This window comes from Bufo gargarizans, chromosome 11 (assembly GCF_014858855.1).
Source record: "Bufo gargarizans isolate SCDJY-AF-19 chromosome 11, ASM1485885v1, whole genome shotgun sequence".
In the NCBI taxonomy this organism is placed as follows: domain Eukaryota; kingdom Metazoa; phylum Chordata; class Amphibia; order Anura; family Bufonidae; genus Bufo; species Bufo gargarizans.
Window position 1 is genome coordinate 26406278 of NC_058090.1, and position 72089 is coordinate 26478366.

Genomic DNA, 72089 nt, shown 5'->3' on the forward strand with positions numbered 1-72089 from the left:
TCACAATTTTTATTTTCCTATTGCCCCCTGTTACACCGCTGCACTGGAATACAGTCTGGACTTCTTATCTGCAGTACTACTCATGTATTACTGTAGATCAGGGATCAGCAACCTTAGGCACTCCAGCTGTGGTGAAACTACGACTCCCAGCATGCACACGTGCTTAGCTGTTTTGAGAACTCCCATAGACGTGAATGGAGCATGCTGGGAGTTGTAGTTTCACCATATCTGGAGTGCCAAAGGTTGCTGACCCTTGCTGTAGATAATAGTCCAAAATCAGGGTGACAGATTCCCTTTAAAGGGCATCTGTCAGCAGTTTTGTACCTGTGACACTGGCTGACCTGTTACATGTGTGCTTGGCAGCTGAAGGCACCTGTGTTGGTCCCATGTTCATATGTGCCCGCACTGCTGGGGAAAAAGGATGTTTTATTATATGCAAATGAGCCTCTAGGAGCAACGGGGCGTTGCTGTTACACCTAGAGGCTCTGCACTTGACCTGACCAGCCATTGACAGGAAGGAAACGTTCCGTCCCGACAGTCTGCTGCTCGCTCTGTGAAGGAGACTGGCTGCATTTATCATGCAGTGATCACCTTGACTGTATGAGGACGAGGGATTGGCTGGAGGGCAGGACACATCAGACCATTCAGTGTCAACCATACCGTCTCTCTTCCTGTTCACAGCTGCTTTGCCATAGACATAGCAGCAGGAAGGGAGACAGCACATGTGCACTTAGTGCGCCGTCTCCTCATCCAGCGATCGGCGGTGGTGCTGGGTGTCGGACCCCCTGCCGATCAGAGGATAGGTCATCAATATTAAAAGCCCAGAGAACCCCTTTTCAATAGCTGCTGAGTGGTCCTGTTGATGGAACCCGGTTATATGTAGTAGTATAATTCTACTGTGTGTTGGCTTGGCTTTAGTTGTGCAATAGGTGGGATAGCCCTACCATAGTCCCAGCAGATAAGGGTATGGTCCCATAGGAATATAGAGTATTGTATCTGGCCTTGTATAGCCTGGGGTATTCTGGGGACAGCCTTAAACCCACAGGGAAGCAAGCATATAGGACATGGGCAAGGTGTGAGGGTGAAGGGTGGTGTTTGGCTTAGTGCCATGACACTCCTAGAGGCTCATTTGCATATTTTAAAACATCCTTTTTCTCAGCAATGCGGGCACATATGAACATGGGACCACACAGATGCCTTCCAGCTGCCAAGCGCACATGGAACAGGTCAGCCAGTGTCATAGGGACAAAACTGCTGACAGATGGGCTTTAAAGTGTACCTCTAGTTATCATCGTGACAAGTAAGGTGGTTCTGGGTTTTGAGACCCCCACCTCATTGATCACTGAAACAGGAGGGACAGGTGTAGCTTGTTGGCTCTGATTGGCCGCGGTGTATGGCGTTTCGATGAGCCCATACACTGCTAAACCTACCCCTGCAAAGAGAATTTGTCGGCGATTCATTGAGGGGGTCTCAACACCCACAGCCCTTTGAAATGTCACTAATACGTGCACGTTATTAGTCCTTTCACACAGACAATCTGCCCCATAACGAGCACTGGTAACATTTACCTGCCCTAATCTTTATTTTCTGTTTTCCTATACATATTCTCTGTGTAACACCTGGGCCCACTTGAGGTTCCAGCGCAGTAGACAGATATAGGGAGAGATTGATCAAAACTGGTATAAAGGAAAACCATAGCAACCAATCAGATCCCACCTTACATTTTTCAGAGCTTCTTTGTAAAACGAATAGGAGAATCTGGTTGCTAGGGGCAACTACGCCACTTTTCCTTTTAAATCTCCCACCCCCAGCAGCTGACAACAAACTATTACTCCCCGGTAGTGACAGCATGTTTGTCAGTGGTTAAGAATCATATTTAAACAATTATGGCTTGCAACTTTTTTTTCTTAGACGGAAATAGAAATGGTGGGGTCCCCCCAATTGTGAGAGGTGTACCCCATCTTCCAAAGTGCTATTAACAGAATAAATCTCTTACCTCAATGACTTCAAACTGGATGCGCTCCTGCTCCGCTCTCCTCTGCAACACACCTGCAAAATACCAGAATGAATTATAACGCAGCGCCCCATCCGATAATGAGTTGGGAACAAGAAAGGGATACTGCCATCAAATTGGTGACTATAAGGGTCCATACACATGTCCGCAAAATGGGTCCGTATCCTTTCCGCATTTTTGCGGAACGGGTGCAGACCCATTAATTTTCAATGGGGCTGGAATGTGCTATCCGCATTTGCAGATCCGCACTTCCGCAAAAAAAATAGAACATGTCCTATTCTTGTCCGCAATTGCGGACAAGATTAGGCATTTTCTATTATAGTGCCGGCGATGTGCGGTCCGCATATTGCGGAAATGCACATTGCCAGTGTCCGTGTTTTGCGGATCCGCAGAAACACTTACGGACGTGTGATGGACCCTACCAGCCTGGCTGCATGTGCATTGTGTGCATATATTATTCACCCAGGGTGCCATACCAGTTAAGGGGGGGTAACTATCTTCTAATCCATATTGTACTCATCGCCCCCTTTATACTTACAAACACTGCAATCCCAGTGAGAATAACCAGGGCGATGATGATAATGATGGCGGCAAAGCCGGGAGATGCTTTTCATGTAAATTCGAGGAGGTTCATTATCAAAAAACAAACCCGGATCGATTCTGTGTCAACCTCGAGGCTTCTTCCATCCAAGGGGAACGCTGAACTTGCTGTGTTTTTAACTGTGGGGACAAAATATCAACCAGTTACAAAATGTATGTGGATTATTTTAGTTCCAGGTTTGTGGGTAGTAACTAGCAATGGCCAGCAGGTGGCTCACTTTGTATGCAGATTTTGCAGCAAATGCAAAGGGTCCCCCTGTGATAACCGTTGAGCAGACAGAGCAATAGGGTCTGTTCACAGTATTATAAATGTCGGGGCTTTCCAGTATTTTTTATTGGTGCCGTTATCCATTTGAAAACAGATCCGAGGGAAGCCATTACACTAATGTGAACAGAAACTATAGCAGAAATAGGAAAAAAAAATCCATTGATTTCAAAGGTATCATCATTACCCATTCACTCCCCTTAGACCACCAGAGGTAGTAGGATTAAAAACACTGGTGGCATATCACTAGGATATCGTGTGACCTCTGCCGATCGCTAGCATGGTGTTTCAGTGTTGCCACCCATTCATTCTATTTTGGTGCTATATGTTTTTATTTGAGGTTACATCATAAGGGTGCATTCACACGTCCGTAGTTCTGGGTCTGCATCCGTTCCGCAATTTTGTGGAACGGGTGCGGACAGCACACCGTGTGCTGTCCACTCCGCAGTTCGGTTTCGTGGCCCCACAAAGAAGGTAGAGCAAGTCCTATTCTCGACCCCAAGGATATCACCATTAACTTTTTCACCAGCCTAGACCACTACGATTAGTGCAATCGAATGGGCTGTCCAAATGATACTTTTTTTTTATTTTTATAATTTTATATTTCTTAAAAAGAGTGAAGAAATGACAAAGCATATCCACAACAGATCTATGCACATTAGTATGAGGTATAACATGTGAAGCATCGTATTCACAGTAACTTAGGCATTAATAACATTCAGTAATATTCTATAACAGAACGAGGAATGTCAAGCATTAATATGACAATAAAGCGCACAGAAGAAAGATAAACTGTCTGTGACCACTGAATAACAACGAGACAAGGACAAAGACACAAAAGGGAGATGGGGGGGAGATACACCATTCTCGCCAGCTCTCTAAGGCTGGGTTCACACCTGAGCGTTTTACAGCGCGTTCCTACGCGCTGTAAAACGCTCAACAGGCAAAAACCAATGCTTCCCTATGAGAATGGGTCTCACCTGAGCGTTTTACAGCACATACGATCGCGCTGTAAAACGCCCTGCGCCCCAAGAAGTACAGGAGCTTCTTTGGGGCGTATTGTCGCACGTGCCTGCCCATAGATTCATTGGATGCCTCTGTGTTCAATCACACAAACGCGCGTTTCCAAAATACAAAAGCGCCCCAAAATACGCCTGTAAAAAGCGCTTATCGAATACGCTCAGGTGTGAACCCAGCCTAAGGATGTCTCGTAGCCCAGTAATCATCCCAGGGATCCCATATGGCATTGAAGAGAGCAACTTTGTCCTGAAACATAGCTGTGGAGTATTCCTGGGTTCGGACTTCCGTCACCCTAGCGTACAAATCAGAGACCCTTGGTGGTTCGGGGCTTTTCCAACATGGAGGTATTAGACAACGGGCTGCTGTAAGTATCATTAGTAGTAACTTAAGTGAGTGTTTTTTAACTTGACGAGTTACCACATTAGTCCAAATGATACTTGATGACTTGGGGTCCTCTTACACATGACAACAATGGGCAATAAATGAACGCTATGAATTGCATTGGGTCATGTGATCGGGGGGATCAATGATCGTTATCAAGGTTGTTTGTCCCTCTTTCATTTTGCAGACCAAAAATGAGGATTTTTAATATGCCACATGACAGGTGTGATCACCCGGAAAACAAGTGTTTGGTTTGATGGTCCTGATGGCATCATTATATGGGCTAATAATCGGAAACAAGTGTTTGTACCTGCCCCCTGGCCAATGTAAAAGAGCCTATAGGATAGGCTGTCAGTATCTAACTCCCAGCTGACCTTAGGTGCCACAACATGACTGTGCAGGAAATCCTGACCTGGGCCTCCGGGCACAGAGGCCGCAGCTTCCTACCCCTTCTAGCACCAGATACTAAACCTCCTCAGTCAAGGCCATAATTTACCCCCCGCTCGATGTAATACGCCACTGTCGCAATGTCCACAGGATCCTTCGTTTCCATTTGTAGAAAAGAACTTCATAGTGACCCTCGCGATTCAGCTCGTGAACCTGCAACGGACAGGAGTAGCAGCGTGGTTATACATTGCTTACGCAGCTTTCCTAGTGTAATGAATGGCAAAATCTACCCGTGTAGGCAGCAATACAATCCCGCACTTGTATGAGGCTGAATATAGAACATTCGCCACTCAGGAGAGCTGTAATGGCTGCCATCTTGATTATCACCCAGCTTTCCTACTGAACGGAATAGATATCACCTGCCTTGGTATAGCACCTACATATACAGTATATCTAGGTAGTTCAGTTTGCTCTTCCCATACTTCGGGTCCATTCACACATCCGTGTGTGTTTTGCGGATCCGCAAAACACGGACACCAGCAATGTGCGTTCCGCATTTTGCCGGCACTAATAGAATATGCCTATTGCGGACAAGAATAGGGCATGTTCTATTTCTTTCGAGAACGGAAATGCGGACCTGGAAGTGCGCCATAGAAATAAATGGGTCCGCAATTCCGTTCTGCAAAATGCGTAACAGAATTGCGGATGTGTGAATAGAGACTTAATAATTGTCCGCATAACGGACAAGGATAGTACTGTTCTGTTAGGGGCCAGATGTACCGTAAAGAAAAACGGGATGCACACGGATGTCATCCGTATTTTTTTGCGGACCGCAAAACACTGAAAAAGCCATACGGTCATGTGCAACAGGCCTAAACTGGCAGCTATATGGGGGGCAGAGAATGCTCTGGGAGAGCTGGGTGACAACCCCTGTGGGGACTGTGATTGACATACTAGTTGTCACCCAGGTTTCCGAGAACCGGATCCAACCAAGGAACAGCTGAAGTCAAGGAGGGGAACAAAAAGTTTCTTGTTGATCGTATACTGGTAGTAAATAAAAAAATAACACATAAAATAACCCATAAAAATAACCCATTGCGTCCTCACCATCACCTGTGAGATCTGCGGAGCTTTGAGAAGGAACGGTGACACTTTAGCAATCAGCTTCCTGTAGACACAAGGTGAAATGGCTTCAGCCCCAGACATTTGTCAGAAGAGGCCATAAAAAAATAATAATTCAATTACACTGAAAGTGGAGAACGTCGAAAGAACCGGCGGGCCCTGAATATTTACTGCCTAAATTACACAGACGCCGCCGGGCTCCTCACCGCGGCTAAATCACTGTCTGAGCCGCAAGACACACGACTCAAATCCCGGGAATCTACTATGTAAATAAAAAAAATGAAATATTGTGTTTTCTATCAAATTTGCCTTGTCGGCACCTGCAATTAGAGCCATTCCCCTTCCACATCCCCTTAGGCCTGGAGCAGGGACTGATGAATTTTGCACCACTGTTGGGGCTGCACAATATTAACCAATTCTGTTAATGCAAAAGTTGCTGTTGGTTGGAATGGTTGCAAAAGTCGGCGCAACTGAGGAACAATAAGAATTGTGTAATGCTGCAGCCTGCAGTGTAAAGAATGGAGGTTTCATTCTGTTTCTCATGGCAACGCTCAGACTTTAGGCTCTTATTTTATAAGAGGAGGGGAGCGTCCTATCCTATACGCTGCTGTGTGCATGTAATTATTCATGGAGGGGATGCAACACTGACCTGCGGAGCTCCTCCTCTTTCCCTTTCAGCTGCGCCATATCCACTTTGAAGGCGAAATTAATCTGAATGAGCCTGAAAGACAAGAATGCGGAAATCAGCACAATACACAGACACCGCGGCTTTGACATCGTCTGACCTTACACCTGGCGGAATAATACTTATATTCAGATGCTATCTGTTGCTCCCTTAAAGGGAATCTGTCAGCAGTTTTGAGCACACTAAACTGAAAACAGCACTAGACAGGGGCTGAGGACAGCAGTACAAACATACTTTTGTGTAGAGCTGTTATCATCAGGGGTAGTGTGAATATTAAGTTTTCTTCAATCAGGTTCTGGTCTTTGATTGCCCAGGAGGAGAAGCTTCACTGAGACGTGCTCTCTCTCGTTGAGCTGTTCACAGCCCTCCTCCATGCTCTGTGTGACAGCTGTAGCACCCAATCAGATGACTACTACAGATGTCACTCAGAGCAAAGGGGAGGGGCTGTGAACAGCTCAATACAAAGAGTACTTCATGGTGGCCCCGCCTCCTGGACACTCTAGGAGCAACAGGGGCGTTGCCATTACACTTAGAGGCTCTGCTCTCTCTGCAACGCCCTCTGCACTTTGATTGACAGGTCCAGGCATTATGATGTTTTTACTGCCTGGTCGTGTAATTTAAAGTGCAGACAGCGTGGCAGTTTCAGAAAGAACAAAGGCGCTAGGTGTAATGGCAACGCCCCCGTTGCTCCTAGAGGCTCATTTGCATTTATTAAAACATCATATTTCTCAGCAATGCGGGCACATATGAACATGGGACCAACACAGATGCCTTCAGCTGCCAAGAGCACATGTAACAGGTCAGCCAGTGGCATAGGTACAAAACTGCTGACAGATGCCCTTTAATGCATTTAATATAATAGTTCATCAACGTGTGATCGCTGGACGTTCTGAGAATAGGTTATCAGTATAGAACACATGGACAAACCCTTTAAATTCTCCTCCTATTTTAAGTGTTCAGCTCCTATTTACGGAGGGGGTGGAAAGAAGGTCAGCTGCTGTGCTCATGGCTGGGAAAGAAGTTCTATCCTATGCTAGTCACAACACCCCCTGCACTGACCCTCAACAATGGCGTTCACACCGAGCCCCCGCCCCACAATGGCAGCAACGAATCCCCTATGATAATGAGAACCAGTCCCTTCTCATAGAAAATACCAGCCAGGGACCGTCTGACAATGTTAGCCAGTCCCCAAATACCTTAAAATGCCAGATAGAGTCCCCCCCGAATGCAGTCCAGCCAATGCCCCACCTTACGGTGCCAGTTTTCTTGCCACTCCTGTGCACGGTGACTTCCCGCAATTTGACGTCGTATTAGTATGTCATGCTGATCGGGCAGGTGCGCGCCCGATCAGTGCAGTAACCAACAGCCGGGCCCTTGCTGTATCATCAATGCTGGCGGATTAACCCCTTCTAGCCCTGACTGCGACATAGAAGGTGTTTGCGGTGGGTAAGGGTCTTTATCGGGTCCCTGCGCTGCGGTGGCGGGGTCCCGATGGGTGAGAAGGCATAATAAATGTACTTACAGCCTCTAATACAGGAGACCTGAACATCCGTAATGTAAAAAATAATCCAGTGTGTAAGAGTCACCTCACTTACTGAACACTGACAAGTTTCTCGCACTTGGGGTCATCGCTGGTCTTGTCCGTCACCCTGACCCCTGCGCTGTCCACGCACCAGCACAGGTTGGAATCCTCGTCGCATTGCTTTGCTTTGAAATCTCCGCTCTCCTCGCACTCCGGATCGTAGACATTGTCGATCTCCACCTTGCTCCGTCCTGGATGACTCCGTCCACTGCGGCTCTTGTGCAGCATCTCGAGATGCATCAGACGACACTTGGGCGTCACTTGAAGAAGCAAATGAATGTAAAAGAAAATCATTGTGGAGAAACAATTATTTCTGCTGTAGCAAGTACAATGATATCACACTGGGCCCTCAGTACTACTACACCCATCCTACAAAGAAATCCAAGGTTAGGATGTTTGTGTTACACTTTTTTAATACAGCAGCAGTGACATCACTGAGAATGCAGCCTATCCATTCACTAGAGATCAGCGGTGACATCCCTGAGAATGCAGCCTATCCATTCACTAGAGATCAGCGGTGACATCACTGAGAATGCAGCCTATCCATTCTCTAGAGATCAGCGGTGACATCACTGAGAATGCAGCCTATCCATTCACTAGAGAGCAGCGGTGACATCACCGAGAATGCAGCCTATCCATTCACTAGAGAGCAGCGGTGACATCACTGAGAATGCAGCCTATCCATTCACTAGAGATCAGCGGTGACATCACTGAGAATGCAGCCTATCCATTCACTAGAGATCAGCGGTGACATCACTGAGAATGCAGCCTATCCATTCACTAGAGATCAGCGGTGACATCACTGAGAATGCCGCCTATCCATTCACTAGAGAGCAGCGGTGACATCACTGAGAATGCAGCCTATCCATTCACTAGAGATCAGCGGTGACATCACTGAGAATGCAGCCTATCCATTCACTAGAGATCAGCGGTGACATCACTGAGAATGCAGCCTATCCATTCACTAGAGAGCAGCGGGCAGTGGATATATATTACAATGGACTTACATTGCTTGCAGTTGACCGTCAGGTTGTCATATCCTCTGAACACGGCCTCGCACGTCCCGCAGCGGTTCAGGTGACAGGTGACATACTCATTGTACTGACATGAAGAATCCTCACAGACCTCATCATAGTCACAGTTCTCATGAGCAGGAAGAGCGTCTGGGCATTCGTCATCTGTGAAGGGAAAGATAAGGGCTGCATTATACACTATCCCCTGTAATATGAAATGTCCAGCGTATATTATCCAATGACTAGGGTGACGTATACAATACCAGACTAATATTACATGCCTCGTAATATCAAATATCAGGCTGCAACATAAAAAATGAGAAAGCTCTGTGAAATGTCAGGGAGCAGGATACAAGATCAGTGATACGTCAGCATATCTGCTATGGGGAATCTCAAATGTCCAACTATAACCCCAATTCCAAAAAAGATGGGGCGCTGTGTAAAATGCAAAAACGGAATGCAATGATTTTATTCCCAAGAGATCATGGAGCACATAGGTGATGAAACATTTTACCATTTCATGAGAAAATTAACTCATTTGGAGCTTGATGGCAGCAACGCATCTAAAAAAAGTTAGAACTGGGTCATGTCTACCATTGTGTAGCATCTGATCCTCTTCTAACAGTCTGGCAAGTGAGGAGACCAAAAACAAGCCTCAATATGTGAAACAGTAAATCTGGGCAAAAGTTTAAAAGACCAATATATACCCTACAATGTTGTTTACAAACAAACGACGACAAAATGATCATAAATATAGTTCATTTTATTACAACAAATTCATGACATATCATAATGTACACAATAAAATAACAATAACAGGGAACACCAGCAGAAAGGCAATGCCAAAATCCACTGGCCTCTGCCGCTATCACCCACCAATAGTTGTTAAACATGTCAAGCACAACTAAGTTATGAGTGCATACATGTCAAATCAAAAAAGTATTAGGTTTGGCCCAATATAAGAAGAAGTAAAAAATGTAGCATATAAGAATATCGCACTAAACGTGTACAAATCCCTAAAAAGAACAAAACTCTAAGGTTAAACCTATCACTCAATAGAGCCAAAGAGAGAGGTACAGCAAAGGCTAAATATAAGAGCAGGAGAAAAAGTAAATCCCCCAAAAAATAAAAGTGAAAGACCCTATAGTAAAGGTGAAATGAGCCAAGAAAATAGTTGTAATCAGATCAATGTATACCGCAGGACATAATGGGGGGGGGGGGGGGGGGGTGAGAAGAGCAGCGCAGGACATGATGGGAGGGGGGGGGGGGGTGAGAAGAGCAGCGCAGGACATGATGGGAGGGGGGGGGGTGAGAAGAGCAGCGCAGGACATGATGGGAGGGGGGGGGGGGGGTGAGAAGAGCAGCGCAGGACATGATGGGGGGGGGGGTGAGAAGAGCAGCGCAGGACATGATGGGGGGGGGTGAGAAGAGCAGCGCAGGACATGATGGGAGGGGGGGGGGGTGAGAAGAGCAGCGCAGGACATGATGGGAGGGGGGGGGGTGAGAAGAGCAGCGCAGGACATGATGGGAGGGGGGGGGGGTGGAGAAGAGCAGCGCAGGACATGATGGGGGGGGTGTGAGAAGAGCAGCGCAGGACATGATGGGGGGGGGTGGGGGTGAGAAGAGCAGCGCAGGACATGATGGGAGGGGGTGGGGTGAGAAGAGCAGCGCAGGACATGATGGGGGGGGGTGTGAGAAGAGCAGCGCAGGACATGATGGGGGGGGGGTGAGAAGAGCAGCGCAGGACATGATGGGGGGGGTGAGAAGAGCAGCGCAGGACATGATGGGGGGGGGGGTGAGAAGAGCAGCGCAGGACATGATGGGAGGGGGGGGGGGTGAGAAGAGGCAGCGCAGGACATGATGGGGGGGGGTGGAGACGAGCAGCGCGGCCATGATGGGGGGGTGAGGTTGAGAAGCGCGCGCAGGACATGATGGGGGGGGTGTGAGAAGGAGCAGCGCCAGGACATGATGGGAGGTGGGGGGTTGAGAATGAGCAGCGCAGGACATGAGGGAGGGGGGGGGGTGAAGGAGCAGCAGCGGCAAGGACATGATGGAGGGCGGGGGGTGATGAACCGGAGCCGCGCAGGACATGCTGGGAGGGGGGGTGTGAAGAAGAGCAGCGCAGGACATTGATGGGGGGGGGGTGAGAAGAGCCAGCGCAGGACATGATGGGGGGGTGCGACGAGCAGCGACCGGGACATGCTGGGGGGGGGGGTGAAAGGAAGAGCAGCGCAGGACCATGACTGGGGGGGTGAGAAAGAGCCAGCGCCCAGGACCTGCTTGGGGGGGGTTGAGAAGAGCAGCGCAGGACATGATATGGGGGCGGGGGGTTGAGAAGAGCCCAGCCGCAGGACCGGATAGGGGGGTGCGAAGAGCAGCGCGGGCCCGATGGACATGATGGGGGGGGGTGAGAAGAGCAGCGCAGGACATGATGGGGGGGTGAGAAGAGCAGCGCAGGACATGATGGGGGGGGTGAGAAGAGCAGCGCAGGACATGATGGGGGGGGTGAGAAGAGCAGCGCAGGACATGATGGGGGGGGGTGAGAAGAGCAGCGCAGGACATGATGGGGGGGGGGGGTGAGAAGAGCAGCGCAGGACATGATGGGGGGGGTGAGAAGAGCAGCGCAGGTCAGGATAGGAACCTCGACACGCGTTTCGCCTCAGCTTCGTCGATCTGATTACAACTATTTTCTTGGCTCATTTCACCTTTACTATAGGGACTTTCACTTTTATTTTTTTTGGGATTTATTTTTTCTCCTGCTCTTATATTTAGCCTTTGCTGTACCTCTCTCTTTGGCTCTATTGAGTGATAGGTTTCACCTTAGAGTTTTGTTCTTTTTAGGGATTTGTACACGTTTAGTGTGATATTCTTATATGCTACATTTTTAGCTTCTTCTTATATTGGGCCAAACCTAATACTTTTTTGATTTGATCACACACTCATAACTTAGTTGTGCTTGACATGTTTAACAACTATTGGTGGGTGATAGCGGCAGAGGCCTGTGGATTTTGGCATTGCCTTTCTGCTGGTGTTCCCTGCTATTTTTATTTTATTGTGTACATTATGATATGTCATGAATTTGTTGTAATAAAATGAACTATATTTATGATCATTTTGTCGTTCTTTGTTTGTAAACAACATTGTAGGTATATAAAGTGAGGAGACCAATTGCAGGAGTTTTGGGCGAGGATTGTTGTCCCATTCTTGTCTGATGTAGGATTCTGGCTGCTCCACGGTCCTGGGTCTTCTTTGCCATTTTTTTTGTTTCGTAATGTGCCAAATCTTTTCTATTGGGGAAAGGTCTGGACTACAGGCGGCCTGTTCAGCACCCGGACTCTTCTTCTGTGAAGCCATGCTGTTGTGGAGGGTGCAGTATGGTGTGGGGGGGGTTTCAGCATCGTCTTGCTGAAATATACAAGGCCGTCCTTGAAAGAGAGGGTGTCTGGAGCACATGTTGTTCTAGAACCTCTATACACTGTTCAGCATTGATAGTGTAAGCCGTCCACGCCCTAGGCACTAATGCAGCCCCATACCATTACAGACGTGCTGATAAGCTGGATGGTCCCTCTCCTCCTAAGTCCGCATGACACAGCGTCCGTGGTTTCCAAAAAGAATTTTGTCCGTGTTGACATGTGGCTTCTTCTTTGCATGAAGCTTTAACTTGCATTTGTGGAACTGTGTTCACAGACAACGATTTCTGTAACTGTTCCTGAGCCCATGCAGTAATTTCCAGCACAGAATCCAGCCTGTTTTTAATGCGGTGCCGCCTGAGGACCCCTAGATCACAAACATAGTACTGACCGTCCCCAGATTCTCTATATCTTTTCTATTATGTACTGTAGATGGTGGGATATCCAATATCTTCACAATTTTATGTTGAGCAACATTTTTCTGAAATTGTCCCACAATTTTTTGACGCAGGTTTTTTGCAGACTGGTGAACCTCTGCCCCTCTGACACGCTTTTATACCCATGACTATGCAACTTACTTTTGCAGTCACTTTTCCAGCCTTTTTATTTTTGCCCCCGTCCCAACTTTTTTGAGATATGCTGTTGCCAAATTCTAAAAGGAATCTCAATACCAGAAAAAAAACGTTTCCTCATGCATTCTGAATGGAAAGAGATCCGCTCAGGACACATCAGGCAGCATTATGTTTTGTGTTCGGACAACAACAATGGATCAGTCACTGTCAACAATGTAAGTCAACGGTAACTGAGCCTAAAAAAACTGATCCATCACCCATTGACTTTCAATGTATCTAGTGACAGATCCATTTTTTTCTTTCTTTTTTGATTTTACACAACCGCGTCCTGATGTGCAAAATCTAATTGGATCCATTTATTTCTGGTATTGAGATCCTCTGCCGGATCTGAATACCAGACTTAACAACGCACGTGTGAAAGTAGCCTCATTATTTTTTTTTCCATGAAATGTCTCTCATCATCCGATATGTGCCCTGTGATCTAATGTGAATAAAATACAGGTCTATGAGATTTTCAGATGATTGCATTCTGTTTATACTTACATTTTACACAGCGCCCCTACAATTTTGGAATTTGGAATGCATACTATCAAATTGTCAGGAAGCATTATGGATCCATGGCCCACGCTATCAAGTACATGATACAATGTCAGACTGCTGTATATAAGGACTCTGTGCATTATCCAACATCAGGGAGTACAGTACAATATCAGGTGTACATATAGCTGTTTGGCCTATGTTATGCAATGGCATGTAGTCCGCCTGTACTATCAAGCATCAGGAAACTGTATATAATATAAGAGGACAATATAAACAATGCAACATCAAATGTCAGGATGAGAATAAAGCTACAGGGTCCAACGTCTGTGAATTCTTTATATAAAATACATCTAAGGCTACCTTCACACTAGCGTTTCTATTTTACAGTATTGAGATCCGTCATAGGGTCTCAAAACCGGAAAAAAACTCTTCAGTTTTGTCCCCATTCATTGTCAATGAAGACAAAACGTAACTGAACAGAACTGAGTGCTCAAACATGCATTCCGTTCCGTTCTCATACCAGAGAGCAAACCGCAGCATGCCGCGGTTTTCTTTCCGTCATGGGATGCGGAGCAAGACACAATAGAAAACGGATCCTTCCCCCATTGACTTTCAATGGTGTTCATGACGGATCCGTCTTGGCAATGTTAAAGATAATACAACCGGATCCGTCTTGGCAATGTTAAAGATAATACAACCGGATCCGTCTTGGCAATGTTAAAGATAATACAACCGGATCCGTTCATAATAGATGCAGAAGGTTGTATTATCAGTAACGGAAGCGTTTTTTGCTGAACCCTGCCGGATCCAGAAAAAAACGGTAATGTGAAAGTAGCCTTAACTGCTTAGAGTGTTTTAAACTGCAGCGTTACATCCGCAATCAGGTCAGCCTGTGTTATCAAACGCCTGGTGCAGTGTACAATGTGAGACCGCAACATATAAAGGCAATCCACTAACTGGAACCAGTGTGCAAATCTACCTACCTGGTACTGTGGAGACCCCCGGCAGAGACCCCAGGAGCAGCAGATAAAACCCAAAGCAGTAGTACCTTCTTGTGTCCATGGAAATTCATCAGAAGCACAGAGCCCCCGTCCAGCCCTCTGCTGGGAGCGTCTCACCTACAGAGGGTTCCACTTGGCTGGAAACAGGTTTAAGCATTACCCCCTCCTCCAGGGAAGGATTGTGAGGACACATATATTATACTGTGGAAATATGGCTACTGGTGACATTGAAATCACTGGGGCAGCAACAATCAACATAATAATAAAGTAGGAAACATTATATCCTCTACTATATATAACTTATACTACATCAACCTCTAAACATTGTTATCCTCCAGAGCAGCACTCGCTATTCTGCTGGTGCAGTCACTGTGTATATACATTACTTATCCTGTACTGATCCTGAGTTACATCCTGTATTATACTCCAGAGCTGCACTCACTATTCTGCTGGTGCAGTCACTGTGTACATACATAACTTATCCTGTACTGATCCTGAGTTACATCCTGTATTATACTCCAGAGCTGCGCTCACTATTCTGATGGTGCAATCACTGTGTACATACATTACATAACTTATCCTGTACTGATCCTGTATTATACTCCAGAGCTGCACTCACTATTCTGCTGGTGCAGTCACTGTGTACATACATTACTTATCCTGTACTGATCCTGAGTTACATCCTGTATTATACTCCAGAGCTGCACTCACTATTCTGCTGGTGCAGTCACTGTGTACATACATAACTTATCCTGTACTGATCCTGAGTTACATCCTGTATTATACTCCAGAGCTGCACTCACTATTCTGATGGTGCAATCACTGTGTACATACATTACATAACTTATCCTGTACTGATCCTGTATTATACTCCAGAGCTGCACTCACTATTCTGCTGGTGCAGTCACTGTGTACATACATTACTTATCCTGTACTGATCCTGAGTTACATCCTGTATTATACTCCAGAGCTGCACTCACTATTCTGCTGGTGCAGTCACTGTGTACATACATTACTTATCCTGTACTGATCCTGATCTTTTTTACAGTAACCATGGGGGAGGAGGAGGGGGGGGGGTATTTTAGCCGTTTGTACTTGTTACCTACTGCGCTTGAAATTAGGCATATTTCAAGCGCAGATTCTGACGCCAGGACTAAAAAAGTGGGCGTGGCATTGGCAGGGAAGGGGGCGGGCCGGTGGACCCGTCTCATTTACCACTTTCTAGGCCTGTTTCAGGTGAATGAAATTCATCCAATTTTAACACCATTTTCAACAGCCATGAAAAACAGATGCAAAACGTCCAGAAAATGGATGCACAAGAGGTTGAAAAATGGCCATGAAAAACTGAAAGTGTTTCCATTTTTAAAGGTAGTTTTTTCGCGGCCGTGTGCACGCAGCCTTAGCCTCGCTCCAGGTTTGCTGCACTTCTGCGTGTTTCTAGCTGCACATTTAGATCCAGAATCTGGGCTTCCAAATATGCAACCTGCTTGTATCTAGTGCAAATGTATTCACCCAGCATTCCAAGTCATACATACATTACACTTAGTAGCTCTGTCCATGGAGCATCTTTAAATGGGGATGAACAGTATGAGGGTAGGGGGGGGGGGGGGGGGAACAGGTAAGGGCTCATGCACCAGGTGCCGCTCGTTTCGTGCATTGGGGACCGCAAATTGCGGTCCCCAATGCATGGGCACCGTCCGTGTGACTGGTGCAGATGGATGCAGACTCTTTCAACTTGAATGGGTCCGTGATCCGGTGTGGAAGCACGGGCCGAAATGCCACAAAAGCACTCCGCATTGCTTCTGTGGCCTTCGGCTCCGTTGCCTCTGCACGGTATGTTACGGATTGCGGACCCCTTGAAGTCAACGGGTCCACATCCGTGATATGGTTTGCAAGCGGCCGGCCCCTGTTTGCAGGCAGCAATACAGGCAAACAGCCCTGTGCATGAGCCTTAAGACCCATTCAGACGACCGAATGTTTGTGTCCGCACCTGTTCCGCAATTTTGCAGAACGGATTCGGACCCATTTCATTTCCTTTATTAAGGAAAGTCAGGAATAGGTACAGGACCAGAGGGTACCCACCATCGGCTGGGTTGAGGCATTAGGAAGGGAAAGTTTAGGGACATTATTCCCTATGCCCGACCCCTCTATTCCATTTACATTAGTATACATCTACCGCTGCTCCTGGGAGGAGAGGGTTTGTACCTCATTAATTTCTTTTTGTTTTGGTGTACACTTGGAATGGAGTATAGCGCCTATAGCTGAGCATATTAATAATTACTTAATAAAAGTTAAAGGGGTTTTACCATCACATACAATGGGGGCATATCGCTAGGATTGTCTAATAGGTCCCAGACCTACAACGACAACAGAGCGGGGAAATTAATGGAGGGGGCACTGCGCATTAGCAGTCGCCCCCCATTCATTTTAATGGCGTCGCCAAAAATAGCCGAGCGCTCCCATTCACTTGTATGGGAGCAGCGCATGTTAGTGGCCAGACCCCGGGGTTCTCCAGCCACCACTCTCCCCACTCCGTTCTCCTTGTAGATGCGGGTCCCAGAGGTGGAACCCGCACCTATCAGACAATGGGGGCATATCTTAGCGATATGCCCCCATTGTATGTGATGGGAATACCCCTTTAAATTCGAAATATTCATGCCCTCTGTGCGATTGAAATTCCTAGAAACAAGCAAACAATGCATAAGGAAAAGCTATCAAACCTTAGTTTCTCGCTCCTTGTGTTAAACTGTGCACTTTCCTGTAATTTGTCATTTTTCAGTAATTTTGCAGCAAAACTTGCCAGCAGCTTCTGTGGCTTGAAGCTCAAACAGCAATCAGGCCACAGGTGAACACCAGGTATTCACCAGTTTTTTTTTTTTGTTTTTTTTTTACCTTTGCCAAAAACTTTAAATCACACACCAAACTGACAATGTGCCCAAACAACATGACAATAGCACAGTTTCATAGAATATGGCCCAGTGCAGAGTCAACAGGGCATTATGCAGACACATGCATTCCTGACCAGCGAAGCTTGCAATCTAATTTAACTCCTATAAACACACAAATCCCCGAGGCGATGCTGCACCCGGTGTGACCAGATCTACGGATGTTTATATAGACCCAGGGGTGTCAATCAAAGGATTGGCAGCACATGACGGGCACCACCAGCACTAACAGCACCAAGAAACATGGCCGCCACTACACGATTTTTGCAATTTGTCTCCCGCGGGGGAAGGGATCTGGCGTCAAATGAGAGAAATGTTTGTAGTTTATGTCTTGGAAAATTGCAGCAAAAATGCCTCCTTTCCAACCACTCAGCTGCTGGGTTGTTACAGTGTATCAGTGCAGCAGTAAGCCTAGAGTCGAAAACAAGAAAGCAATTTGTGCTGCTCTCTTTACTTCATAGATACATAGTAACAAACACTCAGCTGTGAGCAGGACCAGGTAAGGATAGATAAAAAAAATTCCCCCTCCAAAGCAAAATTAGGATAAAACTGAGATTTTTCATTTTTTTTTTTACAAATTAGAGAGCTGCAAACCTGCAACACCCCCCACAAGGGATTTATTGAATACTATATACAGAGGTGACTGTACAGACAGGCGGGGACTAGTCCTCCAGTAACAGGTCCAGCTCCTCCAGGGGAACCCGCACTCTCAGTTCCTTCTCAGTCATTAAATCAACAATTTCTTGCAGCCGATCCGGGAAATATTCAACAGCGTCCAAATATAAAACCTGCCAGCGAGAGAGGAGGAGAGGGTTACTGGGGAAATACTGCAGAGAGGTCACCCCCCCCCCAATAGGACCCCAAATATAAGACCTTCCGCTAGAGAGGAGGAGAGGATTACTGGGGAAATACTGCAGAGGGGTCACCCCCCCCCCAATAGGACCCCAAATATAAGACCTTCTGCTAGAGAGGAGGAGAGGATTACTGGGGAAATACTGCAGAGGGGTCACCCCCCCCCAATAGGACCCCAAATATAAGACCTTCCGCTAGAGAGGAGGAGAGGATTACTGGGGAAATACTGCACAGAGGTCACCCCCCCCCCCCCCATAGGACCCCAAATATAAGACCTGCCAGCGAGAGAGGAGGAGAGGGTTACTGGGGAAATACTGCAGAGAGGTCACCCCCCAATAGGACCCCAAATATAAGATTCCGCTAGAGAGGAGGAGAGGATTACTGGGGAAATACTGCAGAGGGGTCACCCCCCAATAGGACCCCAAATATAAGACCTTCCGCTAGAGAGGAGGAGAGGATTACTGGGGAAATACTGCACAGAGGTCACCCCCCCCCCCCCCCCATAGGACCCCAAATATAAGACCTGCCAGCGAGAGAGGAGGAGAGGGTTACTGGGGAAATACTGCAGAGAGGTCACCCCCCAATAGGACCCCAAATATAAGATTCCGCTAGAGAGGAGGAGAGGATTACTGGGGAAATACTGCAGAGGGGTCACCCCCCAATAGGACCCCAAATATAAGACCTTCCGCTAGAGAGGAGGAGAGGATTACTGGGGAAATACTGCACAGAGGTCACCCCCCCCAATAGGACCCCAAATATAAGACCTTCCGCTAGAGAGGAGGAGAGGATTACTGGGGAAATACTGCAGAAAGGTAACCCCCCCCCCATAGGACCCCAAATATAAGACCTTCCGCTAGAGAGGAGGAGAGGATTACTGGGGAAATACTGCAGAGAGGTCCCCCATATACAGGACGTTATACTAGAGAGAAGGAGAGGGTTACTGGGGAAACACTGCAAAGCGGTCACCCCCCACAGGACCCCCAAATGCAATACCTTCTGCTAGAGAGGAGGAGAGGGTTACTAGGGAAATAAAGCAGAAAGGCCACCCCCCACACAACCCCCAAATACAAGACCTTCCGCTAGAGAGGAGGAGAGGGTTCCTGGAGTAATACTGCAGAGGTCACTTAGATCCCCCCCCCCCGGTCCTTAGTAATACAAGTCACTGAGAATTTAGATTGCTTAGTGGGCTGGGGGAGAATCTTCACTCGTGTAACTTGGGTACTGGATCCACATCTGCTGTGATTTTTGGTGGAACTCCCCATTCAGCTGTTGGGTTCAAGGAATCAACTATAGCTCACCTTTGCCCAGGGACAGCTTTGTATGGCCTTGTAGAACAGCCCACGGCTCCTGTCCTGATGCCCCTGAGAGACCTAAAATACAACAAAAAGGTCAGCAAGAAATGATTGCAGCTCTGGAGTATAATACAGGATATAACTCAGGATCAGTACAGGATAAGTAATGTCTGTACACAGGAACTCCACCAGCAGAATAGTGAGTGCAGCTCTGGAGTATAATACAGGATGTAACTCAGGATCAGTACTGGATAAGTAATGTATGTACACAGTGACTGCACCAGCAGAATAGTGAGTGCAGCTCTGGAGTATAATACAGAATGTAACTCAGGATCAATACAGGATAAGTAATGTATGTGCACAGCGACTGCACCAGCAGAATAGTGAGTGCAGCTCTGCAGTATAATACAGAATGTAACTCAGGATCAGTACAGGATAAGTAATGTATGTATACAGTGACTGCACCAGCAGAATAGTGAGTGCAGCTCTGCAGTATAATACAGAATGTAACTCAGGATCAGTACAGGATAAGTAATGTATGTATACAGTGACTCCACCAGCAGAATAGTGAGTGCAGCTCTGGAGTATAATACAGAATGTATCTCAGGATCAGTACAGGATAAGTAATGTAATGTATGTACACAGTGACTCCACCAGCAGAATAGTGAGTGCAGCTCTGGAGTATAATACAGGATGAGGGCTTTACGGACTGGAAAATCGGCTACAGCGACGACCACGTGCATGAGCCTTGAGGATCAGTACAGGATAAACATGAGTATAATGGAGGATGACTAGTGACAGTAATCAGTCATGGGATGTGTGCTGCCCCCTCCCTGACAGGTCACTGCTGTATGAACACTGTAATGATTCCCTTACCATAAAACGTAAGTACATCCTCCAGAGCAGAAGACAGCGGGATCCTTGCTCCGTGGCCAGTCCACGCTCATACAGAACCTTGATGCGATTGGACAGGCCTGTCTCCGGCATGACGACGTGTATGTCTCCTGTGTCCCCCCTGGAAATCACAGAGTATGTTAGAAAGTTGCAGGACATTTCATTACACATCACCAGATACCGGTCAGTAAGGGGCAGGATTTGTAGATCACCTCTGCACCGATTCCAAAAGCTTTTTCCTTCCCTCTTCTGCCTGGATAGCAAACAGATACGGCTCCAGGGCGTCGGTCGCCCTCCTGATGCCGTCGATGAACCTCCGGGCCTTGTTGACGTTGTGAGATTTGCCCTCGGACTGGATGTACGACTTCCACAGGGTCACGTTATGAGGGGACAAGCGCAAAGCGTCCATTAGGGCTTCCCTGAGCGGAGCGCGTGGGTAAACACTGACCTTCACGTGGTACTTCAGTAAGTTAGTGTGCATTACGGTGACTGCTTGCAGAGGGCTCCAGGAGCCTGGTGCCTCATCACATGCCCCAGCAGGGGGCGCCAGCGAGTCAGAGACCTGACGAAACACTGCAACAGCAGAGTCTATTCCTGCGGTGAGATACTGGAACAGAGCGAGGCAGCCGGTTACAGTGACCAAAGCAGAGTCTACAGGGAGCTTCAGGGAGTCTTCCAGCGCCCGCTCATACGCTTTCCTTGCTTTTAATATACTGACAGCAGGAACTGGCCCTTTAAACGGCACATAAATGGAACTTTCAGCAAGGCTGGTAAGGACGTGGAGGGCACGGGAGCCGGCTTCATGCCCTGGCTGTGCCCCCGCCTCTGCTTCTAGCTCTGCATACAGTAAAGACAGGCTTCGTAAAGCCTGGTCCTTTAACCCTTGGCTGCCTGCAAGTCCAATGGCGGCATCAAACACCTTCCTGGCCTCCTCTGTGCTCCCCAGCAGCCACTCCAGCAGAGCGTACTGCTTCCACAGTGCCAGGCTGTTCCGGTTCACTGTCTCTTTAAGAAGTCCTTTTGCCAGCCTCTTGCTCCTTTTCCCTTGCGATTTCAGCTTTTTCTTGTTTTTCTCCTCCAGGCACCGAACTACCTAAAAATTAAAACCAAAGATGTCACTGCGCTATGAAATTCAATTATCTTCCTGTCCTTGCTTTTAAAAAAATGGCGCAAGTAGGCCACAGTAGACCCATGATTATGTTATTGCTTACATACGGATGCACAAAACTCGTCCTGATCCCATCTTACTAAAGCCGAATGCACACGGCCGTGAGCGGTCCGTGGTAACCCGGCCTGGATTCCTGCTGAGAGCAGGAGCGCACAGCGTCATTGGTTGCTATGACGCTGTGCGCTACATGCCGCCGCTGCACTACAGTAATACACTGGTATAGATCATACGAGTGTATTACTGTAGTGCAGCGGCGCATGAAGCGCACGGCGTCATAGCAACCAATGACGCTGTACGCTCCTGCTCTCAGCAGGAATCCCGGCCGGGTTACCACGGACCGCTCACCGCCGTGAAACACGGCCGTGTGCATTCGGCTTAACACAGCTGCAGGGCATGTTACAGTGTGTCAGAGCACTTTCTTCTAAACAAGTTCTGCAGCTGTTTCAGTTAGACATGACCGGGAGGACACAAGGAGGTTTCCATTCACTGACAGCAAGCCTTACTTTCCAAGATAACCTCTAATACCTTGGTTATTTCATACTGAAGCCACAAGACAGAAAGCTTCATCTTCTGCTCCGCAGTGACGCAGGACATGGCAGCCTGGAAGACGTCTTGTATGAAGCGTTCACCTTCCTTACACTGTCCGATCTGCCCTCGGTCCCTGCTCATAGTATCAAGATGGCCAACGGCACTGACCCCGGACAGGGGGAGTTCATAAGATGTCAGCAGCCACTGGTAAGAAGGGGTGAAGTCAAAGATGGAGGAATCGTCCAAGGAGAGATACAAGGACGTAGGGGGCGGTCTAGAGTCACAGGGAACTCCCAGGAGCTGAAGGAAGGATAGGACGAGATGGAACTTCAACTCCGCGCTGGAAATCTTGAACATGGATGGTCCAATGTCATCAAAGAAGATCTGAAAGAAGACGTGGACATGAGGGGGGCAGCAGACGGAGACACAAACTGATGGACATTAACATCCAGAATCAACGGGGCCTGATATGTGCCGAATTATCAGACAATTTGCATGCATAAAATAGCTGACATCAATTTTCACCTTTTAACACTCTTTTCATGCCAAATCTGTGTCTATCAGGACAAGTGAAGCATTGTGAATGCAGCTTTGGATGTGACTGGAGTACAAGACCAGCTCTGTGTTCTCACCTGTCTCTCGGGGTCCTCACAATCCTCCTCGGTTTGTTTTTTGGCAGCGTCCGGCCTCCACGGTATCCAGTGTTGGGCTTCCCGAGCGCACTCCATGTTCAGCCAGATTTCAGGTCGGGGGCGGCTTTTATCTTTGATGTCGATCTCCTCAACTGATCCATCATCTTCCTCTTCATCTGGGGTAGAGATGAGACAATTATACCGGACTGCAAAATCGGTGTAACCGCTACTTTTAATAGAATTTAACTGTATTTCGAGAATCCAGCATTTCAAGATCTCTGCTTGCTGGCAGTGAGTGGGATAATTCTTGTTGACATCCAGACACTAAAAGTTAAGCATCTGTTACAACTGCATCCATTCTAGTCAATCCTCTGCTACACCAGCAGCCCAGACTTCAGAATAATCGCCTGCTACAAAGTATCAGTGCAGGTAAATGTATCCGTCTGGGGTCCGGGTACTTACTCTACAGAAACTTTCCTAAACAATTGTAGCAAACCTTCAGCTGTGAGAAGTATTCACTGTGTTCTGCTGCTAAGGAGCAAGCGAGGACTAATTTAAAGGGCATCTGTCAGCAGCTTTGTACCTATGACACTGGCTGACCTCTTGCATGTGCGCTTGGCAGCTGAAGACATCTGTGTTGGTCCCATTTTCATATGTAACGGCATTGCTGAGAAAAATGATGTTTTAATGTATGCAAATGAGCCTCTAGGAGCAGCGAGGGCGTTGCCGTTACACATAAAGGCTTTGCTCTCTCTGCAACTGCTGCCCCCTCTGCACTTTGATTGACAGGGCCAAAGAGTGAAGAAGTCATCACACCTGGCCCTGTCAAAGTGGAGGAAGCAGCAGTTGCAGAGAGAGCGTAACCTCTAGGTGTAATGGCAACGCCCCCTTTGCTCCTAGAGCCTCATTTGCATATAATAAAACATCCTGTTTCTCAGCAATGCGGGCACATATGAACATGGGACCAACACAGATGTCTTCAGCTGCCAAGTGCACATGTAACAGGTCAGCCAGCGTCATAGGTACAAATCTGCTGACAGATGGGCTTTAATGTCAGAGAGACCGAACCTGTACTTTAAATTTTGCAACACAGATGATGTAACTATTGTGATTTCTCCTGATATACATGAGTATTACCCAGGTTATTGATGATGACCCAGCCTCCCCTCTCCTGTTGCCTCATCCATGAGCTCCAGCCTTTGGCTCCCTTTTCTCCAAATCGAGGCTCCCCGCTATCCCAAAAAGGCTCAAAGAATTCCACCTGAAATGACCAAAAATTTTTACTATCACACTCCAGAGCTGCATTCACCAGGAGAACAGTGAGTGCAGCTCTGAAACATAATACACAAAATAACTCAAGATCAGTACAGGATAAGTAATGTAATGTATGTACCCAGTGACTCCACCAGCAGAATAGTGAGTGCAGCTCTGGGGTATAATACAGGATGTAACTCAGGATCAGTACAGGATAAGTAATGTAATGTATGTACACAGTGACTGCACCAGCAGAACAGTGAGTGCAGCTCTGGAGAATAATACAGGATGTAACTCAGGATCAGTACAGGATAAGTAATGTATGTACACAGTGACTGCACCAGCAGAATAGTGAGTGCAGCTCTGGAGTATAATACAGGATATAACTCAGGATCAGTACAGGATAAGTAATGTATGTACACAGTGACTGCACCAGCAGAATAGTGAGTGCAGCTCTGGAGAATAATACAGGATGTAACTCAGGATCAGTACAGGATAAGTAATGTAATGTATGTACACAGTGACTCCACCAGCAGAATAGTGAGTGCAGCTCTGGGGTATAATACAGGATGTAACTCAGGATCAGTACAGGATAAGTAATGTAATGTATGTACACAGTGACTGCACCAGCAGAATAGTGAGTGCAGCTCTGGAGAATAATACAGGATGTAACTCAGGATCAGTACAGGATAAGTAATGTAATGTATGTACCCAGTGACTCCACCAGCAGAATAGTGAGTGCAGCTCTGGGGTATAATACAAGATGTAACTCAGGATCAGTACAGGATAAGTAATGTAATGTATGTACCCAGTGACTCCACCAGCAGAATAGTGAGTGCAGCTCTGGGGTATAATACAGGATGTAACTCAGGATCAGTACAGGATAAGTAATGTAATGTATGTACACAGTGACTGCACCAGCAGAATAGTGAGTGCAGCTCTGGAGTATAATACAAGCAATACAGAAAACTAATTCCTGAAGGACACGTTTTCTTCCTGACAACATCTCACAACCCTCATATTCTCTGCTGTTTCTACATACACCCCATTGCCATAAACTAATTAAACATCCCTGGCATGGTTGGCTGCAGTTGGCTTTGGATTCAGTATGGATTTGTTGTCAACAGTTCTGTGCTGAACGCTTCCGACTTAATAATCCACAGTCCGGTCCTTGTGGGGTTCGTCCTGGCAGAGAAGAATCTCTCACTACAACATTTCTAATTAATCAGCAAGGAGGAGTCGCTGGCTGCCGAGCACACTATCGTCGCTGTTTATAGCCGGCTCTACAGTGAAATATCAGCAATAAGTGGAACAAAAATACCAAAACTTCAAAAAAGAAAAATTTTGCCAACTAAGGCCATAGGCCTAACTAACTGGGACAAAGTCCTCAAAAATGGGAATAAAAGATTAAGGAACAAGAAAAAAACAATGTTGATAAATAGAACTGTAAAGAAAGCATATAAATCACTAAAACAGGAGGGTAGCGAGGAAGCACTGAAAAACTATAAGGAAAAAAATGTAATATGTAAAAAACAAATAAAAGCAGCCAAACTAGAGACCGAGAGAATAATTGCCAAAAAGAGAGCAAAACTAACCCTAAAATGTTCTTCAATTATATAAATGGTAAAAAGTATAAATCTGAAGGTGTCGGCTACACAGCTGTTCAGTCCCAATCCCTTGAGTTCCCTTTACATTGTGCATGTGGAAATGCTCTTACTTTCACTATTAAACATAGCCCTGAGTTCTACAGTTGTTTTTCTTCGATTTGATTTCACCAAACGTTTAAGTGATCGCCAATCACGATCTTTCAGGATTTTTTCCCCACCACATTTCTTCCTCGAATACGATGGGTCCCCACTATCCTTCCAGTTTTTAGTAATGCGTTGGACAGTTCTTAACCAAATTTTAGTAGTTTCTGCAATCTCCTTAGATGTTTTCTCTGCTTGATGCATGCCAATGATTGGACCCTTCTCAAACAGACTAACATCTTTTCCACGACCACGAGATGTGTCTTTCGACGTGGTTGTTTAAGAAATGAGAAGCAACTCATTGCACCAGTTGGGGTTAAATAACTTGTTGCCAGCTGAAAGATAATCGCCCATGCAGTAATTATCCAATAGGAGGCTCATAACTATTTGCTTAGTTAAATCCAGGTGGCGACTTTTTCTTTGGACGGGCAGTATATTTATTAATGATCCTGTAGAAGGATTGCATAGTAAAATATCAATTTTTGCAGCTGACACTAAACTGTGTAAATTAATTAACACTACAGAGGACAATATACTGCTACAGAGGGATTGGGATAGATTAGAGGCTTGGGCAGAGAAGTGGCAGATGAGGTTTAACACTGACACATGTAAGGTTATGCACATAGGATGGAATAATGCAAGTCACCCGTACATACTAAATGGTAAAACACTGGGTAACACTGACATGGAAAAGGACCTAGGAATTTTAGTCAACAGCTGTAGAAACCAGTGTCAGGCAGCTGCTGCCAAGGCCAATAAAATAATGGGTTGCATCAAAAGGGGTGATGAGAACATAGTCCTACCACTTTACAAATCACTAGTCAGACCACACATGGAGTACTGTGTACATTTCTGGGCTCCTGTGAACAAGGCAGACATAGCAGAGCTGGAGAGGGTCCAGAGGAGGGCAACTAAAGTAATAACTGGAATGGGTGGACTACAGGACCCTGATAGATTATCAAAAACTAGATTTTTGTGAACTCGCCTGTAAAATCTCTTTCTCGCTTAGTTCATTGGGGGACACAGGACCGTAGGTATAGCTGTTTGCTGCCACTAGGAGGCGACACTAGGCTGAAAACTGTTAGCTCGTCCTCTGCCGGCTTTACCCCCTCCAGCCTGGAGAGAGCATATCAGTTTGTGCCAAAGCAGTAAGAGAAGCAGAAAGTAAACTGATAAACAAACTAGAACCGCACACCGCCATAGGATCAAACCAGAACCGAGGTCCCAACCGGCAACCAACTGCCCCTACATGCCGCACTAAGAAAAATTGGGTGGGTGCTGTGTCCCCCAATGAACTAAGTGAGAAAGAGATTTTACAGGTGAGTTCACAAAAATCTTGTTTTCTCGCTCGTATCATTGGGGAAGACAGGACCGTGGGACGTCCTAAAGCAATCCACGGGGAGGGAAAACCAGAACCCCATGGAAAACAACTGCCTCGCAGAAGTTACTACACTGCGGCCTACAAGACCCTGCGGCCCACAAGACCCTGCGGCCCAGAGCAGCATCCGCCGAGGCCAGGGAATGCACCCGATAAAATTTTGTGAATGTGTGCAAGGAGGACCAAGTCGCAGCCTTACACAATTGCGACGCAGATGCATGGTGGAGGTGAGCCCAAGAAGCCCCGACCGCTCTGGTAGAGTGCGACGTAATCCCAGGTTCAAGTCCCAAGAATGCAATGGGGGATGATAAGGAGGCACTGTGTGAGCCACCCCTGCAGAATTGTCTTCACAGGGCCTAACCCAACCAGGGAACGCTCGCTGGAAAAATATGGACAGGGCTGAGACCTGTCCCTTCAAGGAGCTAAGCGAGAGTACAAGTTCTAATCCAGACTGAAGAAATGTTAGAATAGAAGGAAGGGAGAACAGTCTGGGAGGGAGACCGCGTTCCTCACAGAAATGCAGGAAGGACTTCAAAGTCCTGTAATAGATTTTGGACGACGTGGGTTTTCTGGCCTTAAAGGGACACTGACAGGCCCAATAAGCATATTTAGGTATATATATGACAGTACAGGTCTTATAAAGTATATTAAAATCATCTAAGTATCCCCCCTGTCCACCTTATAAATACAGTAAACTGAAGTTTTATAACCTGCTTGACTCGTCTTCAATCTGCCCAAGGGGCGGCGTTTCATCTCCAATTGCGCCCAGCCAGCTGCCCCCAACTGCCGCTTTGAAGCGCCGCCCAGCTCATCAATATTCACTTCGCTGGGCGGCTACTACTCTCCCGACACAAGATCCGGCGCATGCCCAATACAATCCTATGGGCATCGTCCTCCGTCTAATCTTCAGCGCATGCGCCCGGCACCCTCACTGGCCGGGATCACATCGCGCCTGCGTACAGACAGTCTGCGTCTTAGGGCTGGGGCGCATGCGCTGAAGATTAAACGGAAGACTGTTTGCCGGAAGAGGAACGTGGCGGCTGAGCACATGGGCGCCAGGCCGGTTGGGGTTTAAAAGACGTTTTTTTCCGCTAGTCCTGTGTAGACATGTTAGCCGCTGGTCGGGCGCCAAAGAATCTGCGAAAGAACTGGGAACGGGAAGCCAAAGCCCTAGGACGAAATGTGCGCTTTGTTTTTGGCTGTGGAAGATGGGTGCTCTTTTCACCCGTCGCTTTCGAAATGATTTAGTCTAGACGGGTACCAAAGGGTTATGGAGAGAGGATCCGTCGGCTACCGGATCAGCCATATTTTTCGCAAGGCGAGTGCCCGGGGGATCCACCTTCGGAGGAGAAGACCATTTCGCCACGCGCTCAGTGGGAAAAGGGTAGAGCAGGTCCAGCCGCCTTGGGACCAGAAAGCGCAGACCTGGCTGGTCCCATGCCTTGGCGACAACCACAGAGAAGTCCTCGTGCACGGGGAAAGTCTTGGGGGCATGCTTCGAGCGCAGAAAAGACACTCCCTGGTGGCTGGTGGAGGGGAGGTCGTCCCGCACCTAGAAAGTGTCACGGACGGCAGATACCAGGCTATCCACCATAGACGCAATTTGGGTAGACTGTTCCGGATCCACCTCCGAGTCCAAATCCACAATCACCCCCCTCCGACATTGCGTCTCCCAGGAGGGAGGACGCTTGTAATTGGGAAACGGGAGGGGGAGGGGATGTTGAGGCGTCAGAGGAGGAATGGTGTCCTGCTCTGGGACGTTTGTTAGGAGGCCTGCCCCTGGAGTGGACACCCTGAGACTGTGCGGACTGCGGAGGTGGCGATTTATTAACCAAACGACCCATGAGAGAAAGGGTGGATTGGGATATCTTAGATAGGTCCTCCACTGCCCGGGACAGGGCCCGCGCCCAGTCTGGTTCCACACTGACAGATTGGTCCTGCACTTCTGTGGGCAGGAGAAGGGGGGGTGGACCTGCATGGGCGCATGGCATGCCGAGCAAAGAGAGTCTGCCTGTCCACGAGGGAATTTGACCTTGCAAGCAGTGCATGCATAGTAGGTGGCCCTGCGGGTGGCCTGAGGGGAAGTACTGATTGGGTCAGACATGTGTGCTGCGATAGCGCTCAATGCTGGAGGGGGTAGCAATATTCCTAACAGAATGGCCGCCGAACCTAGGTCGTGTTCCCCAACCGAGAATAACGCATGCACCAGGGCCCAGCGGCGGGGGAGGTGGGGCAGATAACGATGCGCAGGGAAAATCGGACCCGCGAGTTAACCCCCGCATGCCAGCGGCAGCGTAATGACGTCTGCCTGAAGTAGTGGAATCACTACCCCCTCCCGATGACCCCCCGCGATGCCTGCTGTCCAAATCTGGGACCAGTCAGAGGGTTGAGAGTGGAGAGGGAGGTGGGGAACGGGAGAGATACTCACCTGCCTTCATCTGTGTTCTTTGCCCTTCCACCATAAACCAGCAGGGTCACCTCTACAGTCGCTGGCACACAAGTGGCAGGGGACTGGTGAGTGAAGGGCTTGGAGAACAGGTGGCCCTTGCGCTGGTGGGAAGACAGGGAGCGAGGCTGCCCTGGTCCACCTTTTCTTCTTGGGGGAGGCAGGGAGGTGGGACAACTGACACCGGCCAGCCTCCCCAGGTATACAGAGGGGACATCCTCTGCGTCTGGAGGAAAGAAGGTTTGTACACAAACATAGAAGAGGATTCTTTACGGTAAAAGCAGTGAGACTATGGAACGCTCTGCCTGAGGAGGTGGTGATGGTGAGTACAATAAAGGAATTCAAGAGGGGCCTGGATGTATTTCTGGAGCGTAATAATATTACAGGCTATAGCTACTAGAGAGGGGTCGCTGATCCAGGGATTTATTCTGATGCCTGATTGGAGTCGGGAAGGAATTTTTATTCCCCTAAAGTGAGGAAAATTGGCTTCTACCTCACAGTTTTTTTTTTGCCTTCCTCTGGATCAAACTTGCAGGATGACAGGATGAACTGGATGGACGGAGGGCTTTTTTCGGCCTTATAAACTATGTTACTTTGTAATCGTGCGGCCGCAGCCACCCTGCACCTCACCGCTATTCCTGGATGGGTCAATTACCCTTCAGCAGCAACAGGGGAGTGGGGCGTTATACTATTCAGACATAATAGGATAATTTAAAGGGGTGCTACATTATATTTGCATTCCTGATAAGATTTTGATTTATAGGCAGCCATAGGGTTGGGGTGCAATAGTGTAATACACATCTAGTTCTTTCACGCTGCACAGTCCATAGGACAACGGGAAAAATGGGCAATGGTCAAACCATGGAAGAACACATGATCCATGCAATCTATACTCGTTGCACAGTCCATAAAGGTAACAGGGGAATGGGCAATGGTTAAACCCTAGAAGGGCATATGATCCATGCACTCTATAGCGGGATACTTGCCTATTTACATCTCTACTACTGTCCTTCCCTAGCATGATCCCCTAAGGAAGGCAGAAATGGCATGGTATACAGACCCAACGTGATCAATACCACTGATGTCTTTAATAATATATATTTGTTCAGACTTCTTCTGCTTTCCTGTTAGCGCTCAGGCTGCATGACTTCCCGCCTCACTGCTGCCCCCTGTTGTTAAAGGGCACCTAAAGCTTTGTAGAACATACACAAAGGGGCAGAAGAGCTGCTCAGAGCGCCCGGCACCTTCAGCTTTGACTGGCTTTTCCCATTGGTCTGAGCGTACAGAGTACAGATGTCATATACTTTCTATGGATCCATACATCGCATGCGCAGACAGAAGAGCAAAGCCAATGGTGCAGCGCGCTCAGAGCAGACCTTCCGCCCCGTCGTAATAATGATGGAAGCAAAGTGTTGAATCCAAGTAGTAACCATGAGAATTGGGAGTGCAGCTCTGGGTGTGACTGAAGTACAAGACATGATATAACTGAGGAGTAGAACAATAAATGATTTACAAAAGGCATTCGGCTTTATATACTGTGAAACAGAGGCCTTCAAAAATGTGGCTCTCTAGCTGTTGAGAGACTACAACTCCTAGCATGCCCTGACAGCAGAGTTGTAGTTCTGCAATGGGCAGAGAGCCACAGGTTGGAAACCCCTGCTGTAAAATAACATTTGAAAGTTTGGCGTTGGTGTGTGCACACGAGTTATATTCCTACGCTTCTACGTCAGACCGACTAGGATACACAGGAAGGATACGATAAAACGTAAAGCGTAGATGGCGGTGGTGCTCAGCGCTCATGTCGGTGGGGATTTACCTGCTCTTTCGTAGTCATGTTCTTCACACTGTCCGGTTTATAGAAAGTGAAGTCGAGAAGAGCTTGGAACACGGACACGACTTTCTCGCAGTGACCGGCCTGGCGCAGGAAGTGACACTGCTGAAGGAAAATATCTGCAGAGGGAGAAAAGTTACACAAGATACCAAATAATGAAAGCTCTCGTCCATGTAGCATTTGCATAATAAAGAAGGTTTTTAGGGAGAAAAACATTTATCACCTATCCTCAGAATAGGTTATCAATATCTAATTGGTGGGGGTCCGACTCCCGGCATCGCCGCCCATCAGCTGTTTGAAGAGGCCACAGCCTCCTCACAGCTTACCAAGCAAAGCGCTATAAATTGCATAGTGGCCATGCTTGGTATTGCAGCCCAAGCCCATTGACTTGAATGGCACTGAGCTGCACCTAGGCCATACGACCGATGAAGGTGACGTCACTGGCCTGGGAAGAGGCCTCGCCTTCTTCAAAGAGCTGATTGGCAGGGGTGCCAGGAATCAGACCACTACGATCCGATACGGATGATCTACCTGGAGGATAGGTCATCAATAGGTTGCTGCCGGAAAACCCCTTTAAATAGATCTTGTGCTTCACTGCCTCACCATTCTCAAGATCTCTGCTTGCGGTCAGATGCTGAAAACCCTCCCTGACCTTGTCAGTCATTTTCACACATCCCATAATTGGTTAGAATTATATCCAGTGTAGACAATCCCCTGAGAATAGAACACAAGCACTAATCGCTCTCCTGTCCTGATAGTTTGGTACAATGTATCAGTGCAGGTAAATGGTATTCAGGCTCTGCAGTTGACAGATGACTGTCTGGAATGCATTCAATGATTCCTATGTAATGTGAGCAGTACTAGGTTCAGATCAATTATCTTCTTCTAAATGTAAAAAAAAAAAAAACACATCTGTTCCCTGACAGCAAGCAGAGTGGTGAGGAAATGACACACAAAATATGGTGAAACAGTAAAAAAATATTGGCGGATTCCACAACGGATCTTTTCTAGAATACAAAGGCTGTTTAGAAGCCTGATATGGCGTAAAAAAACGGGCCAGGATCCTTTTGGCAACTTTACAGAGAGGGAAAGATGAAGGGGGTCTCGCTATTCCTAGTCCCTGGCTATATTGTATTTCCTCACAGATGCCACAGCTGAGGGGTTGGGGCAGAACGTGACTCCCCTGTAGTCCTATTGGAACATAGCGGTCTCTTCGACAAGTTGATGGGACATCCTACACTTAACTTGAGATACATAAGGTTTGGCATAGGTGCCATGACTTGTTGTCGATACGGGGCTTCACTCACGCCACTCCTCTATGGAGGAATCCGCAGTTATCTGAAATATTTCGCCTGGAAGGGTTTTCGCCTTGGCAAAGGAAGGGTGTGAGGTTTGTGTGTCAGCTGCAAAGAGATGGCAGGTTTAAATCATTTGAGCAATTCAGAGATGAGTCTGCCTTTCCCCCGTACGGCCCGTTATCAATTTTTGCAGTTACGTTACGTATTCCAGGCTCAGGCAAAGTTGGTGTCGCTTAGGCTAGTTTCACACTAGCGTTAAAGTTTTCCGGTACGGAGTTCAGTCATGGGGCTCAATACCGGAAAAAAAACGCTTTAGTTTTGACAATTAACAATGAATGGGGACAAAACTGAACGGAATGCTCCAAAATGTATTCCGTTCCGTTCCCAGAACAGAGAGAAAACCCGAGCGTGCTGCGGTTGTCTTTCCGTCCTGGGATGCGGAGCAAAACGGATCCGTCATGACCCCCAATGCAAGTCCATGGTGATGGGGACTGTTCAAGATCGGGACTAGGAACGATGCCCTCTTGCCCTAGATGTGGGGAGAGTCCGGCGCCCCTGATACACATGTTGTGGGAGTGTACGGCACTTAGGACTTTTTAGGACGCATATCATATTGCGGTCCTGCCTGATCCGAGGACATGTGTGTTGGGAATATTGGACATAAAAAAAACAGAATCCACGTTTGGGGGGTGCAGCGTTTGCTCTTCCAGGCCAGGAAACTAATTGCTAAATACTGGCTTAGACCCCAGCCCCCACCTGGGAGTGAATTCTTTAACAGAATGGCCGAAATCATTCGCCTGGAAAAAAAGTGTATACACTAAAAAAGGCAATGTCTGGACAAGTTTACCAAAATTTTGGACAAATGGGTAGCGTCTAGGATCATGGTAATATAGCCTGACATATTAATCTTTTGGATGTGGTGTGAGGAGTGATCTCAGAGATATGTGTGATTTTGGAACAGGCATACACGAGACCGGAACAGGGATGGAGAAGAGGGGTAGGCGATCCGGAGAAAAGGTGCATCATGATGATGATGATGATGATTGATGATGAATGATTGATGATGAATGATTGATGATGAATGATTGAATGATGATGATGATGATGATGATGATGAATAGTCTTGTGTACACACAGTCTTCCACACAGGTTCCAAAATCTGGCCCCTTGAGCTGAAAAGGATCTACCTCCACGTCTGATCTTGTTAACTTGCGAGATGTTAAAATTCGCAGAGTTACTAGACCCTGGTGAATTTACGTCGCAGGTACAAGGGCCCCACACCATGGAATACCCCATGCATGAAGCATCCAATCTTGGACATCACCCGTTGTTGGCTTTTCTTAGACAGGACGGGTGTGGAATTTATGGGTAGAGAGTTGGCAATATTCTTCTTGTTGCTCTGTCGTATTATACCTTATTTGGTGGGGTGGTGCCCGTCTCATCGCTGGTTGGGGGGTGGTTTATGCAATATTATTATATACTGCAGATAAAGGGGTATTCTCCTGTATCATGTCTCGATAATTTTCTAAACGTCCAATAGAAATTTATGTACCCGTTCATGTATTCTTTGATCGGATGTTTTGTCTTTTATTTTGTTTATGTACATTGGGAAAAAAAATTGTTAATAAAAATTATCTAATAAAAAAAAATATATATATTGGCAGATAAACTAAGGTTGGCAGAAAACCATTCTGGGCATGAGAACTGGCAGTAAACTGCACATGCCTGTATTGTGCCAGCTGATGCCACAGTATACTGGACCAGGCTGCAGTGCGCCATTGTGTTGCACCCTCACATCAAACAGGAATTTGTATCTTTGAAACATATCTTGATATCTCATATGGGGACTTGTCAGAAGGCGATATCAATGGGGGTCCAAGACCCTAGACCCTCATTTCTCTGGAAAGTAGACCTCAGTTTTGCCATAAGTAGACTAGGATAGGATAAGTAGGATATACCAGCACTTTGAGCGGTGGAGGTGCGACCTCTGGGACCCCAACTATCCTGAGATTTAGTGGGCTGCAGGGCAAGCATGAAAGGGCTGCCGCGCTTCTAGTCTTTCCCTGCACAGCAGCGCTCCCAACCACCCAGCCATGCAGTGAACTGCAGTGTGGCCCCAGTCATGTGAATGCACAGCGGGTGGTCTAAGCACCACTGCCCATAAAGGGATGGCATACCCTAGTGATACATGAGCATTTCACAAGATAAGGACACCACTTTAAAGTCCATGTAAGTGTCCATAGACCAGGCTGGAAACCTGGTAATGGGTGGTATGTTGGCGAAGGCTGGATATTCACAAAAGGAGCATCACGTGAGCGGGTTATCGGAAGGCAAAGCCACAGCTTTGGAACAGTTAAAAGGGGATATCCCACGACTAATGTAAGAAATGAAAATCAGACATCATCTAGTACATGAAAATCTCTTTCTAACAAAGCGAGAACCAGCCCCGCATCTCACATGGATCCATTCATTACTCTGCTAGATTTATATCAAGCTGACAGCTCGAGGGGAGTGTCCTTTCTGCTGCAGCTAAGGGGGTCTGTTATATTAGCGTGGATCCTAAAGTGTGTTTTGTGGTGAGCTAAGGGGTCCTGTCCATGCTCTCCCTATTACAGCTCAGGAGGCAGTTGAAGGATGAAACTGAGCATGTGCGACCATCTCAGTGAGCCGGACAGAGAAATAAGAAAAAAAATAATAACCAGCAGGTGGCGCTATAAAGACATATTTCAGTGAATATGCTAAATATTACATGCAATTACAAAAGAATTTGGATCCAGGTGCTGGTTTGAAAACTGTAGAATATTTTTCTTGGGATGACCGCTTTAAGTTTGTTACAAACTATCTCCTACAGGGGTGTTATGTGTAATTAAGGTGGGTTAATTCAGCAAACACCAGACTTAGCAACTTTTCAAAAAGCAACCAAAAAATGCTATTTCACTCCAGTAGAGGCTGGTGTCAAAAACAAAAACTGAAGTACCAAAAGTGCATTTGTGAAGATGCAACTAATTTATCAAACAACACGCAATGGCTGCTAAGGGTACTTTCACACTTGCGTTTTTTTTTTCCGGCGCTGAGTTCCGTCACAGGGGCTCTATACCGGAAAAGAACTGATCAGTTTTATCCCCATGCATTCTGAATGGAGAGTAATCCGTTCAGTTTGCATCAGGATGTCTTCAGTTCAGTCGTTTTGAGTGTTTAGGCAAAAGAGAAAACCGCAGCATGCTACGGTTTTATCTCCGGCGAAAAAAACGGAAGACTTGCCTGAATGCCGGATCCGTCATTTTTTCCCATAGGAATGTATTAGTGCCGGATCCGTCCTTCCGTTCTGCACATGCGCAGACTGAAAAAAAAAGTGAAAAAAATAAATGCCGGATCCGTTTTGCCGGATGACACCAGAAAGACGGATCCGGCATTTCAATGCATTTTTTCGACTGATCAGGCATTTTTAAGACTGATCAGGATTCTGATCAGTCTTACTAATGCCATCAGTTAGCATACATTTTGCCTGATCTGGCAGGCAGTTCCGGCGACGGAACTGCTTGCCGGATCTCTCTGCCGCAAGTGTGAAAGTAGCCTAAATTTGCCATAGATGACGACAATGCAGACTGGCTTAAAAAAATCCCCTTCTGTGTTTTTATGCATTTTAATCCAACATTGTGTTGAGTGCACCGTGGGACAAATGTATTAACCAACTGCGCCACGCATGTCACTTTGTAAAAGTGGGTTACATGAGCGTGGCATGCTGCCTGGCCAGGATTTAGGTTCAAATAATGGTAACATGCAGCAAAACTTACTTAAAAAAAAAAATACAGGACATGATATAAAGAGAGTAAAGACTCCACTCACCATACATGCTGCGTTCGGTGCCTGGCATAACCGGATGAGAGAGCATGCTCCCGTCATGCACCGCAGAGAGGGTGCTCAGACACTTTCCGTAGATGGCATTCACTTTGGACACAGAGAAGGTGCTGAACTGGCCCTGACAAAACTGCAGATATTTCTTCCAGAGCTGTGGCTCATTGGGGTGCAGAAAAACCAACTTCTGCCACTCTTTCAGCAGCGCTGCGTTCTCCCAGAACTCTGTGCACAGCCGCAGCCGCGCCAACTTCAGCTCTGTACTGGCCGGGTTACTCTCGATGGCTCTCTCCAGAATGGACAGCTTCTTCTCCAGGACCATCTTTAGAGACATCCGGTGGCTGTCCATCTCGTTCTCACTCGTGGAGTACATGCTGGGCTGATGGATCAACTCATCCTGCAGACAGACAGAATGTAAGCGTCAGGCCCCTTTCACACGGGCGAGTATTCCGTGCGGATGCGATGCGCGAGTTGAACGCATTGCACCCGCACTGAATCCCGACCCATTCATTTCTATGGGGCTGTTCACATGAGCGGTGATTTTCATGCGTGAAAATCGCAGCATGCTCTATTTTGTGCGTTTTTCATGTAACGCAGGCCCCATAGAAGTGAATGGGGTTGCGTGAAAATCGCAAGCATCCGCAAGCAAGTGCAGATGCGGTGCGATTTTCACGCACGGTTGCTAGGTGATGATCGGGATGGGGACCCGATCATTATTATTTTCCCTTATAACATGGTTATAAGGGAAAATAATAGCATTCTGAATACAGAATGCATAGTACAATAGCGCTGGAGGGGTTAAAAAAATAATAATTTAACTCACCTTAATCCACTTTATCGTGCAGCCCGACATCTCTTGTCTGTCTTCTGTGCTGTGTGCAGGAACAGGACCTAAGGTGATTTCACTCCGGTCATCACATGATCCATCACATGATCTTTTACCATGGTGATGGATCATGTGACGGACCAGTGACGTCACCACAGGTCCTGCTGCTGCACACAGCAAAGACAGAAGAGATGCCGGCTGCGCGATCAAGTGGATTAAGGTGAGTTAAATTATTTATTTATTTTTTTAACCCCTCCAGCGCTATTTTACTACGCATTCTGTATTCAGAATGCTATTATTTTCCCTTATAACCATGTTATAAGGGAAAATAATACAATCTACAGAACACGGATGCCAAGCCTGAACTTCTGTGAAGAAGTTCGGGTTTGGGTACCAAACATGGCGATTTTTCTCACGCGAGTGCAAAACGCATTACAATGTTTTGCACTCGCGCGGAAAAATCGGGCATGTTCCCGCAACGGACCCGCAACGCCCGTCTGAAAGAGGCCTCAGATCTAGGTTCCAGGAAAGCTGGGTGACGATCCCTGTGGTTGCATTGTATATGCTGCCACCCAGCTTTTCCAGAACCAGATATCTCAAGGTCATATATCACTGCAGCATTATGAACATGGCACCTGAAATGAGACAAACTCCATCCACGTCTTGATGTCTGTAGGATCTTCTCGGACTCTCTTGTTGTGATCCTCCACCTTTTCCAGGATGCTGGTGTCTCTGGGCTCCGGCGCTGGGGTCTTGCTTTCAGGACCACCTTTACCTTGCAGCCACATGGCAGTGGAGCTATCGTACACACCCAGCGGATTCACCCAGCTGACTGGACCGGAAGAGGAGGCAGTGGTGTGTGGTTCACAGTCCTTCACTGGAATGAAGGCGCCGGAAGTGGAGTCCGCACCATCCTTACCGCAGGACACAGACTCCGCCTTGGCCCGCAAAGTCTGCACTGCCGCCTTGCTGTAATAGCGGTCTGCCCTTTTCCGAGACGTCTTCTTGTTGTTTGCGCCCTCCCAGATGACCTGCTGCTTCTTGGGATCAATCCCCAGGCAGGAATGACCTCTCCTCCTATACCTGCACATAAGAAACAAGGGCAGATAACTACTACTCTCATCATACAATGAACAGGACATATACTGCATGGTATTTCTGCAGATTGTGGCAGGGAAAACCCACTTTACGATTTACTTGATGCGAGTCATACCGCAATCACATCCAGAGCTGAATTCAACATGCTGCTGCTCTCCTGTTAACTATTAGGCTGTGGGACCTCACGTCTCTCCATTGCCCCCTGCTTGTTCAGCATCAGAGCGCGCTCGGCTGGGACGGGTTATGAAATGTTGTGCTTCCTACAACTACAATTCATCATAAAAAGTCCAGTACGGGATCTAAGTAGCTAGGGATTTGCCTGTCAGAAGCAGATTTCCAAATGCAGCTTTGGATGTTACTGGAGGGTAAGTGAAGACTGACTTGACCTGTTACTTCCTACAATGAACTGACTTGTGGTAAAGAGCAGAATTGTGAGTACAGCTCTGGAATAGAGAATAGAAAGCTTTGTGAATTAGAGTCTCTGGTGATTAAAATGACCTATTGTCACCGCCGCTCGCACCCCTTATTGAAACAATTATGAGTTTATAAAATTCCAAATTCCAGCCATATCTTGAACATACGACAATAATAAAGAGCAAAGTGAACTCCTCTATGTGGTCCGCGTGACATGAGGGAGGGGGGGGGGGGGGATGAGCTCAGGCTTTATGATTTAGACCCAGGCTTTGCAAAAATTTTACTAAATGCAATGATCACACGTGTTATGCACCCTATAATCTATGGCAGGCATGCTCAACCAGCGGCCCTCCAGCTGTTGTAAAACTACAACTCCCACAATGCCCTGCTGTAGGCTGATAGCTGTAGGCTGTTCGGGCATGCTGGGGGTTGTAGTTTTGCAACAGCTGGAGGGCCACAGGTTGAGCATGCCTGATCTATGGGATAGGCATGAAATTGCAGATGTTGCTTCATCCTCACCGTACAATGTCTCCCCGGTACAGCGACTTATACTCCCAGTTTGCCGGGTCGGCTTTCCTGTCAACTCTGAACGTCTCCTCTGGTGCAGACTGGGCTTCGTCCATCCCGATAGAGCGGCGGGCGTCTGACCCCCGAGCGTCCTCCCTGCAGCCAGGAACATGAAGACAGGTATAGGAGGGGTTAACCATATACAGAGCAGTATGCTGTGGGCTCATTGACACTGGGATAACATTAGGATAGGCCATCATATGGTTTTTCTACAATACCCAGTACGGAGGAGTCAGAGTTGCAGGACCAAGGACAGGGGCCGTGGTACTCACTGGAGTGTCGCAGCTCATCGATGGGGGTCAACCCTCCCCCAAACGCACATCAACGTGTTATAATGGAAAACCTAGGAAGCTTAGATGCAGGTCCGAGGAACTGAATATTTCATACCACTGATCACCTGCGGATACACTTTTCGTTGAATATTAGGAAATTGCCTTTATAGCGATTTTCTAATATATCTCTGCCCCCCGACTATAGACAAGCAACGGTATAGAGACGCTGCAGCAAATTACAAATGCCTGACAAGGAGCTAATGGGGTTAGGTAGCTCTTTGCCCTCACCACCATTGCCATAGAAAGGAATGCACATGAGGCCATGTATGCATGTTAATAAGGGGGGGTTATGTGCTTTTACCCACCTTGCAGCCCCCATGGACTGAGGGTTCTTTAAATCTCTCATATCATGCTCTTTATCATCCTCATCATCATCCTCGCTGTTACTCTTCCGCTTTTTATGCTTTTTGTGTTTCTTTTTCTTCTTTTTCCTCTTTTTTTTCCTTCTTTCAGCCCCTGAATCGGAAGACTCGCTCCCGGAGGTCTGGCCTTTGGGGTCATTGCTGTAAATCATACAATATACAACTCAGTCACTCCAGTGTACCACAGCGACATGCCCGTATACCAACACGCCTTATTCCACTGGGGCCAGTGATCGGCTGCAGCGGTCACGTGTGGTATACGGGTAAGTCATTGTTGCAGCCAAGAACATGACATCATGGCTGCAGCAGTGGGGAGGGTTGGAGCAGAGGGCGTTAGTGAGTATATACCAGTGATTATAATGTATTTTATTATTTTTACATCTTCTCTGCCTTTACCAATTTTAGACACCCCCTTTAATTTTGGCATCATGAAAAGTTATGCAAATACCGGTAATAGCCTAACCGACACCCCGAAGACTGGCTGTTTTGAGGTAGCTCAGGCACCAGAAGGAGGCGCCCTAACTACACAGCTCTGTCCATAGTGTAGTGGATGGAGCTGGTCACTGCAGCGCTGCTCCATCCGCTACACAGTGCTAGAGCTACAAACAAGCTGATCGGCAGGGGTGTGGAGTGTCAGTCTGATCAACAGTAAAATTCTGAACAATCCCTTTAAGCTTCACTCCAAGTGCAAAACTGTGACATAACCCCTGTTGCTCCTAGAGGTCATTTGCATATAATAAAACATGATTTTTCTCAGCAATGTGGGCACATATGAACATGGGAACAACACATGTCATGGCAAGACCCCTGCCGATCGCTAGAACGAGGAGAAGAGCTCATAGAATGCCGAGCTCCTCTCACTTCTCTCTCCTCAGAACTCTGACCCCCCCCCCCACCCATCAAAAGTTTTGATATGTCGCTCTGACATACCAAAAGTTTTTTTTCACAGTACAGTGACCCTTTTAAAAGGCATCTGTCAGCAGTTTTGTCCCTATGACACTGGCTGACCTGTTACATGTCCACTTGGCAGCTGAAGACATCTGTGTTGGTCCCATGTTTATATGTGCCCGCATTGCTGAGAAAAATTATGTTTTCATATATGCAAATGAGCCTCTAGGAGCAACGGGGGCGTTACCATTACACCTAGAGCAGTGATGGCGAACCTATGGCACGGGCATATTGATGCCTCAGACCTTTTCTGACATTCATCAGCGCAGGGCGCACTATGAACGGCACAAGCAGCGCACTGAATGTAGGCTATTAAGCTATTATAGCTAAATGATAAAGTACATGGTAGATACACTATATTTGGTAGTATTCAGGTTAAATTGCCGTGTTGGCACTTTGCGATAAATAAGTTTTAGGTTGCAGTTTGGGCACTCTGCCACTAAACGGTTCACCACCACTGACCTAGAGGCTCTGCTCTCTCTGCAACTGCTGCGCCTTCTCCATTTGGATTGACAGGGACAGAGGTGATCACGTTTTCACTGCCTGGACCTATCAATCATAGTGGAGAAGGCGCAGAAGTTGCAGAGAGAGCAGAGCCTCTTAGGCCCCTTTCACACGGGCGAGATTTCCGCGCGGGTGCAATGCGTGAAGTGAACGCATTGCACCCGCACTGAATCCGGACCCATTCACTTCTATGGGGCTGTGCACATGAGCGGTGATTTTCATGCATCACTTGAGCGTTGCGTGAAAATTGCAGCATGCTCTATATTGTGTGTTTTCCACGCAACGCAGGCCCCATAGAAGTGAAGGGGGCTGCGTGAAAATCGCAAGCATCCGCAAACAAGTGCGATTTTCACGCACAGTTGCTAGGAGACGATCGGGATGGAGACCCGATCATTATTATTTTCCCTTATAACATGGTTATAAGGGAAATTAATAGCATTCTGAATACAGAATGCATAGTACAATAGCAATGGAGGGGTCAAAAAAAATTTTAAAAAAATTTAACTCACCTTAAAGGGAACCTGTCACCAGGATTTTGTGCATAGAGCTGGGGACATGGGCTGCTAGATGGCCACTAGCACATCTGCAGTACCCAGGTCCCATAGCTCTCTGCGCTTTTATTGTGTTAAAAAACTGTTTTGATTGATATGCAAATGACCTGATATGAGTCCTGTAGTCGGAGATGAGTCAAGCGGAAAGGAGCCCAGCACCGCCCCGCGTCCTCCGAATCTCCTCCTTGCTGGCTGACGTCACAGAGCTGGAGCGCCAAAATCTCGCGATGCGCGAGCTAGCGCATGCGCAGTGTCGGCGTCATGTTCATTCCCTGTGCTGGCATCAGCACAGGGAACGAACTACGCATGCGCTAGCTCGCGTATCGCGAGATTTCGGCGCTCCAGTTCTGTGACGTCAGCCAGCAAGGAGGAGATTCGGAGGACGCGGGGCGGTGCTGGGCTCCTTTCCGCTTGACTCATCTCCGACTACAGGACTCATATCAGGTCATTTGCATATCAATCAAAACAGTTTTTTAACACAATAAAAGCGCAGAGAGCTATGGGACCTGGGTACTGCAGATGTGCTAGTGGCCATCTAGCAGCCCATGTCCCCAGCTCTATGCACAAAATCCTGGTGACAGGTTTCCTTTAATCCACTTGCTTGCGCAGCCGGCATCTCTTCTGTCTGTCTTCTATGCAGGAAAAGGACCTGTGGTGACATCACTCCGGTCATCACATGATCCATCACTATGGTAAAAGATCATGTGATGACCGGAGTGCCGTCACCACAGGTCCTTTTCCTGCACACAGAAGACAGATAGAAGAGATGCCGGCTGCGCGAGCAAGTGGATTAAGGCGAGTTAAATTATTTTTTTAACCCCTTCAGCGCTATTGTACTATGCATTCTGTATTCAGAATGCTATTATTTTCCCTTATAACCATGTTATAAGGGAAAATAATACAATCTACACAACCCCGATCCCAAGCCCGAACTTCTGTGACGAAGTTCGGGTCTGGGTACCAAACATGCCGATTTTTCTCACGCGCATGTTCCCGCAACGCACCCGCACCTTTTCCCGCAACGCCCGTCTAAAAGAGGCCTAAGAGTAACTGCAACGCCCCCGTTGCTCCTGGAGGCTAATTTGCATATAAGAAAACATAATTTTTCGCAGCAATGCGGGCACATATGAACATGGGACCAACACAGGTGTCTTCAGCTGCCAAGCGCACATGTAACAGGTCAGCCAGTGTCATAGGGACAAAACTGCTGACAGATGCCCTTTAAAAAAAAAGTGGGTTTATCAGGTCTGTCACATACTGGACACCAACAGCACCCGATGGAGACGACTGATTACGAGGGAGCCGAGCATTTTACCAGACAAAGTAGAGCAGTCTCATAGCTGAGACTTTGTTACAAAGGTATCCATTGTAGACAATCCCCTGGACTCCAGACTGATACATTGTATCTGCACTGATACAATGTAACAAACTATCAGGACAGCTCTTTGACAGCTATTGATATCAAAGCCTCTGGGTCATACTAATTATCATCCAACTTTCCAAGTAGCAGATATACTAGTTCACACACAGAAGGTGTTTGCACCCATCTGGGTTGTTGAACTATAACTCTCATCAGGCCCTGACTCAGCGACATGCTGTGACCTATGTGATCAGACTACCTGGACAGTGGAGAAACAGGGTGGGCGGGCGGCGGGGCGAGCTGGGTGCGCTGGTGCAGGGACAGGGCATCTTCTGTACAGAAGCTCTGATTATTCAGCCAGTCCAGTCCTGCGGATGAGACATCAATAGAGACAACACTGCAGCTCCCCCACAAATTATAGTGACCCCCAAATCTCTGGTGCCTCCCAGGTTTTCGATCCGAGTATTTGGGAACAGGAGTCACCTGAAGGCAGTAAACAAATCCTGCTTATATTAGAAGTGAGGGACAGAGGAGGTTGGGCACAGTGGCGTGTAGAGGGGTACAGGGGGTCACTGGAAGGGACAGAGGGGCACAGGGGGGCACTGGAGGTACCTGGCAGGGGCACTGGAGGTACCTGGCAGGGGCGGAGGGGCACTGGAGGTACCTGGCAGGGGCGGAGGGGCACTGGAGGCATCAGGCAGAGAGGTACAGGAGGTATCTGGCAGGGGCGGAGGGGCACAGGAGGTATCTGGCAGGGGCGGAGGGGCACAGGAGGTATCTGGCAGGGGCGGAGGGGCACAGGAGGTATCTGGCAGGGGCGGAGGGGCACAGGAGGTATCTGGCAGGGGCGGAGGGGCACAGGAGGTATCTGGCAGGGGCGGAGGGGCACAGGAGGTATCTGGCAGGGGCGGAGGGGCACAGGAGGTATCTGGCAGGGGCGGAGGGGCACAGGAGGTATCTGGCAGGGGCGGAGGGGCACAGGAGGTATCTGGCAGGGGCGGAGGGGCACAGGAGGTATCTGGCAGGGGCGGAGGGGCACAGGAGGTATCTGGCAGGGGCGGAGGGGCACAGGAGGTATCTGGCAGGGGCGGAGGGGCACAGGAGGTATCTGGCAGGGGCGGAGGGGCACAGGAGGTATCTGGCAGGGGCGGAGGGGCACAGGAGGTATCTGGCAGGGGCGGAGGGGCACAGGAGGTATCTGGCAGGGGCGGAGGGGCACAGGAGGTATCTGGCAGGGGTGGGGGGGCACAGGAGGTATCTGGCAGGGGTGGGGGGGCACAGGAGGTATCTGGCAGGGGTGGAGGGGCACAGGAGGTATCTGGCAGGGGTGGGGGGGCACAGGAGGTATCTGGCAGGGGCGGGGGGGCACAGGAGGTATCTGGCAGGGGCGGGGGGGCACAGGAGGTATCTGGCAGGGGCGGAGGGGCACAGGAGGTATCTGGCAGGGGCGGAGGGGCACAGGAGGTATCTGGCAGGGGCGGAGGGGCACAGGAGGTATCTGGCAGGGGCGGAGGGGCACAGGAGGTATCTGGCAGGGGCGGAGGGGCACAGGAGGTATCTGGCAGCGGTGGAGGGGCACAGGAGGTATCTGGCAGCGGTGGAGGGGCACAGGAGGTATCTGGCGAGGGTGAAGGGGCACAGGAGGTATCTGGCGAGGGTGAAGGGGCACAGGAGGTATCTGGCAGGGGCGGAAGGGCACAGGAGGTATCTGGCAGGGGCGGAGGGGCACAGGAGGTATCTGGCAGGGGCGGAGGGGCACAGGAGGTATCTGGCAGGGGCGGAGGGGCACAGGAGGTATCTGGCAGGGGCGGAGGGGCACAGGAGGTATCTGGCAGGGGCGGAGGGGCACAGGAGGTATCTGGCAGGGGCGGAGGGGCACAGGAGGTATCTGGCAGCGGTGGAGGGGCACAGGAGGTATCTGGCAGCAGTGGAGGGGCACAGGAGGTATCTGGCGAGGGCGGAGGGGCACAGGAGGTATCTGGCGGGGCGGAGGGGCACAGGAGGTATCTGGCGGGGCGGAGGGGCACAGGAGGTATCTGGCAGGGGCGGAGGGGCACAGGAGGTATCTGGCAGGGGCGGAGGGGCACAGGAGGTATCTGGCAGGGGCGGAGGGGCACAGGAGGTATCTGGCAGGGGCGGAGGGGCACAGGAGGTATCTGGCAGGGGCGGAGGGGCACAGGAGGTATCTGGCAGGGGCGGAGGGGCACAGGAGGTATCTGGCAGGGGCGGAGGGGCACAGGAGGTATCTGGCAGCGGTGGAGGGGCACAGGAGGTATCTGGCGAGGGCGGAGGGGCACAGGAGGTATCTGGCGGGGGCGGAGGGGCACAGGAGGTATCTGGCGGGGGCGGAGGGGCACAGGAGGTATCTGGCAGGGGCGGAGGGGCACAGGAGGTATCTGGCAGGGGCGGAGGGGCACAGGAGGTATCTGGCAGGGGCGGAGGGGCACAGGAGGTATCTGGCAGGGGCGGAGGGGCACAGGAGGTATCTGGCAGGGGCGGAGGGGCACAGGAGGTATCTGGCAGGGGCGGAGGGGCACAGGAGGTATCTGGCAGGGGCGGAGGGGCACAGGAGGTATCTGGCAGGGGCGGAGGGGCACAGGAGGTATCTGGCAGGGGCGGAGGGGCACAGGAGGTATCTGGCAGGGGCGGAGGGGCACAGGAGGTATCTGGCAGCGGTGAAGGGGCACAGGAGGTATCTGGCGAGGGTGAAGGGGCACAGGAGGTATCTGGCAGGGGTGGAGGGGCACAGGAGGTATTTGGCAGGGGCGGAGGGGTACAGGAGGTATCTGGCAGCGGTGGAGGGGCACAGGAGGTATCTGGCAGGGGTGGGGGGGCACAGGAGGTATCTGGCAGGGGTGGAGGGGGTACAGGAGGTATCTGGCGAGGGTGGAGGGGCACAGGAGGTATCTGGCGAGGGAAAGGGCTCTTTGCCCGGGACACAGATAATCATTAGGGCAGGTGGACAGGGCCGGGCTCTCTCTCAGGATTACCCGTTTGCTCAGGGGCGGCACTGGCACTGGAACACCCAGCAAATGCTGGAAATAGAGCCATGTTCGCGTCTCTGTCAACAGTCCCGTCGCACACGATCTACGTCAGAGAGTTCTTCTCCGGACTACGGCTCCCAGAATGCACTGCGGCTGAAAGCAACTACTCATTGCGAGCGATGCGCCGCGGTGGCTCATGGGATACGTAGTCTGAGCTCTTACTGCGTGCAACAAGTGCTGGTGTATAGTAAAAGTCCAGTAAGAAACTCATATAAAAAGATGAAAATCTCAAGACGCGTGAAAGTATCACAAAATAAAGTCTTATGACCGTTAGGATACAGTGTGGATCAGGATTCCGCCTTGTATTGGGCATTATATAAGAGCACTGGGGGATTTCTCAAAACTGGTGCAAAGGGAAAACTGGTTTAGTTGCCCATAGCAACCAATCAGATTGATCTTTTAATTTTCCATAGGAGCTGTGGAATATAAAAGGTGGAATCTGGCCGGTTGCTATGGGCAACTAAACCAGTTTTCCTTTTCAGCCACCACTAGGTGGAGCTCACTGCTCACAGATTTATTATGGCGTTCTACACAGTCCCAGTATTCTGACCAGCAGCTAATATCCAGAGTATCCCAGTGTGCAGCCCGGACAGCAGCTAGACGGCCGGAGTGACTCCATAAGGTGGTCACAGGTATCTGGAGCCATGCTGACTGCAGTGCCCCACAGCTGCTGGAGGGGGGTCGAGGTGGTCCCACAGATGTGCAATTGGGTTCAGGTCTGGGGAATCAGGGGTCAGGGAAGTACTTGGAAATCTTGGTCATGGTCTTCCAACCAATGTCGGACATGTCTCATTGTCTTGGTGGAAGATCCCATCTACCCCAGGGGAGACAATCAGCATGTAGGGGTGTACATGATCTGCAAGGGTGGAATTTTACCCAGATCGGTGGAGAGTCTCTTCCATAAGCTAATAATTATCCCTTTCTGCAACTCTGATAAATTGCCCCGTTTTACCCATGAAAGCAGCGAAGGGATATGTGTGCAGACAGCCTATCTCACCCCTTTTATACCCACCGAGCCAGCTCACCACACCTTATAGACCCACCAATGCAGCTCACCACACCTTATATACCCACCAAGCCAGCTCACCACACTTCATATACCCACCAAGCCAGCTCACAGCACCTTATATACCCACCAAGCCAGCTCACCACATCTTATATACCCACCAAGCCAGCTCACAGCACCTTATATACCCACCAAGCCAGCTCACCACACCTTATATACCCACCAAACCAGCTCACCACATCTTATATACCCACCAAGCCAGCTCACCACATCTTATATACCCACCAAGCCAGCTCACAGCACATTATATACCCACCAAGCCAGCTCACCACACCTTATATACCCACCAAGCCAGCTCTCCACACCTTATATACCCACCAAGCCAGCTCACCACATCTTATATACCCACCAAGCCAGCTTACCACACCTTATATACCCACCAAGCCAGCTCACAGCACCTTATATACCCACCAAGCCAGCTCACCACATCTTATATACCCACCAAGCCAGCTTACCACACCTAATATACCCACCAAGCCAGCTTGCCACACCTTATATACCCACCAAGCCAGCTCGCCACACCTTATATACCCACCAAGCCAGCTCACCACACCTCATATACCCACCAAGCCAGCTCACCACAGCTTACATACCCACCAAGCCAGCTCACCACACCTCATATACCAACCAAGCCAGCTCACCACAGCTTACATACCCACCAAGCCAGCTCACCACACCTCATATACCAACCAAGCCAGCTCACCACACCTTATATACCCACCAAGCCAGCTCACCACACCTTACATACCCACCAAGCCAGCCCACCACACCATATATGCCCACCAAACCAGCTCAGCACACGTGGCTTTCTTAATGAGCTACACGTTAGACTACATTACAAACTAAAACTCCCAGCATCTCAGCTGTCAGGGCATGCAGAGAGTTGTAGTTTGGCTACTGCTGCACACTCACAGGTTGGCCACCGCCGCTGTAGGGTTATGCGTGGTTCTGTGAGAAACTAGGGTTGGCACTAACACAACACCACCTCCTGAGAGGGGCACCTGTTCAGTAAAACAGATGCCAGTGAGAAGAAGGATACTTTATGCCAATTTATGAAAAGTTGTACTAACCATTTACTAAGGGCTCATTCAGACGGCCGTATGGGTTTTGTGGTCCGCAAATTGCAGATCCACAAAACACGGATACCAGCCGTGTTTGCGGACCGCACATGTCCACCACTCTCATAGAAAATGCCTATTCTTCCTTCTCACTGGCATCTGTTTTACTGGGCTGGTGCCCCTCTCAGGAGGTGGTGTTGTGTTAGCGCCAACCCTAGTTTCTCACAGTACCCCACACAACCCTACAGCGGCGGTGGCCAACTTGTGATTGTCCAGCAGTAGCCAAACTACAACTCTCTGTGTGCCATGAAGCTGGGAGTTGTAGTTTTACAATATGAAACGGAAAAAAAAAAGGATAAATACAGCACCAACTTAGGGCTCATTCAGACAACCGTATGCGTTTTGCTGTCCCCAAATTGTGGATCCGCAAAACATAGATACGACCGTGTGCGTTACGCATTTTGCGGATCGCACGCGGCCAGCCCTTTGATAGAAATGCCTAATCTTGTCCACAGTTACGGACAAGAATAGGACATGTTCTATCTTTTTTGCGGGGGCCGTGGAACGGAAGTGCGGATGAGGACAGCACACAATGCGCTGTCTGCATCTTTTGCGGCCCCATTGAAATGAATGGGTCCGCATCTGTTCCGATGCGGACACATAAATATGGTCCTAAGAGAGGAATAGGTGCGCGCCCCAATTGGAGCATTGTCAAATGTCCAATATCAAATGCTCCTTCAGAGATCAAAAGTGAAAAATGAAGGCAGCACCCAAAAAGATAATGTGTTCCGTTAATCCATATGTGGCAGTCCAAGTACAAGCTACGTTTCGCCTATACCTATACCTCAAGTTTGATGAAGGCTAAGGTAAAGCCGAAACGTGTATGTAATTGGACTGCCACATATGGATTAACTGAACACTTCTTTTCAACACTATTTTTTGGGTGCCGACTACGTTTCTCACTTTTGTAGTTTCGCAGCAGCAAGAGAGCCGCAGGTCGGAGCCCACACCGTCCTCGATGATACGTCTCATAGGCATCTGTTCCAGTTTTGGGCCTGCGCCCTACACTGCGGTTTATGGCGGCTGTTAACACCGCAGGTTCACGCGGCAGATCAAAGTATCAAGGTGTCGATATATAACAAAAAGGGCAAATGCTACAATATAAATAATTCACAGCGCCGCAGTGTAAAGCAGCTCGTTAATTATTAACGCCCTGGTCCGCTCTCTTTTATGGCAGCAGCTGTTCACACCCGTGCCAGGGCGGTCAGGAGGGTAAGGCGACTTTGCAGGGAGGTCTTACATTTTTGGATTGTGTTACTAGGTATTCTGGCTGAGAATAAGCACTCAGCTTTCCCAGAGCTCTGAAAGGCAAATCTGCCATTATGTAGTGATAGGTCTCCTGCTCCCGTAACTCTACCGAATTAAGATTTCCCATCAAGGCAGGGTGTAGCTGGGATGGGGGATGTCATGACATGGGCAGATCTTCCAATGTAAAGAGGGACACCACCTATGGTGCGTACCTCTATCCCCACTCAGTGCCTGTACAGACACAATCCCTAGTCCCCCCGATGCCCAGCACGTTCATAATGTCCTTTGTGTGGCATACAATAAAGGTGTCACCACACAGTCATGATGCCCACTTTGTGCCTCTTCACAAAAAGGATGCCCCCTCACAGTAGGGATTTCCTCTTAGTGCCCCTTCATAGTAAGGATGCCCCCTCAGTGCCCCTTCACAGTAAGGAGCCCCCTCAGTGCCCCTTCACATTAAGGATGCCCCCTCAATGCCCCTTCACAGTAAGGATGCCCCCTCAGTGCCCCTTCACAGTAAGGATGCCCCCTCAGTGCCCCTTCACAGTAAGGATGCCCCCTCAGTGCCCCTTCACAGTAAGGATGCCCCCCAGTGCCCCTTCACAGTAAGGATGCCCCCTCAGTGCCCCTTCGCAGTAAGGATGCCCCCTCAGTGCCCCTTCACAGTAAGGATGCCCCCTCAGTGCTCCTTCACAGTAAGGATGCCCCCTCAGTGCCCCTTCACAGTAAGGATGCCCCCTCAGTGCTCCTTCACAGTAAGGATGCCCCCTCAGTGCCCCCTCACAGAAAGGATGCCCCCTCAGTGCCCCCTCACAGAAAGGATGCCCCCTCAGTGCCCCCTCACAGAAAGGATGCCCCCTCAGTGCCCCCTCACAGAAAGGATGCCCCTAAGGGCTCTTTCACACGAGCGGATTCGGTGCGGGTAATTCGCTGCTTGAAAGAGAGCCAAGCCCGGTTCCGGACAGCAGAGACATGGAGCAGTAACACGATTGATAATGCTCCGTGCCTCTCTGTGACCTTTTTACTACAAAATCAGGCCTCATGCACAGAAACGTATTTTCTTTCCGTGTCCGCTCCGTGTTTTTTTGGCGGACCATATACGGAACAATTCATTTCAATGGGTCTGCAAAAAAAAATAAACGGTAATTACTCCGTGTGCATTCCGTTTCCGTACGTCAGTTCCGAAAAGAACATGTCCTATTATTGTCCGCAGTACGGACAAGGATAGTCCTGTTCTATTAGGGGCCAGATGTTCCGTTCCACAAAATACGGAATGCACACAGGCGTCATTTGTGTTTTTTGAGGACCGCAAAATACATACGGTCGTGTGCATGAGGCCTCACAGTGAGATAAAGCTGTCACTGTGATTTTGTAGTAAAAAGGTCACAGAGCGGCAAAGAGCATTATGAATCGTGTTAATGCTCCGTGTCTCTGCTGTCCGGAGCGGGGCTCGGCTCTCTTTCGCGCAGCGGATTACCCGCACAGGATCCGCTCGTGTGAAACAGCCCTAAGTAAAAATGTGCCTCCTTAGCGCCTCCTCACACAATAAGCATGTCTCATTAGTTTCCAAAGGATGCCTTTATTGTCCCTTAGTGCCCCCCCCCTGACAATAATAATGCCCTCATGTGCATCTGTGACAGTAAAGTTGTTCCATTAGTTCCACCCACACAGTAAGGGTGCCCACTTTGAGCCCCCCCCCCCCCCCCCCCACACACACACACAGAAATCGTGCAGCAAATGAAGCCCCCTTAGTGCTTCCAAAATGAATACTGAAATAGCCCCCATTCCCACGTTGACCGTCCTCCCCGCAGCTCGGCTGCAACACTGCTGTAATACTGACAACCTGAAGAGCTGTAACACTGACAACCAGAAGAGCTGTAACACTGACAACCTGAAGAGCTGTAACACTGACAACCTGAAGAGCTGTAACACTGACAACCTGAAGAGCTGTAAGACTGACAACCTGAAGAGCTGTAACACTGACAACCAGAAGAGCTGTAACACTGACAACCTGAAGAGCTGTAACACTGACAACCAGAAGAGCTGAAACACTGACAACCTGAAGAGCTGTAACACTGACAACCAGAAGAGCTGAAACACTGACAACCTGAAGAGCTGTAACACTGACAACCTGAAGAGCTGAAACACTGACAACCTGAAGAGCTGTAACACTGACAACCAGAAGAGCTGAAACACTGACAACCTGAAGAGCTGTAACACTGACAACCAGAAGAGCTGAAACACTGACAACCTGAAGAGCTGTAACACTGACAACCTGAAGAGCTGAAACACTGACAACCTGAAGAGCTGTAACACTGACAACCAGAAGAGCTGAAACACTGACAACCTGAAGAGCTGTAACACTGACAACCAGAAGAGCTGAAACACTGACAACCTGAAGAGCTGTAACACTGACAACCTGAAGAGCTGAAACACTGACAACCTGAAGAGCTGTAACACTGACAACCTGAAGAGCTGTAACACTGACAACCTGAAGAGCTGTAACACTGACAACCAGAAGAGCTGTAACACTGACAACCAGAAGAGCTGTAACACTGACAACCAGAAGAGCTGTAACACTGACAACCAGAAGAGCTGTAACACTGACAACCTGAAGAGCTGTAACACTGACAACCTGAAGAGCTGTAACACTGACAACCTGAAGAGCTGTAACACTGACAACCAGAAGAGATGTAACACTGACAACCTGAAGAGCTGTAACACTGACAACCAGAAGAGCTGTAACACTGACAACCAGAAGAGCTGTAACACTGACAACCTGAAGAGCTGTAACACTGACAACCTGAAGAGCTGTAACACTTGTGCTTTATATACCCGACACACTGACAACCTGAAGAGCTGTAACACTGACAACCTGAAGAGCTGTAACACTGACAACCTGAAGAGCTGTAACACTGACAACCTGAAGAGCTGTAACACTGACAACCAGAAGAGCTGTAACACTGACAACCAGAAGAGCTGTAACACTGACAACCTGAAGAGCTGTAACACTGACAACCTGAAGAGCTGTAACACTGACAACCAGAAGAGCTGTAACACTGACAACCTGAAGAGCTGTAACACTGACAACCAGAAGAGCTGTAACACTGACAACCAGAAGAGCTGTAACACTGACAACCTGAAGAGCTGTAGCACTGACAACCAGAAGAGCTGTAACACTGACAACCTGAAGAGCCGTAACACTGACAACCAGAAGAGCCATAACACTGACAACCTGAAGAGCCGTAACACTGACAACCAGAAGAGCCGTAACACTGACAACCAGAAGAGCCGTAACACTGACAACCTGAAGAGCCGTAACACTGACAACCTGAAGAGCCGTAACACTGACAACCAGAAGAGCCGTAACACTGACAACCTGAAGAGCCGTAACACTGACAACCTGAAGAGCCGTAACACTGACAACCTGAAGAGCCGTAACACTGACAACCTGAAGAGCCGTAACACTGACAACCTGAAGAGCTGTAACACTGACAACCTGAAGAGCTGTAACACTGACAACCTGAAGAGCTGTAACACTGACAACCTGAAGAGCTATAACACTGACAACCAGAAGAGCTGTAACACTGACAACCTGAAGAGCTGTAACACTGACAACCTGAAGAGCTATAACACTGACAACCTGAAGAGCTGTAACACTGACAACCTGAAGAGCTATAACACTGACAACCTGAAGAGCTATAACACTGACAACCTGAAGAGCTGTAACACTGACAACCTGAAGAGCTGTAACACTGGCAACCAGAAGAGCTGTAACACTGACAACCAGAAGAGCTGAAACACTGACAACCTGAAGAGCTGTAACACTGACAACCTGAAGAGCTGAAACACTGACAACCTGAAGAGCTGTAACACTGACAACCAGAAGAGCTGAAACACTGACAACCAGAAGAGCCATAACACTGACAACCAGAAGAGCCGTAACTCTGACAACCAGAAGAGCTGAAACACTGACAACCTGAAGAGCTGTAACACTGACAACCAGAAGAGCTGAAACACTGACAACCTGAAGAGCTGTAACACTGACAACCAGAAGAGCTGAAACACTGACAACCAGAAGAGCCATAACACTGACAACCTGAAGAGCTGTAACACTGACAACCTGAAGAGCTGTAACACTGACAACCAGAAGAGCTGTAACACTGACAACAAGAAGAGCTGTAACACTGACAACCTGAAGAGCTGTAACACTGACAACCAGAAGAGCCGTAACACTGACAACCTAAAGAGCCGTAACACTGACAACCAGAAGAGCCGTAACACTGACAACCTGAAGAGCCGTAACACTGACAACCTGAAGAGCCGTAACACTGACAACCTGAAGAGCCGTAACACTGACAACCAGAAGAGCCGTAACACTGACAACCTGAAGAGCTGTAACACTGACAACCTGAAGAGCTGTAACACTGACAACCTGAGGATCTGTAACACTGACAACCTGAAGAGCTGTAACACTGACAACCTGAAGAGCTGTAACACTGACAACCTGAAGAGCTGTAACACTGACAACCTGAAGAGCTGTAACACTGACAACCTGAAGAGCTGTAACACTGACAACCAGAAGAGCTGTAACACTGACAACCTGAAGAGCTGTAACACTGACAACCAGAAGAGCTGTAACACTGACAACCTGAAGAGCCGTAACACTGACAACCAGAAGAGCTGTAACACTGACAACCTGAAGAGCCGTAACACTGACAACCTGAAGAGCCGTAACACTGACAACCTGAAGAGCTGTAACACTAACAACCAGAAGAGCTGTAACACTGACAACCTGAAGAGCTGTAACACTGACAACCAGAAGAGCTGTAACACTGACAACCTGGAGAGCTGTAACACTGACAACCTGAAGAGCCGTAACACTGACAACCAGAAGAGATGTAACACTGACAACCTGAAGAGCTGTAACACTGACAACCAGAAGAGCCATAACACTGACAACCTGAAGAGCCGTAACACTGACAACCAGAAGAGCCGTAACACTGACAACCAGAAGAGCCGTAACACTGACAACCTGAAGAGCCGTAACACTGACAACCTGAAGAGCCGTAACACTGACAACCAGAAGAGCCGTAACACTGACAACCTGAAGAGCCGTAACACTGACAACCTGAAGAGCCGTAACACTGACAACCAGAAGAGCCGTAACACTGACAACCTGGAGAGCTGTAACACTGACAACCTGAAGAGCCGTAACACTGACAACCAGAAGAGCCGTAACACTGACAACCTGAAGAGCCGTAACACTGACAACCAGAAGAGCTGTAACACTGACAACCTGAAGAGCTGTAACACTGACAACCTGAAGAGCTGTAACACTGACAACCAGAAGAGCTGTAACACTGACAACCAGAAGAGCTGTAACACTGACAACCAGAAGAGCTGAAACACTGACAACCTGAAGAGCTGTAACACTGACAACCAGAAGAGCTGTAACACTGACAACCTGAAGAGCCGTAACACTGACAACCAGAAGAGATGTAACACTGACAACCTGGAGAGCCGTAAAACTGACAACCAGAAGAGATGTAACACTGACAACCTGAAGAGCTGTAACACTGGGCAAATTGTTGTCACCCAACTTTCCCAGAAATGTAGAAGCTGAGTACAGTATTGGGATTTTCATCTGTCTCTTCACAGGGAGTTTTAAGTTTTCATATCAGAGAGTCATAAATCAGAATTCCAGCAAGAAAAGGTTAATTGAGTGACTTCAGTACTGGAATCGGCCCACTCTCCTCATCCTGCCGCTCTGCAGTAACTATATTGATTGCTTTGTGGCGAGGTGAAGCCTTGGGCCTTTTATAGGCTTTTCGGTGGTAAGTGTGACATTTTTAGCAGCGGAAGGGGGGGGGGGGGATCTGACGCTCAGATTTTGTCTGGAGTCATACAAAGTGGCCATTGTTCTTAAAATGAGAAGGGAAATATTTGACAGTTTCGTAAATCATCACGTGTTGTGTCATTACTGCAGAGCGGAGTTTGCCCAGGCATGGGCGCTGCACATGATGCTTTCCGCAGCCAAGCAGTAGTGTGAATCTGATATAGGCCTGTTTATCCAGGGCTTCCTGGTTTGAGAATAAAATGCTAACAGAACAGTGAAGACTGACATGCAGAGACTAAATCCCATGGAGTATGTTGATATGCTGTTTAATTATCAGCAGGGATCGGCCACCTTCGGCATTCCAGCTGTTGTGAAACTACCACTCCCAGCATGCAAACATGCTCGGCTGTTCTTCTAACTCCCACAGAAGTTGTAGAGGGAAGGAGTATTATGCAAATATATGTATATATGTCTTTTAATATATACATATGGATATTGGCCCTGTATGGCCAGTATGGGCCCAGGTATGTGTAGATATATAGAGATGTGTGTATGCCCCTTGTATTGCACACATCTACTGTATGTGTATAAATATATATATATATATATATATATATATATATATATATATTTGTGTGTGTACTTATATAATATGCCCCCTGTATATTGTAATTGTGGCCCCAGTTGTGTATTATATATATGTATATAGATATGCCCCAATTATCTATTTACATGTATATACTTATATCAAAATGTGGCCAAATAATACCCCCTTCTCGGGCGCCCCCTCCCTAGCCAAATCCTCCTGCAGGCACATGCCTGCAGAGGGAAAATGCTGCCCGCATGGCTGGACAATCATGTCCAGGTGCGGCCACATCAAAAGACAGGGGGTCGATAAGATCCGCTGTCTTCTGTCAAACATCTCCAGCAGGGCTGTGGACATGTTCAGCATAACAGAGATCCCCTTCCTCTGTTTGTGGCATACCTCCGGTGCGGTAATTACAGCACCAGAGGTATGCGCGGGCGCTTCCAGGCGGGAGATTCAAATCTCCCTTCCCCGCCTGGAAGCGCGGGCTAGTGCGGTGACATCATATCACCGTGCCAGCCCACGTGGACCTGGCTGCAGGCGTGCATGCGCATGCCTGCAGCGTGGAAGTGAGCGCCGCAGGGTTTAAATACCCCGGCGGTGCTGCGCTAGAGAGTTTAGCCTGGCGTGTCCCAGAAGAGAGCGCAACCGGTGCTCCAAAGTTGAGCCGTGCAGCCCGATCCAAGCAAGAATCATCCCGAGGACAACGAGGATCATTGCGAGAATCATCCCCTACAACGAGCAATGCAACCCCTGGATGGCTGAGTATTTTAGGCTGGGTTCAGACCTGAGCGCTTTACAGCGCATTCCTACGCGCTGTAAAACGCTCAACAAGGAGAAACCAATGCTTCCCTATGGGAATGGTTCTCACCTGGGCGTTTTACAGCGCGTACGATCGCGCTGTAAAACGCCCGACGCCCCAAGAAGTACATGAGCTTCTTTGGGGCGTCTTGTCACGCGTTCCCGTACATAGACTTCAGCGGGAACGCGCGACAATGGGCGTTCGCTTGTCTCTGTGTGCGCGATTGCAAACGCCCGTACAATCACGCATACAGAGCGCTCCATCGCGAACGCTCAGGTCTGAACCCAGCCTCAACCCTAAAAAAGGCAGTAGCCGAGGCTCACCAGTATTTTAACCTTATACCACCAACGCTGCATTAACCCCTGCATTCCCTATACCACCAACGCTGAACCCCTGCATTCCCTATACCACCAACGATCCCTGCATTCCCTATCATTCCCTTGACCCACTGCCATCAATTCCATATACCCCTGCATGAACCCCTGATATTGTGTTGTTTACCCCTTGTTAGGCCTCATGCACACGACAGTATTTTTTCACGGTCCGCAAAAACGGGGTCCGTAGGTCCGTGATCCGTGACCGTTTTTTTGGAGGATCCACGGACATGAAAAAAAAGTGAGCCCACTGGACACCAATGAGTTAACTACAGGGGAGGGAGGGGGGGGGCCGCACTGGCCACCAATGAGTTAACTACAGGGGAGGGAGGGGGGGCGGCCGCACTGGCCACCAATGAGTTAAAAACAAGGGGGGGGGTCTGCCCCCTGCTGCCTGGCAGCACCTGGCAGTCATGTACACAGTTTTTCAGTATATTCTAACCTGAAGCGTCCCCATCACCATGGGAACGCCTCTGTGTTAGAATATACTGTCGGATCTGAGTTTCACGATGTAGCTCATATCCGACAGTATATTCTAACATAGAGGCGTTCCCATGGTGATGGGGACGCTTCAAGTTAAAATATACCATCGGATTGGAGAAAACTCCAATCCGATGGTATAAAAGATCCGTTTGGCTCCGCACGGCCAGGCGGACACCAAAACGACTTTTTTTTCATGTCCGTGGATCCTCCAAAAATCAAGGAAGACCCACGGACGAAAAAATGGTCACGGATCACGGACCTACGGACCCCGTTTTTGCGGACCGTGAAAAAATACTGCCGTGTGCATGAGGCCTTATTCTGTTGGGACAGTGTTAGCAAGGTGGGCTGCTGCTGATATTTATGTGTGTATGTAAGTGTGTTATATAGGTAGATTTGTGGGGTGGAATTGTGTAAATTATTATACTGTGTAGTTAGTTGTAATATTATCTTGCTGTGTTGTATGCCTGTACTGTGGTGTGCGTCTATATGTATATATATTTATAAACAATGATATATAAATTTATATAGCGTAATATACTGTATTTATATTGTGTAATAAATATTCCTTTATTATTCATAATACGCTGTTTATAGTCTCTTGTTGTAGCAGTAAGTCGTAGTTTAGTTCAGTGTAGAGTAAGGCAATAGAGGCAGTTTTTATTTATTGTATAATTAGGCAGAGTCATCAAGAGACGACTCCCACCTATGTATGAATATTAAATATTGAGATTACCCAAAATATCAATAATTAATATTTCCCTTTACAGAAGTGAAAGGAGGATTCTGGGAGTTGTAGTTTCTGATTCCGGATCTACAGTTTGATGGATATATTACACATCCTTACACAGGCTGTTAAAGGGGTATTCCCAGAATCAACATTTATCACCAATCCACAGGACCCCCCTGTGATCATGAGAGTAGGGGGTCCCGTGTCCCCTTTTCCTCCTCACTTCCGGGGGAAGTTTAAAGGGGTTTTCCAGGTGTTTAATATTGGTGACCTATCCTCAAGATATGTCATCAATACCTGGTCTGTGGGGTCCAACACCCGGAACCCGTCAGCTGTTTGAAGAGGCCACAGCTTCCTTGCCGCTTACCAAGTACAGCGCCGTACATTGTATAGTGGCTGCGTTCGGTATTGCAGCTCAGCCCCATTTACTTCAATAGGATTGAATAGGATTGAGCTGCGCCAAGGCTATGTGACCGATATACGTTATGTCAATGGCCAACTCCCGTCATATTGATGACACCCGGACAATCCCTTTAAATTAAGCAATGGCCAGGAATTGTTACTGCTGCTCCATTCATTTTCTACGGGTCTGACAAAGAGAAGCACATTACAGCGCTCGACTTTCTCCGTCAGATCCACAGAGTTGGGACTACCAGTGATCAGACGTTATCACCTATCCCGTGGATAGGTGATGCCAATTCTAGAAATGCCCTTTAATTGGATATCTGTTACCTGCTTGTGAGACCAAGACATTTTCAATTTTCCTGCTTTCTGTCCATCAAGGCCTAAGAACCGTATCCAGTGTAGAAGATCTTCTGTGAGCTAAACAGAGTGGGCTCCAGACTGATAGATTGTACCTGCCCTGCACCGATACATTGTAACGCACCATCTTAGGCTGTTTATCTTGCAGAGGATTGATTAGACTGGATGCAATTGTAACAGACTCAACTTTAATGGGGTTCTCCAAAATACAGACATTGATGACCTATCCTCGCACCCCACCGATCAGCCGCGGGGCCAGAAACTATACAGTGTATGGAGCTGAAGGGAAACGGCGCCATTCACTGTGTAGTGGCCAAGCTGGGGTACTGCAGCTCAGCTTCCATTCATGTGAGGCTCAGTACGTTGGCACTGGAAACTACGCAGATTACGGAGCCCACTCCACACATTTCTAATTTCTGGTAACACATCAGCCTGAAACAACTGATTGGTGGGGTTGTCGAGTCCCCACAATCTAATATCGATGACCTATCCCCACCTGAGGATAGGTCATCAATAATATCCATAGCCCCCGAGTACCCCTTTAAAGGGAATCTGGAACATGATGATGTGAGTACAGTACAATAGACCCGCGGTCAGGCAGGAACTCACTGCATGGTCAATCACTATGATGCAGTGAGACCGGGTCAGAGGAGTCGCTGACGTTCTGGGAGACGCAGCGTGGCCTGCACGCATGTGGTCTCAGTCATGCACCATCGCTGCGGTGATCCTTGTGTATACAGGTTCATGGGTCGCCTTTATCTCATTACATTGTACTTTGGTGTTTCCGGCATGTCGGGGGTTAATCATTACCCTAATGTATGAGGTACGCTATCTCTAATGTGTCCTGTCGCCCAGGTGCTCAACAAACAAAGTGTCTCTACAATCTGCCCTGGCCTCGGGTTCTGCTTCAGAATCACAGATTACCTGGGGTTTTCACATGGCGAAGGAATTCGCCCCTGAGACTCACGCTCCTTCTAGACAAAGTTAAAGCCCGGGAGATGGCGGCACAGCATTGTTTCTTGGGGCGAGCACAGCATTTTCTACATACGTGGCTCTGTGACGTTGTAGCAGGTTTATACTCGGGTACATTTGTAGCTTTGTATTTCCATTGCCATAGGTAACAAAATGCCCCATCATTCATGGCACCAACAACCCGCCACTTGTGTGCTCCGCACTCCCTTACCACTCTAGACCAGGGATCAGCAACCTCCGGCGCTCCAGCTGTACTGAAACTACAACTCCCAGAATCCTCCTTTCACTTCTATGGGAGTTACAAGAATAGCTGAGTATGTATGCTGGGAGTTGTAGTTTCACAACAGCTGGAGTGCCGAAGGTTGCTGACCCCTGCACTAGACACTTCGTCCACCATGTGCTAATATTCCATTTCTCCTGGAAGAGGAAAGGAGTCATTCTAAGCAGGCCTCTTTCACACTACCGTATGGCTATTTCAGTGTTTTGCGGTCCGTTTTTCACGAATCCATTGTTCCGTTTCCGTTTTGTTTTTCCGTATGGCATATACAGTAATTACATAGAAAAAATTGGGCTGGGCATAACATTTTCAATAGATGGTTCCGCAAAAACGGAACGGATACAGAAGACATATACGGATGCATTTCCGTATGTGTTCCGTTTTTTTGCGGACCCATTGACTTGAATGGAGCCACGGAACGTGATTTGCGGGCAATAATAGGACATGTTCTATCTTTCAACGGAACGGAAATATGGAAATGGAATGCATACGGAGTACATTCAGTTTTTTTTTTGCGGAACCATTGAAATGAATGGTTCCGTATAGGGACGTATACGGAACGCAAAAAACGGCCAGCAAAACGGGAAAAAAACGGTAGTGTGAAAGAGGCCTAAACCTGTCTGCAGCAGAACTGATGTCCCATCCATAGTTCAGGCCATAAACCTGGTGAAGGACGGGACTTCAGCGGGAGCAAGATTTTCAAAAGAGGAGCATCACATGACCGGGTTCCCAAGCGGACTATCCACACAACTTCAGAATGGCAAGTACATTACAAACTTTCTTCTACAGGCAAGGTATGTGTAATCAAGTTGGATTTGAGGGATCGGCAGCCTGATACTGTGTAGGTTCCCCTTGTGCTGTAAATACAGCTCTGACCCATCGAAGCACGGACTCCACAAGTGAACACCTCCCTCCAGTATCTGGCAGCGGATCCTTTAAAGGGCATCTGTCAGCAGATTTGTACCTATGACACTGGCTGACCTGTTACATGTGCGCTTGGCAGCTGAAGGCATCTGTGTTGGTCCCATGTTCATATGTGCCGGCATTGCTGAGAAACATGATGTTTTAATATATGCAAATGAGCCTCTAGGAGCAACGGGGGCGTTACCATTACACCTAGAGGCTCAGCTCTCTCTGCAACTGCTGCACCCTCTGAACAGGGCTAGGAAGTGTAAACTTCATCACACCTGGCCCTGTCAAAGTGGTGCGGCAGTTACAGAGAGAGCAGAGCCTCTAGGTGTAACGGTAACGCCCCCGTTGCTCCTAGAGGCTCATTTGCATATAATAAAACATCATATTTCTCAGTAATGCGGGCACATAGGAACACGGGACCAACACAGATGTCTTCAGCTGCCAAGCGCACATGCAACAGGTCAGCCAGTGTCATAGGTACAAAACTGCTGACAGATGCCCTTTAAGGGTACTTTCACACTTGCGGCAGAGGATTCCGGCAAAACGAATGCAAACTTATGGCATTCGTCAGACGGATCCGTCTGACAAATGCATTGAAATGCCAGATCCGTCTCTCCGGTGTCATCCGGAAAAACGGATCCGGTATAAATTTGTTTTGCATTTTTTTTAATGCCGGATCCGTTTTGCCTGAACACTTAATGATGGATCCAGCACTAATGCACTTCAATGTAAACTGATGCCGGCAAGTGTTCAGTCTTTTTGGCCGGAGAGAAAACTGCAGCATGCTGCGGTATTTTCTCCGTCCTGAAATGGCAAAAAGACTGAACTGCTGCATCCTGAACTGATTTCTCTCCATTCATTAGCATAAAACTGATCAGTTCTTTTCCGGTATTGAGCCCCTAGGACGGAACTCAATGCCGGAAAAGAATAACGCTAGTGTGAAAGTACCCTCAGTACCTGTAAGTTGTCAGGTGCGACCTCCAGACTTATTTTTCCAGTGCATCCCACAGATGCTCCGATTGAGATCTGTAAAACTGTTGGCCAAGTCAACACCTTGAATTTGTCATATTGCTTAAACCATTCCTGAACATTTTTTTTTAGTGTAGCAAGAAATTACCCTGCTGAAAGTGGCCAATGCCGTTAGGGGGTACTGCTGCCATGAAGGGGGGGTATTTGTCTGTACAGTGTTTAAGTAGGTAGTACATGTCACATCCACACGATACCAGGACCGAAGGCTTCCAACAGAACCTTACCCAGAGCATCACACTGCCTCCACCATCTTAGTGCATCCTGGTGCCATATCTTCCCCAGGTAAGTGACACTGACACCCGGCCATCGACACGATGTAAAAGAAAATGTGATTCGTCAGACCAGGCCACCTTTTTCCATTGGTCCGTGGTCCAGTTCTGATGCTGACGTGCCTATTGTAGGCACATTCTGTGGTAGATGGGAAATCTGAAGCGTCTGTGGTTATGCAGCCCCATATACAGCAAACTGAGATGTCCTGACACCTATCATAGGCAGTGGTAACTTCTTGTGCAATTTCTGCTGCAGTAGATCTTCTGTGCAATCAGAACAGACGTTACATCGAGTCTTGGACACCCACGACCCTGTTACCCTTCCTTGGACAACTTTTGGTAGGTACGTGCCACTGCATAACAGGAACGCCCCACAAGACCTGTCTTTCTGGACTATATGGATTAAAGTCCTGGGACCCCTCGGAGCAGCTTTTATGACCTCTGATTCTAAATCCATAGGCATTAATATGGGATTCCACTCTTCTGGGAAGGCTTTTTACAAGATTTCATACTTAAGATAATGCTGTCATTATGGTATTGTTTGAAAGCTTGGATTGCAAGCTTTCAAATAAGACCAGTCCCATGTTTCTGCTACCATTCAGTAGATATCAGCACCTAAAGCAGGCCCTCCCCCTCCACTTACTGCCCGAGCTGAGCTCCGGCAAAACAGTTAGGTGGTTAAATGCACTCATAAAGTTAAGCATTGCTGACATGATGTCTTATACTCCAGTCACATCCAGAGCTGTATTCAGCATTTTTGCTGCAGGACCTTACATCATGCTGCTGCTGCTTTCAAATAATACAAAGTCCATATCTCTAGCTGCTACCAAACCAGAGATATGAGCAGTTGAATAAGTCCTCCGTCCCCTTCAGTCTGGAGGAGGGAAGCAGTTGCAGAGCTGACAGGCTGCAGGAGGAGAGAAAAATAGTAATAAAATATATAGAAATGAGGCATTATCATTAGTGTACTGACCCACATAATAAAATGTTGTTTTTACCACACAGTGAACGCCGTAAATAAAGTATACAAAATAAAGTTCAAATTATTTTTTTATCTTTCTCCTAAAAATAAAATAATAAAAGTTACTTATTACATTATATATACCCTAAAATGGTTACTAAAAAACCTACAACTAATCCTGCAAAAAAATAAAATAAAGAATTTAGAAGAAAAAATTAAAAAGTTATGACTGCTGGAAACACAAAGGGGAAAATATTATTGGTCCTTAAAGGGGTTATCCCACTTCGCATTTTTATACTTACCTGCTGCCAGCGCGCCGTTCACTTCCTGGATCCTGGCTGGGGGCGGGCTTCATCTTGATTGAAGTCTTCTCCCGGCCGGGCCGAGCGCTGGACTGAATGCGCACGCCGCCGCGCATTCGCCGTGGTGACTTATTCCTAGCCAGTGTAGTACAGAGCCGGCGTGCGCATTCGTGGCTCTGTACTATTCTGGCCAGGAAGAAGTCACCATGGTGCGTGCGCGTTCAGGACAGCGAGCGGCCCAGCCGGGCGGAAAAGGAGTCTTCTGCGCAAGCACAGCCACCGGGATTCCGGAGAAGAGCGGTGGCCGTAACCATGGGAGACCGAATGACAACAATGAGATAAGTGGGGATTAATTTTCTCCTAAACAGTGGGAATTGGTTAATCAAATATATTTACAAAAAATTATCACTGTCAAATCATTAACAGATTTAACAGTGATCATTATGATGGGATAACCCCTTTAAAGGGGTTTTCCCACTCCAGACAATGGGGGCATATCGCTAGGATATGCCCCCATTGTCTGATAGGTGTGGGTCCCACACCTAAATAGAGCCCGAAAGTGGTGGAGGGTGCACTGCGTATGCGCAGCCGCCGAAAATAGCCGAGCACTGACTTGGCTATTTCCGTCAGGCCCTTAGAAGTGAAATGGAGCGGTGGTCGGTCATGTGCAGTGCGTTCCTATTCACTTCTATGGGGAGAGTGCTTGGTGGTGGCAAGACCGGAGTCCTCCAGCCACCACGTTGGCACGCTCCTAGCGGTGGGACAAGCATCTATCAGACATATCGCTAGGATATGCCCCCATTGTCTCAGATGAGACAACCCCATTAAAGCTAAAATGAATTATGTCACCAAGACGTTAAATATGCAATTGTGTCCCCACATTGACTGCAGACACATATTAAAAAAGTGAAATTTTTTGGGAGGGTTTTTCAAATTTTAATGGGACTGTTAGGAGGTTAATCAGAAGGGAAGCTTTAAATGGTGATCTCCTTAGCCCTGGATGATGGGTGTACTTGCTCTGGTCCGTCGATGTGGGGGGGTCTCTCTGGATATTGCTGTGTAATCACAGAATTTGTTATAAAGGTTATTTCAGTGGTTATTGCAAAACATTAAGCCATGAAAAACAGAGTGTGTATTGTGTGGTGTGCGGGTAACAATGCTGTCATTCTTACCCAGGAGCTTGCACCCTGCATTCTTCAGGAACAGAAAGTCCCATCGGCTACAATCCCACACTTGTGTCTACACTTCCCGTGATCACCCGGGCACAATGGGCCCCGCCGCCAGATAATTCCCTGTCTTATATCATTGTATTATTACAAACTTACAACCCACAGCATGAAATGTGAAGCAGAAAAAAATAGGAGGCAGGTGACTTCAGTTTCATGGTTGAACTCTCTGCAATTCCAGCTGTCTACCACTAGAGGGAGGTGCATGCTCTAGAGCAGGGATGCTCAACCTGCTGCCCTCCAGCTGTTGCAAAACTACAACTCCCAGCATTCCCGGAAAGCCTACAGCCGAGCATGATGGGAGTTGTAGTTTTACAACAGCTAGAGGGCCGCAGGTTGAGCATCCCTGTCTAACGCTCCAAACGGAACTTGCTCCAGTTCTGTCAGCGAAAAACTGACATTTATCCCTCAGTTTCACTTCAGTGTTTTTTTGTGAAACTGTTGCTTTTTTTTCAGTCCATGTCATCAGTTTTCATATGTTTCCCACATGCGTTTTGAAAAACTAAGCATCTCCTAGCACCTGGCAGTGAAAAATAGACTGCTCCTCAATGTAATTTTTATTTCCACTGAACTACTGACTTGAATGGGTCAGTTCGGCGTGAAAAACTAATGAAGATAGAGTATGCTGTGATTTTCCTGGAATAGTCAGTGAAAAAAAAAATTATATGTGAAGAAATGCATCGGACAGATTTATTATAAGGGAAACTTTTAAAGTCAGTTCTTCAGTTTGTGCGTTGGTGTAATTTGCGCCAAACTTATTAAATGTCACACCATGTTTCAGAAACAATTAATGCAATGTGTGTACACAGTGACTCCTCCAGCAGAATAGTGAGTGCAGCTCTGAAGTATAATACAGGATGTAACTCAGGATCAGTACAGGATAAGTAATGTATGTACACAGTGACTCCTCCAGCAGAATAGTGAGTGCAGCTCTGAAGTATAATACAGGATGTAACTCAGGATCAGTACAGGATAAGTAATGTATGTACACAGTGACTGCACCAGAAGAATAGTGAGTGCAGCTCTGGAGTATAATACAGGATGTAACTCAGGATCAGTACAGGATAAGTAATGTATGTACATGGTGACTGCACCAGCAGAATAGTGAGTGCAGCTCTGGAGTATAACACAAGATGTGACTCAGGATCAGTACAGGATAAGTAATGTATGTACACAGTGACTGCAGCAGCAGAATAGTGAGTGCAGCTCTGGAGTATAATACAGGATGTAACTCAGGATCAGTACAGGATAAGTAATGTATGTACACAGTGACTGCACCAGCAGAATAGTGAGTGCAGCTCTGGAGTATAGTACAGGATGTAACTCAGGATCAGTACAGGATAAGTAATGTATGTACACAGTGACTGCAGCAGCAGAATAGTGAGTGCAGCTCTGGAGTATAATACAGGATGTAACTCAGGATCAGTACAGGATAAGTAATGTATGTACACAGTGACTGCACCAGCAGAATAGTGAGTGCAGCTCTGGAGTATAATACAGGATGTAACTCAGGATCAGTACAGGATAAGTAACGTATGTACACAGTGACTGCACCAGCAGAATAATGAGTGCAGCTCTGGAGTATAATACAGGATGTAACTCAGGATCAGTACAGGATAAGTAATGTATGTACACAGTGACTGCACCAGCAGAATAGTGAGTGCAGCTCTGGAGTATAATACAGGATGTAACTCAGGATCAGTACAGGATAAGTAATGTATGTACACAGTGTCTCCACCAGCAGAATAGTGAGTGCAGCTATGAAGTATAATACAGGATGTAACTCAGGATCAGTACAGGATAAGTAATGTATGTACACAGTGACTCCACCAGCAGAATAGTGAGTGCAGCTCTGGAGTATAATGCAGGATGTAACTCAGGATCAGTACAGGATAAGTAATGTATGTACACAGTGACTGCACTAGCAGAATAGTGAGTGCAGCTCTGGAGTATAATACAGGATGTAACTCAGGATCAGTACAGGATAAGTAACGTATGTACACAGTGACTGCACCAGCATAATAGTGAGTGCAGCTCTGGAAGATACTCCCAGATGTAACAGGATCAGTGCAGGATAATAAATTTAAAGTGTTTTTTGGGGGGGGATTTTTATATTGATGGTCTAATTGGATCCATCCACTACACAGTGTGCAAAGTTGTGTAATTCTGGAGCTATTGCACTTTCTGTACTCATCGCTCCCTGGTCCATGTGTTGTGCTGCATATGTCCTGACACTGTCCGCAGTTAGTTCACAGCGCAGGACGGGCCCGGAGAAGACCAGGCAGTGATTAGTGCAGGAGAGACTGCCGGGTCTGCAGAGTGGTGACGGAGTAGGAGAGACTGCCGGATCTGCAGAGTGGTGACGGAGTAGGAGAGACTGCCGGATCTGCGGAGTGGTGACGGAGTAGGAGAGACTGCCGGATCTGCAGAGTGGTGACGGAGTAGGAGAGACTGCCGGATCTGCAGAGTGGTGACGGAGTAGGAGAGACTGCCGGATCTGCGGAGTGGTGACGGAGTAGGAGAGACTGCCGGATCTGCAGAGTGGTGACGGAGCAGGAGAGACTGCCGGATCTGCAGAGTGGTGATGGAGCAGTAGAGACTGCCGGATCTGCAGAGTGGTGACGGAGCAGTAGAGACTGCCAGATCTGCAGAGTGGTGACGGAGCAGGAGAGACTGCCGGATCTGCAGAGTGGTGACGGAGTAGGAGAGACTGCCGGATCTGCAGAGTGGTGACGGAGTAGGAGAGACTGCCGGATCTGCAGAGTGGTGACGGAGCCGTAGAGACTGCCGGATCTGCAGAGTGGTGACGGAGTAGGAGAGACTGCCGGATCTGCAGAGTGGTGACGGAGCAGGAGAGACTGCCGGATCTGCAGAGTGGTGACGGAGTAGGAGAGACTGCCGGATCTGCGGAGTGGTGACGGAGTAGGAGAGACTGCCGGATCTGCAGAGTGGTGACGGAGCAGGAGAGACTGCCGGATCTGCAGAGTGGTGACGGAGCAGGAGAGACTGCCAGATCTGCAGAGTGGTGACGGAGCAGGAGAGACTGCCAGATCTGCAGAGTGGTGACGGAGCAGTAGAGACTGCCGGATCTGCAGAGTGGTGACGGAGCAGGAGAGACTGCCAGATCTGCAGAGTGGTGACGGAGCAGGAGAGACTGCCAGATCTGCAGAGTGGTGACGGAGCAGTAGAGACTGCCGGATCTGCAGAGTGGTGACGGAGCAGGAGAGACTGCCAGATCTGCAGAGTGGTGACGGAGCAGGAGAGACTGCCAGATCTGCAGAGTGGTGACGGAGCAGGAGAGACTGCCGGATCTGCAGAGTGGTGACGGAGCAGGAGAGACTGCCGGATCTGCAGAGTGGTGACGGAGCAGGAGAGACTGCCGGATCTGCAGAGTGGTGACGGAGCAGGAGAGACTGCCGGATCTGCAGAGTGGTGACGGAGCAGTAGAGACTGCCGGATCTGCAGAGTGGTGACGGAGCAGGAGAGACTGCCGGATCTGCAGAGTGGTGACGGAGCAGGAGAGACTGCCGGATCTGCAGAGTGGTGACGGAGCAGGAGAGACTGCCGGATCTGCAGAGTGGTGACGGAGCAGGAGAGACTGCCGGATCTGCAGAGTGGTGACGGAGCAGGAGAGACTGCCGGATCTGCAGAGTGGTGACGGAGCAGTAGAGACTGCCGGATCTGCAGAGTGGTGACGGAGCAGGAGAGACTGCCGGATCTGCAGAGTGGTGACGGAGTAGGAGAGACTGCCGGATCTGCAGAGTGGTGACGGAGCAGGAGAGACTGCCGGATCTGCAGAGTGGTGACGGAGTAGGAGAGACTGCCGGATCTGCAGAGTGGTGACGGAGCAGTAGAGGCAAGTTAATTTATTTTATCTCTGATGGGATCTGATCTGAGCTCTGATGAAAAATATTTTTTATTCTTACTTTACTCCTCCAAAACCTAGGTGCGTCTTATCATCAGCGTATTATAAAGTGAAAAATACATTTATTCAATTTTTTAAGAAATTCTTTATAAAACCTTTGACAGCGGAAGAGGTCACATGTGTCTACAATATAATGCAGTGACGATGGTGGAGGTGCTGCTTGTGTCTACAGTTAATGTATTTGATGTCAGGTTTCCTTTGTTTTAATGTATTACCTAGCACTGGTAAATCATGAAATATGCGCAATGTGTCGTCTGTATCTGTCAATGGGCTGAAAAAATATATATAATCTAATGCAACTTAATAATTAAAGATAATAAATATAACTTACGCTGTTTGGCTGCCATCTGGTATATCACTGGAGAGAGGTTGTCTCAGCTCTTCCCCTATAGGGCAATAGACGTAAACCCAACGGATAATCTTATCCAAAACAGTTTCTCATTGTATCTGCATCCACCTTTTCTTTTTAGACAATCATGGAAGAAAGAGTCTTCAAAAGGACCGGTTCAAAAGAGATTTTAAGAAGCTTTTTATGTCAAATTGGAGAAATCGAGCTTGAATAAGGAGGGGAGTGACTTCTATTGTCTGCTACTTACAATGCTGTTCTAACACCTCTCCCAAGGCAGTTAAAAAAATATATTTTACTGTATCTGTTCAATAGGGTTCCGGCAACAGGGCCCCCCCCCCCTCTTCCCGGGCCGATCAGCGCAGTACATAGTATATCGGCTGTGCTTGGTATCGCAGCTCAGCCCCTAGGCCACGTGAACAATGAACATGATGTCACTGGCCTATGAAAAGCAGAGAGAAAGCCATGGCGCTGGCTTCAGCTGATCACCGAACAGCTTCAGTCATGCAAACTGCAATGAACATCTCCAGAGTCTGAATGAGGTCTTTGACCGCGTCTTGATTATGACAAACAGATTATGCTGACTTAAGTATGAGTCTCCAGTATTTAATGCCAGAGATTTCTTGTACAAGTCATTCTAAATGAGAAAGCCAGTGGGATACCTAGCCAAATGTATTCAAGAGAAGAAAATCCAGTTGCTCTGACTTATTACCACTGATATACCATGACCTGGATGAACGAGAGCCTTCATAGACAACCAGTTAACACTCTCCTCAGAGACATTAGTAACTAGCATGCACATTTCTCCGTTGTATTACTAACCAGTTTACACTTTTCTAAGTTATATTTTAAACTAGTTTACACTTTACACAGTTCTATTGGCAACTAGTTAAAACGTTCTTCAGTTATATCACTAACTAGCTGGCATGTTGCTCACTTATATTAGTCACTATTCTCCACATTGCTATGTTGTACTAGCAACTAGTTTGCATTTTCCTCAATTATACTAGTAACTTATTTGCACCTACCTCAATTGTAGAAATACCTAGTTTACAGTTTCATCAGTTGCAGTAGTAACTAGTATGCCCTTTTCTCAGTGGGGTAGTAACTGGTTAGCACTTTGCTCAGTTATATTAGTAACTATAGAAAGAAGGGGTAGAGGCTCACCCAACTGAAGGTATGGATAGGTGCTCTAGTCACGTATTGACCCTCCCAGTCAAAAGAAAGAGCATAAATTGAATATAGAGTGTAGTGACTGGCACACAACCTTTGACACCATGCGTTAGTGTATATAGAGAATTCAATTTATTTGCAGATTTTGCAGAGTATTTAGGTAAAAAATAGGTATTGCATAAGTGATGGTTCATACAATAATACCATGTAAAAAAATTGCATTGGTAAAATCGTATGAATAAAATCGCAATTAAAAACGCACACCAACAGGAATTGTAGTCCCAATTCCTGAGGCCTATGGATGGGAATTGAATGGGCCTCTCGATATTTAGCAGACATTCACAGCTCATATAGCTACAGTAGACAGTATTGATTTGAATAAGCAGTTGTTCGGGTCAGTATAAGATACTTTGAGAGAATTCCTTGAGTTGATAAATAGATACTGAGGTGCTAGAAAGTCACTTTTTCGGATGATAAAAATCGATAGTGACTGGTTGTCAGTCTATACCTCCGCTACTACGTGGCGTCCCACGGAGTACTGACCGCTCAGCGGGACGCCACGTAGTAGCAGAGGTATAGACTGACAACCAGTCACTATCGATTTTTATCATCCGAAAAAGTCACTTTCTAGCACCTCAGTATCTATTTCTAGCAGACATAGCAGAGCTGGAGAGGGTCCAGAGGAGGGCAACTAAAGTAATAACTGGAATGGGGCAACTACAGTACCCTGAAAGATTATCAAAATTAGAGTTATTCACTTTAGAAAAAAGACGACTGAGGGGAGATCTAATTAATATGTATAAATATATCAAGGGTCAGTACAGAGATCTCTCCCATCAGCTATTTATCCCCAGGACTGTGACTGTGACGAGGGGACATCCTCTGCGTCTGGAGGAAAGAAGGTCTGTACACAAACATAGAAGAGGATTCTTTACGGTAAGAGCAGTGAGACTATGGAGCTCTCTGCCTGAGG

The 72089-nt window shown here is 47.9% G+C and overlaps 1 protein-coding gene and 1 pseudogene across 1 annotated transcript; both read right to left on the minus strand.

The window, feature by feature from the left end:
* The window catches only part of LOC122921263, a 17140-nt pseudogene extending 2416 nt beyond the window's left edge, over positions 1 to 14724 (minus strand).
* Positions 14725 to 18130: 3406 nt separating this feature from the next.
* Positions 18131 to 46781, minus strand: LOC122921763 (nuclear exosome regulator NRDE2-like). The gene is made up of 14 exons (XM_044271988.1): positions 46666 to 46781; positions 43935 to 44043; positions 40256 to 40453; positions 39571 to 39714; positions 38175 to 38622; positions 36705 to 37110; positions 31546 to 31679; positions 24041 to 24164; positions 22904 to 23079; positions 22269 to 22655; positions 20788 to 21668; positions 20558 to 20696; positions 19688 to 19759; positions 18131 to 18325 (listed from the first exon to the last, which is right to left on the minus strand). The coding sequence occupies exons 1-14, from the start codon at positions 46724 to 46726 to the stop codon at positions 18200 to 18202; spliced, it is 3405 nt and encodes a 1134-aa protein (XP_044127923.1). The 5' UTR covers positions 46727 to 46781; the 3' UTR covers positions 18131 to 18199.
* Between the last annotated feature and the right edge of the window lie 25308 nt (positions 46782 to 72089).

Bases quoted from the DNA above. Each gene is read 5' to 3' on its own strand.
- LOC122921763 (XM_044271988.1), bottom strand. From the start codon at position 46,726: ATGGCTCTATTTCCAGCATTTGCTGGGTGTTCCAGTGCCAGTGCCGCC. The intron at 40,454-43,934 runs GTAGTCTGATCA...TATGATTTACAG, and splicing joins CCTGTTTCTCCACTGTCCAG to CAATGACCCCAAAGGCCAGA. The intron at 23,080-24,040 runs GTAATACTCATG...TCTCTACCCCAG, and splicing joins GGTCATCATCAATAACCTGG to ATGAAGAGGAAGATGATGGA.